This window comes from Lissotriton vulgaris, chromosome 1_1, assembly GCF_964263255.1.
Source record: "Lissotriton vulgaris chromosome 1_1, aLisVul1.2, whole genome shotgun sequence".
NCBI lineage: Eukaryota > Metazoa > Chordata > Amphibia > Caudata > Salamandridae > Lissotriton > Lissotriton vulgaris.
The window spans coordinates 1062449719-1062521807 of record NC_141685.1 but is presented as its reverse complement, the minus strand read 5'-3'; positions in this window follow the sequence as shown (position 1 = coordinate 1062521807).

Below are 72089 nucleotides of genomic sequence, written 5' to 3'. Positions count from 1 at the left end.
CCCCTCCCTCGTGCCCTTCCGTGACTTACCCATTGACTTGTGTTGAGCCCGCGGTCGTGTTCCCACTCTCCAAACAGCCTCTGTGGGGTTTCTGGTTACTTATCTTGAGTGGTTCCCTAGGTCCCCAGCAGTTCTACGTCTTCTGGGTATAGTCTTGACTAGAGTCATGGTTAGCATACCACTATTTTAGTGTATGGTTTGGTCTCCCCCTGGCAACCACTGTGTATTTTGTGCTACTTAGCTGTTTCTATTGAAAAGTATTGTGTGCACTGTATATATCTCCAGTTAGGAGATACCTGTATGTGTTAGTGAGTGTTCTATAATAAATTCATATTTTTATAACTACACTGTGTGGTTCTTTTTCACTAACTCTATAACTATAGGAATACGTTCCGGTAAAACAAGCTACTTTACACTCCTTCTGGCCTAAGCCTGAAGACTGCGGTACACAGCTACCACTTAGAGAGCTTTCTAAGGTTGTCTAAGACCACTAAAATCACCATAAGGGTTGTCTGAATAGGTGCAGGGTGCCCACTTACATAAGTGTATATTATATTGTATTATATTGTAATGCCAGGGGGATAATCCTCACCTCTGCATCCTTAATAGATGTGAAACTTTCCTTCATGCTACCTAGGATATTTTTCATTCTATGTCAGGACCAGAGGCGAGGATTATGCATGTTAAAACCTTACTTACCACCAGTGCACCTGCGTCGTAGATTGGTTTAAAATGAACTTCTTGAAGGTGGAGTCCGAGGTCCAATCTGCAGCATTCATGGTATCCTCAAGTCTGCCTCCTACCTGGACTGCTTTGGAGACCATACCTTCTCTGGTGGAGTGAGCTCCAAAATCAGTGACATCAATGCTGGCCTCTGCCATGACCCATCTCACCCATCTGGCAATGGTCGGAGAGGACACCCCTTGGAAGGTTTATTGATGGCAATCAAGAGTTGCTGTTCTTCTGGGGGCGTGATATGTGTTTGTATGCCTTAATGCAAAAAGAACAATTGATGGACAGAATGCAGAACAATGTCATACATTCACCCCAGTACAGAGATCTGGGCCTAAATCCATCGTTTTTTGCTCACCATGCCATTCCAGTTTGGATCCAGCCATATTCAAATCAGTCTTGACCCTGCGCCCAATGGGAACAATCCAGCCTGAACTGCCAGGCCAGGTCCTCCCTGGACTGGAAACAAGCATCCTAGGACCGGTTTCAGGCTTTCAGCCCTCATCAGCCAGGATAGCTTGACTCCAGTTGCATTGAGAGCACAAGACTCACGTCTGAGCAAACCCGTTCCACGCGGGGTGACAAACGCAAAAAGAACAATTGATGGACGGAATGCAGAACAATGTCATACATTCACCACAGTACAGAGATCTGGGCCTAAATCTATTGTTTTTTGCTCACCATGCCATTCCAGTTTGGACCCAGCCATATGCAAATCAGTCTTGACACTGCGCCCAATGGGAACAGTCCAGCCTGAACTGCCAGGCCAGGTCCTCCCTGGACTGGATACAAGCATCCTAGGACTGGTTTCGGGCTTTCAGCCCTCATCAGCCAGGATAGCTGGACTCCAGTGGCATGGAGAGCACAGGACTCACTTCTGAGCGTCTGAGCATACCCGTCCCACTCGGGGTGACAAATGCAAACAAGCATTTGCAATGCAATAGGTCTCGCATTATGAAAGTTTGAGTTGTTTGTCCTGTACATGACAAATTTGTTATTTATGTGTTATTTTTGAAAATTGTGAAATTAATAGCTTTGTCATTGACAATGCTAATACTTTTATTTTTTGACAATGTGACACCTATAGCATTTTTAATGCAACATGTTTTGTATTTACGTGACTTAGAAGTATTGATTTTACAAATAACAATGTTTTTTTAAAAATAATTAATACTTAAATAAAAGTTATTGTAATTTATAATGGCAATAGCTTAAACTTTTGTAAATAACTTTTGTGAAGATTATGTTCAGTGTATTTTATCGTGACTAAAATATAAGAAAAGAAGTGAAATATCAACATTTTTCGTGACATTTGTAATAAAGCTTGAAACATTGAGAGAACATATTTGAACCAGTTGTTGTTGAATGTTTGCACAGATTGATACTGTGGTGGCGCTGAGTGATGTTGTGGTGGCGACAAGTGATGCTGTGGCGTTCAGTGATGCTGTGGTAGCGCATAGTGATGTTGTGGTGCCCCTGATTGATGCTGTGGTTCCCCTGAGTGATGCTGTTGTTGTGAGATAGAAAGATAGAGTGAGGGCGATAGACAGATGGAGTGAGGGCAATAGATAGATGGAGTGAGGGCGATAGATAGATGGAGTGAGGGCGATAGATAGATGGAGTGAGGGCGATAGATAGAGTGAGGGCAATAGATAGAGTGAGTGCGATAGATAGATGTGTGTGGTTGTGTGTGTGTTGTATGTGTGTGCGTGCATGGTTGTATGTATGTGAGTGTGCGGTTACAGAAGGATGTATGTGGAAGAGAGCAGCAGATCAACATATTATAGGAGAACAGGGAGTTAAAGAAGAATACATGTTGAAGAGATCAGCAGTCAGCACAGGAGAAGAGAACAGGGAGTTAGAGAAGTAGGGGTGGAAGGGAACAGCAGATCAGCACGGGAGAAGAGAACAGGGTTTTGGAGAAGGGGGCGGGTGGAAGAGAGCAGCAGATCAGGATGGGAGAACATAACAGGGAGTTAAAGAAGGAGGCGGTGGAAGAGAGCAGCAGATCAGCACAGGAGAAGAGAAGAGAACAGGGAGTTAGAGAAGTAGGTGGTGGAAGGGAACAGCAGATCAGCAGGGGAGAAGAGAACAGGGTTTTGGAGAAGGGGGCGGGGTGGAAGAGAGCAGCAGATCAGCTCAGGTGAAGAGAACATAGAGTTAAATAAGGAAGCGGGTGGAAGAGAGCAGGAGATCAGCACAGGAGACGAGAACATGGAGCTAAAGAAGGAGGCAGGTTTTAGAGAGCAGCAGGTCAGCACGGGAGAATAAAACATGGAGTTAAAATAGGATGCGGGGTAGAAGAGAGCAGCAGATCAGCACAGGAGAAGAGAACATGGAGTTAAAGAAGGAGGTGGGTGGAAGAGAGCAGCAGATCAGCACAGGAGAAGAGAACATGTAGTTAAATAAGGAGGTGGGTGGAAGAGAGGAGCAGATCAGCACATGAGAAGAGAACAGGGAGTTAGGTAAGGAAGTTAGTGGAAGAGAACCACATATTAGCACAGGAGAAGAGAACAGTGAGTTAGATAAGGGGGCGGGGTGAAAGAGAACAGCAGTTTAGCACAGGAGAAGAGAAAAGGGAGTTAGAGAAGGAGGCGGGTGAAAGAGAACAGCAGATCAGCACAGGAGAAGAGAAAAGGGAGTTAGAGAAGTAGGCTGATGAAAGATAGCTTAAAGATTATGACAGGAGAAGAGAACAGGGAGTTAAAGAAGGAGGCGGGTGGAAGAGAGCAGCAGATCAGCACAGGAGAAATGAACAGGGAGTTAAAGCAGGAGGCGGGTTTTAGAAAGCAGCAGATCAGCACAGGAGAAGAGAACAGGGAGTTAAAGAAGGAGGCGGGGTGGAAGAGAGCAGCAGCACAGCACAGGAGAAGAGAACGGGTAGTTAAAGAAGGAGGTGGGTGGAAGAGAGCATCAGAGCAGCACAGAAGAAGAGAAGAGAACAGGGAGTTAGAGAAGGAGGTGAGGTGCAAGAGAGCAGCAAATCAGCACAGCAAAAGAGAATAGCGAGTTAGAGATTGAGGCGGTGTAATAGAGCAGTAGATTAGTACGGGAGAATAGAAGTGAACAGGGAATTAGAGAAGGAGGTGGGTGGAAGAGAGCATCAGATCAGCACGAGAGAAGAGAAAAGGGAGTTATAGAAGGAGGCGGGTGAAAGAGAACAGCAGATCAGCACAGGAGATAAAAAGTAGGCGAATGGAAGATAGCTTAAAGATTATCACAGGAGAAGAGAACAGGGAGTTATTTAATGATGCTGGAGGAAGAGAGCAGCAGATCCGCATGTGAGAAGAGATCAGGGAGTTAGAGAAGGAGGTTGTGGAAAGGAACAGCAGATCAGCACATAAGAAAAAAACAGGGAGTTAAAGGAGGAGGTGGGGTGGAAGAGAGGAGCAGATCAGCACAGGAGAAGAGAAGCGAACGGGGAATTAACCCCTTCAGTGCTGATGACAAAGCCAGCTCGTCATGGGTGTTACCTGCGCTGTGCTTATGACGAGCTGGCTTTGTCATGAACAATGGAGATTTGCCATATTCAGCACCCAGCGGGGAAAACCCCTAGCACCCAAGGTGTTAAAGAAGGATTTGGGGTGGACGAGAGCAGCAGATCAGCACAGGAGAAGAGAACAGACCAGGAAGTTAAAGAAGGAGGTGGGGTGGAAGTGAGCAGCAGATCAGCACAGGAGAAGAGACCAGGGAGTTAAAGACGGAGGCGGGTGGAAGAGAGCAGCAGATTAGTACAGTAGACGAGAACAGGGAGTTAAAGAGGGAGGCGGGTATAAGATAGCAGCAGATCAGCACAGGAGAAGAGAAGAGAACTGGGAGCTCGAGAAGAAGGCAGTTGGAAGAGAGCATCAGTTCAGCTCGGGAGAAGAGAAGAGACTAGGGAATTGGAGAAGGAGGTGGGTGGAAGAGAGCAGAATAACATCACAGCAGAAGAGAACATGGAGTTAAAGAAGGAGGCGGGTGGAAGAGAGCAGCAGATCAGAACAGGATTAGAGAACAGGGAGTTAAAAATGATGCGGGTGGAAGCGAACAACAGATCGGCACAGGAGAAGAGAAAAGGGAGTTAAAGAAGGAGGCGGGGTGGAAGAGAGCAGCAGATTAGCACAGGCGAAGAGAACATGGAGTTAAAGAAGGAGGTGTTGTTGAAGAGAGCAGCAGAACAGAACGGGAGTAGAGAACAGGGAGGTATCGAAGGAGGCGGGTTGAAGAGAGCTGCAGATTAGCTCTGGAGAAGAGAAGTGAACAGGGAGTTAGAGAAGTAGGTGGGTGGAAGAGAGCAGCAGATTGGCACAGGAGAAGAGAACAGGGAGTTATTCAAAGAGGCTGTGGAAGAGAACAGCAGATTAGCACAGGAGAAGAAAACAAGGAGTAAAAGAAGGAGGCGGGTGGAAGAGAGCAGTAGATCAGCACAGGAGAAGAGAAGAGAACAGGGAGTTAGAGAATGAGTTTGTTGGAAGAGAGGAACAGATCAGCACAGCAGAAGAGAACAGGGAGTTAAAGAAGGTGGTGGGTTGGAAGAGAGCAGCAGATCAGCACAGGAGAAGAGAATAGAATAGGGAGTTAGAGAAGGAGGTGTGGTGAAAGAGAGCATCAGATCAGCAGAAGTTAACAGGGTGTTAAAATGCAATGCAATATGTTTCTCATTTGCAAAGTTTGAGCTATTGCTTTTGTAAAAGACCAATTTTTTGTTAATGTTTTGGTGTGGAAAATAGTGAAAATATTTGCTTTGTCATTTACAACGCTAATAGTTATAACTTTTTCCAAATGTGACACCTATTGCATTTGTAATGCAATATGTGTTGTATTTATGTGACTTACATGTATTAATATTACAAACAACACTGGTTTGGATTTAGAGGGTGGAGTTGGATTTGAAGGGTGGAGTTGGAGGTGGAGGTGGAGTTGGAGGGTGGGAGTGGAGTTGGAGGGTGGAGTTGGAGGGTGGTTTTGGATGTTGGATTTTGAGGTTGAATTTGGAGGGTGGACTTGGAGGGTGGAGTTGGAGGCTGTAGTTGGAGGGTGGAGTTTGAACTTTGATTTGGAGGGTGTATTTGGAGGGTGGAGTTAGAGTGTTGTTTTGGAGTGTGGAGTTAGAGTGTGGTTTTAGATGGTGGATTTGGAGGGTGGATTTTGATTTTGTTTTTGGAGTGTTTTTTTTTCATTTGGAGTTGGAGGGTGGATGATGGAGTTGGATGTTGGAGTTGGAGGGTGGAGTTTGAGGGTGAAGTTTGAGGGTGGAGTTGGAGGGTTTAGTTGGAGGGTTTAGTTTGAGGGTGGATTTGGAGGTTGGATTAGGAGGGTGGAGTTGTAGGGTGGATTTGGAGGGTGGAGTTGAATTTGGAGTGTTGAGTTGTATTTGGAGCGTGGATTTGTTTTTGGATTGTGGATTTCGATTTTGAGGTTGTTTTGGGAGGGTGTAGTTGGAGTGTGGATTTGGAGGGTGGATTTTGATTAGGAGGATGGATTTTGATTTGGATGGTGGATTAGGATAGTGAATTTTGAGTGTTGTTTTTGGACTGTGGATTTGGAGGGTGGATTTGGAATTTGAGGGTGGAGTTGATTTTGGAGTGTGGAGTTGTAGTTGGAGGGTGGAGTTTGAGGGTGGGTTTGTATTTGGAGTTTTGATTTGGATTTGGATGGTGGAGTTGGATTTGGAGGGTGGATTTGGAGGGAATGGAGTTGGAGGGTGTATTTGGAGGCTGTAGTTGTAGGGTGGATTTGGATGGTGAATTTGGAGTGTGGTTTTTGAGGGTGGATTTTGAGGGTGGATTTTGAGGGTGGATTTTGAGGGTGGATTTGGAGGGTGGAGTTTGAGGGTGGATTTGGAGGGTGTAGTTGGAGGGTGGAGTTGGAGGGTGGATTGGAGGCTGGAGTTGGAGGGTCGATTTTGAGGGTGGAGTTGGAGGGTGGAGTTAGAGGGTGGATTTGGAGGTTTGATTTTGAGATTTGATTTGGAGTTTGGTTTTGGTAGGTGGATTTGGATTATGAGTTGTAGGGTGGATTTGGAGGGTGGATTTGGATTTTGAGGGTGGATTAGGATTTGGAGCGTGGTTTTGAAGTGTTGTTTTGGTGGCTTGATTTGGAGGGATGTTTTGGAGGTAGGATTTGGAGTGTGTGGCGTGCAGCAGTGTGTGGCGTGCCGCAGTGTGTGGTGTGAGGGTGAGTGAGTGTGTGAGGATGAGAGGGTGTGTGATGGTGAGAGGATGTGTGAGGGTGAGAGGGTGTGTGAGGGTGAGGGTGTGGAGGTGTGAGTGTGAGGGTGAGAGGGTGTGTGATTGTGAGAGGGTGTGTGAGTGTGAGAGGGTTTCTGAGGATGAAAGGGTGTTCGAGTGTTAAAGGGTGTGTGAGGGTGAAAGCGTGTGTGAGTGTGAGAGGGTGGCTGAGAGGCTGGATGAGAGGGTGAGTGAGGGTGTGTATGTGTGTGTGAGTGTGTGATGTTGATGTAGTGTGTTAATGTGATCATTATTTGAGTGTATTGTTGTTTGTGGTGTTATGCTGAGTGTGTGATGTTGTGTGTTGTTAATGTGATGGTGTGTGAGTGTGAGTGTGTTGGAAGTGTGTGTTGTTTTGTTGCTGTGAACTTGTGTGTGTGTTTGTGTGTGTGTTTGTGTGTGTGTGATTTTGTATTTTGTGTGTGGCGTGTGTGATAGTATGTAATAGAGTCTTTTTTTGTTTTTCGGATGTACTTTTTAATTTAAAAATGGCGGACACAATTTTGTTCCTAAACGCTACCTACGTTTTTTATGTTAGCATTCTAGTCTTTTTTTAGTTTCCCTTTTTTGTTTTTGATTGACGTTTATTTTACCCAATCGCATTGCTACGTTTTGTTACGTAGCGTTGCGATTGTTGTGCGTCAACGGGGAAATTCCCAGATCTAGATCGTGTGTGAAAGGCGGGTCGTGTTTCCTGTGTTGTTGCTGCGTGGTTTGGCAGGTAAGTTTGAAATGTAATATTATTATTTTGTTTTTGGGTATGTAGTATTTATTGTGTTTATATTTATTGTATGTTTATTATGCGCTTATAATGTTTTATTACCTTTGTGTATTCCGACTGTATCTGGGTTTACAGATGTACTTCTCCAGTATTACATCTTTCATAGATTCACATGCTTGTATCTTCCCCGTCGTCATGGTGGGAGTCTCACGGTAACAGAATGACCAAGCAGTATCATAGAGAAGAAAAACTGCATAGAAAATCCCCATAGGGACTGTAATATTTGGTAACCATACCATTTCCTTGTTTGGTCCAAAAGTCAGCCAATCAGCATTGCTGCCCTGCCCTCACACTCCCCAGCAGAAGCTTCCTGCCTCAGATTTCCAACCGCCTTCGTGTGAGAAAGGAGTCTCCCTGAGCTCTGCTCAGTTTTCTGTTCCTGTGTGAACTTTTGACCTTTTGGAATCTTATTTTCCTGTCTTCTGGATTAAGGTATTGTGTGTACCTATTTTTTTCATTATGGCTAAAAGCTCTAAAAAGAGGCTGTTCAGGCCTTGCAGATCCTGTGGGAAGGCCAGGCTCTACTCTGAGGACCCACATAAGGACTGCCTTTACTGTCTTCATCCTAAACATGTGGCTAAGGATTGTAAATACTGTAGAACCTTTTCTGTCAAAACTAAAGGAGACAGAGAGGCTCGCTTGCTGTTATGGCTTCAGAAGAAGAAGGCCACATCAGGTTCAGATTCTGAGGAGGAATCTTCTCATTTGACACCCAAGAAAAGAAAGGCCTCTGTTTCTGAGGAGAAAGTGGAGCCTAAAAAGAGTAAATCAAAGGAGAAAACAACATCATCCCTTCCTATTACTCCTCTGAAAAAGCAGTCAAGTCTGAAAGGGCCTGGGTCTGCTCCATCGACCAGTTCCCTAGCTTCTGCTCCAAAATCTGTGGTAAAGACTTCAGCTCCGTCGAGGACTTCACCGTCGACGACGACTTCGTCGACGACGACGGCTTCGTCGACGATAGGATCTAAAGCTGCGTCGACGGCGACAACGTCGACGACAACCACGTCGACGAGTAAGATTTCGCTGTCGAAGAAGAGACCGTCGACGACGTCGACGACGACGACTCCGTCGACGACTGGTTCGACGTCGAGGATGTCGACGGGGGCCCCGTCGACAAAGGCTCCGTCGACGATGGTCCCGTCGACGGCACCGTCGACGACACCGTCAACGAAAATCATTCTAACAACTGCGAAAGCATTCAAATCGCCACAGTCGAAGACCATGATCTCTATACGGTCTTTTCAGTCGACCAGGGGTTCGGCAACTATCAGCAAATCTGCGGAGTTCACATCTTGGACGCAGATTTCACCTTTGCCACCATCCTCATTGTTAGAGCAGGACTCAGATGGAGAGGAATCCTCAGGTGCCGCCTACAGTCCTTCTCAGCTTCAGATAAAGAGCCAAGACACGGACGAAGAGGAATTATATTCCTTCAAGGACAGACCTCAATCTTCCAGATACGAGTCTTTTCAGGAATCTGGTGATTATAATGAGGAGGAGGACCAACAAGAGGACTCACGTGAGGAAGAGCGGCAAGAGACGGTTTCCATACCTGTGTCTCTTGTATCTGACCTTAGGTTAATGATAAACGACTACTACCGTCGTTTCCCAGTGGCGAACACCTCTCAACCATCTACGCAGGTGCCTTCTTCACAGCCACCAAAAACAAACTCTGCCTCACAAGAACAAGTGGTGAGATCACCGCCAGTAGTTACTATAAGGGATGACCTAACGGATTCCGACGAGGATGAACAGCCTGAAGAAGGAGAACTTGTTCATGATGCTTCGGGGCAGGAATGAAATGAATACATTTTGCCATCGGCTCCGTCACCTATCCCACTACCGTCTACCTCCCCTCCTCAAGACATCGGAGGTTTCCATGATATCATGGAAAAAGCGGCTAAGAGGTTCAATTTGGATGTGGAAGTTCAAGAGATGGATTGTTTCTTGTATGATTTCAAGGACGATGCCAAAAGATCGGTTCGTTCAATTCCTATTATACCTCACATCTGGGAAGAGGGCCTAAAGATTTTGAAAACACCGGCTTCCATAGCGGTTTCTGTTCCGCGGATTGAAAAAAAGTACAGAGCACCAGAGTCTGCAGCAGCCTGTCTCATAGGGCACCCCAGACCGGAATCAGTTGTGATGCAGGCGGCGCAGAGGAATTCTAAAAACCCGGTGGCTACTTCCTTGGTGCCACCAGACAAAGAAGGACGGAGAATGGACGGTGCCGGTAAGAGGTTTGCGGTCATGGCAGCCTCTACTATTAAAGCGGCAAATGCAATGGCCCTTATTAGCCGTTTCAACAGGCAAATGTGGTCCGATCTTGCACCCATACTATCTGCGCTACCGGAAGATAGAAAGGAGGAAGCGGCGGCCATCCTTAAAGATGGAGCTAAGTCTGCTGCCGAATCTATAGACATCGCCATGGATGTCTCGTCTATGGCCTTCAGACAGATGGCTGGGGCGGTTTCGCTTCGCAGGCAAGGCTGGCTTAAAGCGACATCGTTTCGCCCGGAAGTGCAGGCGAAGATTGTCGATATGCCTTTTGATGGCGAAAATTTATTTGGGAAGCATATAGACGAGGCGTTGCAAGGCATAAAATCTGACACGGATACAGCTAGAGCGCTGGGATCCCTTCAACAGGGAAGGTTTCAGTCCTTTCGAAAAAGGGGTGCAAGAGGTCAATTTAATCAAAGACCCTCTTTCCAGACCAATCGATATCAGCCGTATAACCAACAGGGATATCGACAATACAATGCCAACAACCAGTACAGATCCTCCAACTCCTCTTATCAGCAGCAGTCTAGGGGCAAAACAAACACTAGAGGGAAGAATCAACAGTCTAACAGACGTCAATGATTTCAGGCCGGCGCTCCCCACACAACAGATCCCGGAAAACGACCACTATCTGTCTCAATACTTCAACAACTGGATGTCCATAACATCGGACAAATGGGTTCTAGATGTCATAAGCAGGGGTCATACTCTGGAATTTGTAGAAATACCACCAGATCATCCCCCAGTGCTCAGGCTCAACCAACATCGTCAGGAAATGCAGAAGGAAGTACACTCGCTTCTGCAAAAGGGAGCCATAGAAGAAGTGCTGCAACATCTCAGAGGGAAAGGCTTCTATTCGCATTTCTTCCTCATCAAAAAGAAACCAACCCTGAAATGGAGACAGGTATTGGATTTGAGGGATCTGAATCAATACATAAAGAAGATACCCTTCAGAATGCTATCGTTGCAAGAGATCCTACTAATGATAAAGGAAAAAGACTACATGGCGTCTTTGGATCTCATGGATGCGTACTTCCATATTCCCATTCATCGGAAGCACAGGAATTTTTTACGATTTGTCGTGGAGAGTCGCCACTTTCAATTCAAAGTCCTGCCATTCGGACTCAAATCCGCCCGAGGGTGTTCACCAAATGCATGGCCCCGGTGGCGGCCCACTTAAGATTGCAAGGGCATTACATTTACCCATATCTGGACGACTGGTTGGTGACAGGTCCATCTTTCAGAGAGGCAACAAGATCTCTTCAGTGCTGCATCCGGCTGTTTCAGCGCTTGGGACTATGGACCAACTTGGAGAAGTCCTCGCTGACTCCGGCCCAGGGCATCCAATTCTTAGGGGCATGGATATGCACCAGAGCAGGGAAGGCCTATCCTTCCGAAGACCGAATGAGAAAGATCATGGGTCTAACGGCGTCACTTCAAACAAAAAGGTCCACTTCTGTGAGAGTGTACAAGTCCATGTTGGGAATGATATCATCCTGCATCCCACTGGTGCCAAATTGTCGCCTCCGAATGAGGCCTTTGCTGGAACAACTGGACGAGCAGTGGGTTCAGTCCAAAGGAACCTTCGAGGATCGGATTGCCATCACGACCCGTATGAAGGTGGCCATGTCATGGTGGAAGGTTCAAAAGAACATGGACCAGGGCTTGAACTTTGTTCCTCGAGATCACGACTTCGTGATGACAACGGACGCTTCGCTAAAAGGATGGGGTGCGCATCTTCAGGAACTGGAGATTCAGGGCCTTTGGTCAGACTGGGAAGCTCAGCTTCACATAAACATGTTGGAGCTCAAAGCGGTGTTTCTGGGGCTTCAAGCATTCCTTCCGAGGATACGCCAATCGTCGGTACTTATCCAAACGGACAGCACCACGACTATGTTTTACTTGCTAAAATAGGGTGGAACAAGATCCAAACAGCTGTCGACATTGGCGCAAAGGATCTGGAAATGGCTGATAACCAACGGCATTTCAATTCAAGTTCAACATATACAGGGAGTCCTCAACATACGGGCAGATGCCCTGAGTCGCACTTCCAATGTGACGCACGAGTGGGAACTGCACGACACTCAGCTTCACAACCTGTTTCAAAGGTGGGGCACTCCCACATTAGACTTGTTCGCAACAAGAAACAACTCAAAGTGTGTTCAGTTTGCGTCCAGGTACCATCAGCAAGGATCCAAGGGAAATGCATTCCACATGGACTGGACAGGGAGGTTTGCCTATGCGTTCCCTCCATTTCCATTGATACCGCGAGTTCTTCGCAAGATGAGATTGGAACCGTGCCATGTCATACTGATAGCACCAGCCTGGCCGAGGCAAGCGTGGTTTTCAGAACTACTTCAGATGTCGAAGGGCAGCAAGATCCAGCTTCCGACATTCCAGAACCTCATCTCCATGAAAGACGGGCAGATTCTGCATCCGGATCTGCAATCACTAAAATTGTCAGCATGGAACCTCATGAGCGGGAATTTCAAAACCTAGACATTCCGCAGGAATGCAGGCATATTCTCTCGCAAGCCAGAGCTATGTCAACGAACAAAACATATGCAGCGAAATGGACCCGTTTCTGCCACTGGTGCGACAGTCAAAACTTACATTCGTTTGAAGTACACCCCGAAAGTATCCTACCTTACCTGCTGTCACTATCTAAGGCAGGTCTGTCGCATGCCTCGGTCAAAGTGCACTTGGCAGCAATATCACGTTTCAGGAGGAAGCCAAACGAGCCATCCCTCTGGTCTTCCAGGATAATAAAGGAATTTATCAAAGGACTTTTTAGAGTTTATCCACCCATCCGGCGTCCACCAGTGCCGTGGCACCTCAATACAGTCCTATCTCAACTTATGAGGCCACCTTTCGAGCCTATACACAAAACAGACTTACAGTTCCTATCTTGGAAGACAGCCTTACTGCTTGCACTGACATCAGCAAGGAGGGTTAGCGAAATTCAGGCCTTTTCAGTGGAAGAGCCCTTCTTACAATTTCGCAAGGACAGGGTTATATTAAGGACAAATCCAACTTTTATTCCTAAAGTTCCTACGTCTTTTCACCTCAATGAGCCTATCATTCTGCCTACCTTTTTCAGCAATCCCTCATCGGAAGCAGAAAGGGCATTGCACTCTCTGGACATCTCTAGATGCTTGAAGTTCTACATTGAACGGACAAGGACATTCCGCAAATCCAAACAACTATTTATTGCTTTCGAAGGTCAAAGGAAAGGCCTTCCTCTGTCCAGACTGAGTATTGCCAGATGGATATCATCAGCTATCCTGAAATGTCATGAGAAAGCGGGAAAGCCGCTCTGTTCTAAAGTGAATGCACATTCCACAAGGAAGATGGTGACTTCAATGGCCTTGTTCGCAGGAGTGTCGCTGCCCGACATCTGCAGAGCAGCGAGGTGGAAGAGCGTGCATTCATTTACAAGGCACTACTGTCTAGACACTGCGTGGAAAGAGGACACGGCAGTGGGACAAGCTGTTCTGAAACGCCTATTTCAGTAAGGTATGATTTAATTGTCTGATTATTTTTCTATGCAGTACTTTGATTTATGTTTCTACATATATATATCTGCACATATAGTATTATATTGATATGTAATGTTCTATCATTGCTTTGCTGCAGAGCTTCCTTCTGGGTTCTGTCCTGGAAACGCTGCAAATTTTGTGGGCACTACTTACTACTCTGATACAAGCATGTGAATCTATGAAAGATGTAATACTGGAGAAGGAATTAGTTACTTACCTGTACACTATAGTTCTCCAGTATTATCTTTCATAGATTCACATGCGCCCGCCCGCCTCCCCGTTTCTCAGACAGATCCTGTTTCTCGGTATTATCCATGTCTCTCACTCGGGGACGGAAATCTGAGGCAGGAAGCTTCTGCTGGGGAGTGTGAGGGCAGGGCAGCAATGCTGATTGGCTGACTTTTGGACCAAACAAGGAAATGGTCTGGTTACCAAATATTACAGTCCCTATGGGAATTTTCTATGCAGTTTTTCTTCTCTATGATACTGCTTGGTCATTCTGTTACCGTGAGACTCCCACCATGACGACGGGGAAGATACAAGCATGTGAATCTATGAAAGATAATACTGGAGAACTATAGTGTACAGGTAAGTAACTAATTCCTTATTGTTTAGCTATGGAACGTTTTTAATTTTTTGATGTGATATGTGTTTATGTTGTTGTTACTGAATATATTGCAATGTATTTATTGTATTTGATGTACTCCCGACATTTTTTTGTGATACTGTTTTTTATTGACAATGTATGAGTTTGATCGAACGGTTGTATTATATTCACTGTGTCTTTCTTTCGCTTTATTCTTTCTTTGTGTTTACAATGATTTTTATTAATTAAGGGTGAGATGAATTTACACACTATCGGTATGCAACAACCTTAATTCTTTGTTTTTGTTTTGCTTTGTGTTTGAGGTAAATATTTTTTTGTAGGTGTTGTTTATATTGATTTAGGCTATGTTAGTCTGTGAAGTGTTTTGGCCTTGTGAATAGGTACTTTTTATTATTTTTAATAATTAAGGGTGAGATGAATTTACACAGTATAGGTATGTAAGAACCTTCATTAATTTGTGTTTGTTTAGCGTTGTGTTTGAGGTAATGACTTTTTTGTAGGTGTCGTTTATTTGGATTTACGTTGTGATAGTTTGTGAACTTTCTTGTGCTTGTGATTAGGCACTTGTTTATTTTTATCCATATATGCAAGGCTGATAGGAAGGCCATTAAACGTCTGTTTATGGAAAGACGTTTTGCACAAAGGAAATGTCTAGAAATAAAGAAACAGCTTGTACAGAACTACCTGGTTTTGAAAATTAGTCCCAGCCCAGAACCTTACCTTTTGTACGTGAATAATAATTGGGAAATAACTTTATTGCTAAAATTTACAGCCAGCACTATATGCTATATGTTGCGCTTCCTGCTGGGGTATTTTGGCAGTTTAACAGATATGAAATGCTCTTGTGATAATGTTTCCACCCAATATATGTTGCACAATATTTTGCTCTTAGTTCATAGTCCAATATTTATTAAAACATTTTTAACTTTATAACTTTAAACAATACAGGACTGCCCTTAGCTTTTTACAATTACTAACCAGTAGTGTTGTCTGTTTTAGAGTGAGTAGTTACTTTAAGCAGCTGTGCTCAATAGGAAACATCTTGATTTTAAAATATCTTTTTACTTTTTATTCACCGCTATGTATGATTTTATGAATTGCATGTTTATCTTTTATGGTTGTTTTTGATATGCAAAGAAATATTTGACTTGACTCACCTGAGAATTCTAATAATACAAAGCTAATGTGTAAAATAAATTTATGAAAACGAAAGGTCTTAAATACTTAAATCTGTAATAAAAAACCTATATAAAAACCATGCACTTTTGTGATATCATATAAAATAGCCTGAAAACAATACAGCATTTATGAAACATCTGTGAAAAAGAAACTAACAATTAGTACTGCAGATTAAATAATGGAGGGTATGAGTTGCAGAAGTCTTGAGGATTTATTTGTACATTTTTTTCTATTAGCTTAGCAAATGCCACCTCAAGATATCTTAGGAAGTATAAAAACCCCATCAATTCAACAGCTGGCTCACCCTCCCACACAAACTACTGCCTCCTAAGCCTGCGCCATCAACTTTAAACTATTATAAAGGTGTCACTCTTCACACAAGTCGAAACCGTGATGGGGGAAAAGATGCAAAAAGAGCTTGGGGGGGTAAAGACACGAAAGAAAGAGGCAGAGTAGGGGAAATGAAAGAAGAGATTGAAAGGAAAATCCCAACAAAAAAGGACTTCCAGTATTGAAAAAAACATTCTCACATCCATGTCTCATCCAACTATGACTGAGGGAGAACTAATCAATGCAGTTACATACCCAGCCCTTGCAGTTAGCGCCAAGAACGAGCAAAATGTTTTCAGTAATTCCGCTGTCTTATGTTCTTCTAGGAATCAATGTAACACTTCCACACCTTTGAAAACATACGTCCTATTAGTATGTGATGCGAAGTCTCATACGATTCCACACAAAGCTTTGATGACTAATTCCTAGAACACTCATCACTATGTCTGTACTTGATGCTGACTACACTGTTCATTCGAAGAGAGTGGAACTCGCACTGCTGGTTAATCTGGAAAAGTTGTAGAATGGTAATGTTCTGTAGTGTGCTCAAAAAGGTAACACTGTCTGGCCAAACAGTGAAAGGATCTATGAGAACTAATACAAGGCTCCCCCACTTGGGGAGGGGCACCTCTGAGCACAACTTCGAGGGGCCCAAAAGGTCTTATTCCATAAGTCTGTGGATTAACAGAAGTTCATTCCAGAAGTTCATTCAAAAAGTACCATGAAGTTCATCCAACAGGTGAAATTTATTAAACTTATTGCAAATTCATAGTTTAAGTTGCATCACAGAGCAGTAGATGTTCAAAAGATTCTGGATGAATAATGCGATGTAACACATATTAGCAAATCCCGATGCATTTCGGGCACCGCCCTTCCTCAGGGGATTACTCTACAAGCAAACACAAAAATCTACGTGTCAGTTACATGACCAAATTTTCACGTTGAAAAAATGCGTCTAACAAGTTTCCAATCAAACAAAAAGTAATCGCGCAGGTAAGGTAAAAAGAAAGAAGGTGATATGACCGAGAAGAAGTGAATCGGAGATAAGAAAGAAGTTGAATAGCCAGTGAAATAAAAAGAGATCTGAGTAAATGACCAAAGTCAATAAACCCCAAGCTGACGAGAGGTCACCCAGTGAAAGTAACCCCCCAGTGTCTGATGACATTATTAAGTGTTAACATTGTGAAGAGATAACAGATAACAGACCCACACTTAATAGTGAAATGTGACGATTCGAACTGTGAAGTCCCGAAAGGGTACTTACGGTGTCAGAACTTCGATGGAACTCCGCGGAGTTCCGCATCAGAAAGGTGAACAGAGCCCACAACTACGTGGGTGTATTAGCGTGCACAGCGTAATCAACAGTGAAGAAGGACTAACAAAGTATGGCCTGTAGGTGGCCGCCATATTGTAACGGGCAACATAATGCAAAACGAAACGGGGAAAGAAAGGAAGTAAGAGCCAAATGAACCATAAGGAAAAACGTGTATCAGAGGTCATCACATAGTAAACAGATAATAATAACCAGAAATAAAGGTAACATATGTTACAGATAACATAAAAATTCCATACGGTCGTTCAACCCATGGGGCACCATTGTGGACATAAATCGGATCCAAAAGTTCTCTCTTTTAAGTAAAGTGTTCTTGTTGTTCTGGGTAACCTTCACTTGTTCCAACACTTGAAATTTCAACTGAGCAGCATTTCCCTCGAAGTTGTGCTCAGAGGTGCCCCTCCCCAAGTGGGGGAGCCTTGTATTAGTTCTCATATACACTGTTCATTCACCTTTTTCCAGGAAGAGTAGCACTGTCTTGAATCTACTACTAGGAATCCCTGAAGCGAAGCCACAATGTGCATGATAGGGCCCCACATGTCCATTTCATGAAGCACAAAAATACAAGTAGAGGTCAAATCAGATTCCGCAACTCCAAAAGGGAGGCTGTATCCTTTCCGCACTACGTCCCGGTCACCACTTTAAGAAGGTGAGAAAAAACGGACTCCTTGCATAAGTGATTGACAAAGCAGGGTCCATGGAAGGAATTCCAGGAAAATGCTGCCGACAACCCTCCTCCCACTCTATGCTTCCTATAATTTATCATCGAATACCATCATTGCATGATGGCTGGTGGTGTGTGTTCTATGTGCAAAAGCATGCACTGCCGGCTGGTGGTGTGTGTGGTGGTGGATGTATTCCCTTTACGGCCTGGTTGTGTGTGTGCCTGGTGTAAAAGCATGCACTGGCTGTTGGTGGTGTGTGTGCGCGGTGGAAGCATGCACTGACGGCTGGTGGTGTGTGTGGCTGGTGGAAAAGTGTGCACTGATGGCTGGTGGTGTGTGTTCTCAGTGCAAAAGCATGCGCTGCCGGCTGGTGGTGTGTGTGGTGGTGGAAGTATTCCCTTTACGGCCTGGTTGTTTGTGTGCCTGGTGTAAGAGCATGCACTGGCTGTTGGTGGTGTGTGTGCGTGGTGGAAGCATGCACTGATGGCTGGTGGTGTGTGTGCCTGGTGTGGAAGTGTGCACTAACAGCAGGTGGTGTGTGTGCCTGGTGGAAAAGTGTGCACTGATGTTGTGGAGAGCGAGGCGCGCACTGGAAAGGAGGGAGGGGGTGGACTGCCTGCAACTGTAACAAAGAACATAGGGAGGAGGGCTTGCGTCACGTGGCAACAAAGAATAGCCCGCGCTGGGGAGAGAGTCTGTGGACTGAGTGTTGGCGTTTGTAAACAAATGGAGAGCGAGGCACGCGCTGGAGAGGGAGGGGGTTGGATGACTGGGCAGCTGAATGGAAGAGAGCCTGTGGTCTGCGTGTTGGTGCGCTGGAGAGGGAGGGGGTGTGATGAGCGAGAGGCGCATGCTGGAGAGGGAGGGGGTGGGATGACTGGGCAGCTGAATGCAGCGTGCACAAAGTGAAGAGCGAATGAAAGCTCTTGAAAAAGTATGCCTGTGGGGAGAATGCACAATGGGAGAGAGGCTGTGGGCTGCGTGTTGGCGTGCTGGAAAGGGAGGGGGTGTGATGAGCGAGACACGCGCGCTGGAAAGGCAGGGGGTGGGATGACTGGGCAGCTGAATGCAGCGTGCACAAAGTGAAGAGCCAATGAAAGCTCTTGAAAGCTCTCTTGGGAGAATGCGTGTGATTGTGTTCACATGAACTGTACTAAATCCGCAATGGTTCAAGAGCTTGTTTTGCCTACTATACTCTCGTCTATTTATCCCTGCGGGATAGAATAGTCGAGACCTAAAAAGAACAATTAATGGACAGAATGCAGAACAATGTCATACATTCCCCCTAGAACAGAGATCTAGGCCTAAATCCATTGTTTTTTGCTCACTATGCCATTCCTGTTTGGATCCAGCCATATGCAAATCAGTCTTGACACTGCACCCAATGGGAACAGTTCAGCCTGAACAGCCAGGCCAGGTCCTCCCTGGACTGGAAACAAGCATCCTTGGACCGGTTTCGGGCTTTCAGCCCTCATCAGCCAGGATAGCTTGACTCCAGTGGCATGGAGAGCACAGGACTCAAGTCTGAGCATACCCATCCCACTCGGGGTGACAAATTCAAAAAGAATAATTGATGGACAGAATGCAGAACAATGTCATACATTCACCCAAGTACATAGATCTGGGCCTAAATCCATTGTTTTGTTGCTCACCATGCCATTCCAGTTTGGACCCAGCCATATGCAAATCAGTCTTGACCCTGCACCCAATAGGAACAGTCCAGCCCAAACTGCCAGGCCAGGTCCTCCTGGGGCTGGCATGGTGAGCTCCTGATGGGCGGAGCGCTGAAACTTTTCAGACACTCACCCCAGTCACAGATCTGGGTGGAATCCATCAACATTCTTTAGCTCACGTTGCCACCTCAGTTCAGACCCAGCTATATGCAAATCAGTCTTGACCCTGTGCCTCATGGGAACAGTCCAGCCTGAACTGCCAAGCCAGGTCTTCCCTGAACCTGAAACAAGCATCCAGGGACCAGTTTCTGGGTAACACCCTTCATCAGCCAGGCTAGCTTGAATCCAGTGGCAAAGTGAGCAAGGGACCCATGTCTGGGCATACCCTGCCAATTTAGGGCGTACAAAGCAAACACAAGGAGATGATGGATGGAGCACTGAAACCTTTCAGACACTCACCCCAGTCACAGATCTGGGTTGAATCCATCAACATTATTTAGTTCATTTTGCCACCTCAGTTCTGACCCAGCTATATGCAAATCAGTCTTGAGTCTGTGCCTCATGGGAACAGTCCAGCCCGAACATCCAAGCCAGGCCTTCTCTGAACCGGAAACTAGCATCCTGGGACCGGTTTATGGGTAACACCCTTGGTCAGCCAGGCTAGCTTGAATCCAGTGGCAAAGTGAGCAAGGGACCCACGTCTGGGCATATGATGGATGGAGCACTGAAACACTAGATGTCCTTGGCTACTTCCACCAGATCCCGTGAATGGGTACCGCCTAACCAATTGACATATTGCACTGCTGTTGTGTTGTCTATGTCACAAAGTGGAGGTTCACTAACCTCGATAGCCGGATACAACAGGAGCGATGCTAGAATACCAATCCCCCTACTCTGGCAACACCTGTGAGTCTTTTGTAGGAACTCCACAGATCATACCATAGCAATGGAAAGGGTAAAAAGGGACAAAAGAAACAATAAAGTTGTTGCAGTAAATCAATGAATCGGCGTGTAGGGGAGATAGCAGTCTTCACTTCTCTACGTGCCCCTGAGTTCCTGCATATAACACAAATAAACAACAGTGAGTAAGACCCCACCGTGCCCGTGTCAAGGATATACTAAGGAGGTAAGGAACATTCACCTATGCACTTACAATGAGATACTGCCCCAAACGCTCCAAGCAAAAACACCACAAAAAGAGAAAAAATAAAGAAAATAAATCAACATAGTCTGTAGGCTTTGCAATGACAAAGATCCATCCAAGATTCAGCATTATCCAATATTCAGCAGTATGACCTTTCCACTGTGTGCCAATATGAAAAATAACAAAAAAAATTACTTAGCTGCCCATAAGAAAGTCGGCACCGTTATTTGGACGAACATGCGATTCTGGCGAGCCAAATATCATTACGAGCGCTGCTTCTTCCTTCAGAAATCAGCGAGCTGAATTATGTCGATTAGAGTCTCTGTAATTACCACAAAACTGCCAAAGTCAAGCCCATTCCAGACGAGGCTTGGTTAATGCGGGAAAATGCAAAATCCACAATCAGTTCTTGAAGGAACAAAGAATACAACAGGAAGCGGCAGTTACCGCGATAGCGCTCCGGCGCTGACACTGATATCAGAAAAAAAAATGATAAGATTAAACAAACGCAAACGCGCTCCAGCGCGGCGTTCGTAATAGTCTCGTATGAAACCCCAGCAAGCATGGGGAAAGACAAACAAGAGAACTCGGCTCGGGGAAATTCCAGGAAGTCCTCAGGTGACAAGCACCGAGGAAAGGGAGGAGTGGGGTTAGATAGGCAGAAAGAAGAGAAAGGAAAGTAGGACCAATTTGCAGGCATTCTGGAAGATGTCGTTGACTAGTTTTCTCACTAGTCTATGGCTTAACCGTGACAGTCTATCCTCAACAGTACGCAGCAGGATATCCTTACCCTCTTGAGGGATTGAATAGCAAACAAACCTACCAGAAGCTCGAGGCAATTGATGTGGAGGGTGAGTACCTCCTCCGTCCACCTGCCTCCCATGGAGATCAAGCCACATCTGGTTCCCCAACACAGACGACTGGCGTCCAACTCTATCACCAGGTCTGGACGGGATCTGAGGATTGCCCACCCAGACTTCCATGTGGTCTATCCACCCTTGCATCTCCATTCTGGCTTCTGACGTCAACGTCACAAACTCTGAATAGGTAAGGCCCCTCTGAAGGTGAGCAGCCTTCAGCCTCTGGAGAGCCTGGTAGTGTAATGGGCCCAGGAAGAGAGCTTGTATTGAGGTTGATAATAAGCCAACAATCCTGGCTAGCTGATACAGAGAAATCCTGTCCTTCAGGAGGAACGTACTCAGTTATTTTTTTATCTTGTTTATCTTCTGGCCAGGCAAGCTCAGGGTTGCTGCCCTGGAGTCTGTACAGAAGCCTAGAAAGATAGTGGTCTGTTGAGGCATCAGATCCGACTTCTGTTGGTTTATGACAAATCCCAGATCTTGCAGGAGATATATGGTGGTGTTCAGGTGGGCTTCTAGGCAGTTTTGTGATTGGTCCATCAGCAGGGAGTAGTCCAGGTAGATCATTACCTGATGCCAGATTCCAGAGGTACTCCACTACTGGCTTAAGGAGCTCCGTGAAGCACCAAGTTGCCGAAGATAGGCGGAACGGGAGAGTCTGGAACTCGAAAATTTGCCCACTCCATTCGATATTGGAGGTACTTGCAGTGAGGTGGGAAGATGGGGACCATCAGGTAGCCGTCTTTTAGATCCAGAAATGCCAACCAGTCTTCTTGATGCAGCATGTCCCTGAGGAGGTAAATACCCTCCATCTTGAAGTGCTGATAAACCAGCCACTCGTTGAAGGACCTGAGGTTGATCACCGGGCAGAATACCCCGTCCCTCTTTTGTACCAGAAACAAATTGCTGAGGAAGCTACTGGGATGAAGGTGGGAGAAGCATATTGCACTCTTGGCCAGAAGGTCCTGTACCTCTTGGTCTATTAGGGACATCTCCTGGGTGGAAAAGGCTAGAGGGCGAGGTCTCGCCGTTTGTGACGGGTTCTGCAGAATTCTATATGGTACGCTTGGACGGTGTCCAGTACCCACTGGTCCACCATTATTTCTGCCCGTTTGTGCGCAAAAAGGCGTAACCTCCCCCCCCAAATGGAGAGGTGATGCCAGAACAGGGCTAACTGTTGTATCCATTGTTGTTGGGTCCTCCTCGTGGTCGGTTGTGTTTCCTCAACCACCGCTGCGGGAGGGGTAGAAGGTTCCCTGATGGTCATCATGCCATCCATTGTTCCTCCTCTCCGAGGCTCTGTTAGGGCCTGGTCACTTTTTTGAGGGCTGAAAATGTGATGAAAAACTTTTCTAGTTCTTTGGCAAAGGGTCACCGAACAGAGAACCCTGTGCAATTGGGCCTGCCTCCGAGGATAAAAGTTCTCCCAGCTTGGGGTCATTTTTTATCAGAAGGGACTGGCGACGTTCTGCTGAGAGGGCGCAGTTTGTGTTGCCCAAGGGGCAGATCGCCCTTTGCGCCCAGCCCGCCACATCATTTGTGGGGAGGGGGTTCCCTGGCTGTCTAGCCTGTTCCGCTAGTTCGATGATCTTGGTTAAGGGCCTCACCACGTAGAGGAGTTTGTCCTGGCACACTCGCCAAGACCGGTTTATCCCTTTTTCATGATCCCTCATGTACTTGGCGAATAAGGTGCATAATTTGCAATCGATCTCTGGAGTCGCTGTCACCTTATTGCCAAGAAAGGTCTGGGGCATTCCACCCGTAGGCATGCCCTAACTTCCTTACTGAGAAGCTGGCGGGTCTGGCTCGCCATGTATTCCGCCACTTCCCTCTCCAGGACTTACTCTGCAGATCATGGTCGATAGATTCCTTCTGGGTCGAACATGACATTGGGGGCAGGGTCTCCCTCTGCGGGGTCTGAGCAGGTGGCATGTGGGCACTAGAATCTGCCCGAGTCTTGAGCCTCATCAGCGGAAGTTTCGTCATCCTCAACATCACCCTCCCCCAAATCGGGGAACCCCTCCTCAGGGTTGAAATATGTTACAATGTCGTCACCCATTACTCCCGGTGTTTCCTCCACCCGGTAGGGTGCATCCTTCAACGTGCGCGCACTCTTATGGGAGACTTCAGTCAAATGGCTAACACCTTCCAGGTGCCCCACATCATGTTTGCCACCCTTGCGTGTGGGGGCCAAGGCTGGCCCTAATCCTCAGTATACCAGTGCGGTTGTATACATGGGCGGGCAGCTTGGCGACACTCTCCTGCAGAGGGGTAAGTGCCTAAGATATGGCTTGGGTAAGGAACTTATCCACCTCTGCAGGAAGGCGTTGTTGGGGGGGGCAAACCTCCTCAGAGGCACATGAGGGTGCATAGTGGTGTTCTCTCTGTGGTTGCATTTTTTATTAAGGGTGAGAGCACCAATACGACCTAAGTTGTTATAAATGGGCAGCCCACTCGCCGGCTCTCTGAAGTGGTGTAGCAATAATTAATTTCAGGGATGTATTTCAGTCCTCTTGCCACACTCGCTGCATGCCACCAGATAGCTAGAATAAATTGGGCTAAGCCCTGTTGTCATACCCCCTCCGCCATGTCAGGGGAGGATTGGAGAAAGGAGGCACACAGCGGGAGACCGCTTAACCTCTCTGTGTCGCTACACAGCCACCGGAGCACTGACAGAGCAGCTCCGCGACGCGAAGAATGCATTGCAAAGCATGAAAGAGCACTATCCTAAAAGAGAGAATCCTAAGTGAAGGACTAAAAAGCAGTTCTCTTAAAAAAGACAATTGGACTTTCAGAATACGTTCGGATATGTCAAAAGCCACCCAAGATAGGCAATGGGAATTGGGTCAATACATGACTGAATTGAAAACCTTAGGAGCTACGGTCCAAATGAGATTCCCCGCCGCTTTGAGAATCATGTGGCAGAACAAAATGTACAACTTTAGAGAACCAAGGGAAGTGGAAGAGTTCATTCAACAGATTAAGACTCAGCTTCGTACTACAACATAAACTTTAAAGATAGGTAACATATCAAAAGACAACTGTGGAGCTCGAATAGGGCGAATAATATCGCCCAAAGAAAGAAGGGAGGCTTCCTCGGGGTGGGTGGAAGACAAACACAGGAAAATATAAAGCCAAATAAAAAAGACACTATGGGTGGGGAGCAAACTAAGGGAAAAACTGAAAAACTTATCCTCAAGAGTAAAACAACAGAGAGTGCAAGAAAACAACAAATAGAAATGAAATCTGAACTGGAACAAAAAAATCGAACAAAAAAAAGAGTATCATGTCTAAAACAGTGAAAGATTTTAAAATATTATCATGGAACGTAAATGGGCTCATAACACTAAGTAGACGGGGGAGAATCTTTGAATATTTAAAATTAGTGGAAAGCAAAGTGATCACTCTCCAAGAAACTCATCTTCTAAACCAAGAATGGGAACAAATAATAAAGTCATTGAACTGGGTAGACTCCTACGTCTGTACTAATCAGAACTGCAACATAAAGGGAGTCGCAATATTATTCAAAAAAACACTTAATGTGAAAATTATACATAAAACAGTAGATAATAAAGGTAGATGGGCTTTAGTAAGAGTGAAAATTTATGATAACAATTTAACAATAGCGGGGTATTACGGTCCAAATATCGACGATCCGAACCCCCTACAAAAATTGTATACAGAGCTGTTAACCACACCGGATCCAATACTGCTTGGAGGCGATTTTAACATCATGATAGACCCTAACTTAGATAGATCTCCTCCAGGAATACAATCTAATTTACCAAAAATGAGAGAATGGCTAAGTATCTATAAAAGGGATTTAGAACTGATCGACATGTGGAGAGAGAAAGGGAACAAGGGGCACCCTTTCACCCTACATAACAAAAAATTAGGTCACAAGTCCAGAATTGACTATTTTTTGATTAGCAAAAACCTTCATAGAAGCATTAAAGCACTAGATCATCTGCCCGAACACATGTCTGATCATTCGGCGGTTCAACTAACCGTACACGCAGAAATAAAAAAAATCTCAAGCTAGATGGACAGTAGACCGTACTCTTTTTTTGGACCCAATAATCAGGGAAGATCTAAGCATAACATCAGCAAATTTCTTTGAGGATAATAGAGTAGGCACCTCAGATCAAATTACTCGGGCCGCCTACAAAGCAGTCATCAGAGGCAAACTCATGAGTCTGGGGGCTTACAGGGCAAAACTTACCAAACAAGAGATCAAAGAAAAAGAAGAGACTATAAGTCAGCTAGATGTACGGATAAACACAGAACCAAACTTGGAAATAAGAAATACTCTGGAAACAGAGAGAAATGATCTAAAAGAAAGGCTGGCAGACTATCTCGAGGACAGAGTAAAAACTAGGTGGGAGGCCAGTAAATTAGCCATTCATGAGTATGGAGAGGGATGTGGAAAGTTACTGGCTTGGAAAACAAAAACGGATCAAACTAGAAATAGAATAGACAAAATACAACTAAGCAATCAATCTGGTACAACCTCGGATGAGTCTAAGATCAAGCAGGAATTCGAAAATTTCTTCTCGGACTTGTATGCAGAAGACTCCTCCTCCTCCTCAGAGCAACTAGGAAAATATTTGGACTCTTTAATTCTGCCGAGGCTATCGGAATTGGAAAAAGAAGAATTAAATGCGGAAATAACAACGGAAGAAGTTAAGACTGCCTTGAAGTCGTTGAAAAAAGGGAAAGCTGCTGGGCCCGACGCTTTACCAAACGAACTGTACATAGCGTTAATGGAAGTCATAGCCCCCCCTCTAACGAGATTACTAAACAAAATCTACAAGGATAAAGATAAAACTCCTGACACTTGGCATGATGCTATTATCAGTCTTATTCTAAAACCAGGAAAAAAACCCTCAGTCTGTGAGTCATATAGACCAATATCCCTGCTAAATTGCGACTATAAAATCTTCACAAAAATAATAGCAGGTAGATTAGCATTAGTAATGCCAAAACTGATTCACTCAGACCAAAAGGGTTTTATAAAAGAGAGGCAAATATCTGATCTAACTCACGAACTTTTTGCAGCAGTCGATATAGCCATTGGTGAAAAAATCCCCCTTACAATAATAACTTTTGATGCTGCAAAAGCGTTCGATCGAGTCAACTGGTCCTTTCTAAACAGAGTTATCGACAAATATAACCTTGGTCAAAATTTTAGTCACCTGATAACTGAGACGTACAGAAATTCAAGAGCAAAGATCTTAGTGAACAGGGGTTTAACCAATAACTTCCCAATACATAGGGGAACAAGACAAGGGTGCCCGCTGTCTCCCTCGCTTTTTAACTTATACATTGAACCTCTGGCAGCCATAATTAGAAACAATGAATCAATAACCCCTTTTAAATATCAGGACTGGGCCAAAAAGGTGGCACTATATGCAGACGATTTAATGATTTTTACAGGAAATTATCAAACCTCCTCCCTAGAAATAAATAAGGCAATCACAGAATTTGGGAAGGTATCCGGATATCTAACAAATGAAGTAAAAACTGAATCAATGAGCTGGAACACACAACAACACAATCCATACACAAAGGATAAAATAAAATATTTGGGTATAACCTTAGTAAAGGACCTTGAAAAAATCCCCCAAATAAATCTGAATAGGACCTCATCAGAAACGAAAAAGCTCTTGAAGGTTTGGGATAAGCTACCTCTAAATATGATTGGAAGGTCTAATCTGATAAAAATGTCGATCCTCCCGAAATTTACTTATCTTTTTAACGTCATACCATTGGAGTTTAAGAAAGAACTTCTGAAAAAAATTCAAGGAGATATAACAACCTTTATATGGGCCTCAAAAGGTTCAAGGATTGCCTGGAACAAAATAATAAGAAGAAAGCAACAAGGAGGAATAGCTAGCCCAGACTTGGTGGAGTATTGTAGAGCCTTCCAATTCAAGAATGCAAGATCATTGGTGAACAAATATGAATTTTACCCCCAATACCTCCAAATACTAACAAACAAAACTGATCGTTTCCTGTTTAAGTTTGGACATCCTAAATTTAAAAAAATAAATAAAACTAAAGGTACTAAAAAATTTGGCAAAAGTCTGGTATCAAGTAAGAAGCGCATTAAATATCCCATATTACAGCTACGCAGCCCCTATATGGGACTCACCAGGCACCCCTGAGTGCTTAAAAGATGCACTATCAACCCCTTTAAGAATGGCAGGAATCAACAGATGGGGACAGTTGATTACAGAGAACTCAATAGTGTCCTGGGAACATCTTATAGAAATTACTAACGGGACTCTCTCAAAATTTAAATATTATCAACTTATAAGCTGGGCTAGCTCCTTGATGGAGAAAAAGACTGGAAATACAAAAATGGAGAAAGAAATCATTAAAACCTCTCCAATAAAAAAGGAAATTTCAATATGGTACTGGGCCATAATCACTTCAGGAGAGGATAACGCCTCAATATCGGAATCAATCTGGAGTAAAAACATCACAGACTCAGAACTTGATAATCTATGCCAGAAATCATGTGAAAAATGTTGGACTATTACCAAACCAGCGCGTCTAAAGAGAAATCACCTGTTCACATTACATAGGGCATACTGGACACCAAAAAAATTGTCAAAATTTAAAGGAGCAAGCATAAAATTATGCCCCAAATGCGGACTAGAAAAAGATATACACATGTTTCATGGATGTCCACAACTGGAACCCTTCTGGCAGGAAGTAAGCAATACATTATGTCAGATACTGGGAACAAACCTAAAAGTAAGTACAACATTAATTATTTTTGGGATATGTACTGAGTTAAATGTAAGTAATAAGAGGTTAACGAGAAAACAAGAAAATCTATTATTCGTTTTAATACTCCTTGCTAGAAGAGAGATTTGTCTGAACTGGATCAAACCAACTCCACCGTTACATAAAGATTGGCTTAACTCCATAATAACTACTCATAAGTTAGATAGGAAGGGAAATTTCTCCAAAAAGTTTAATTTCTGGGAAATTTGGGAAAGTCATTATATTAATTGACATATAAGAGAAACCTGGAAAATCAACAATATGTCCGATGATTAAAGCGGTGACAATAATTCAGACTGGAATAATTTCCCACCGAGTAGCCAAAAAAGGCTAGCTCCCTTTCCCACTCCACCATGAATTATTGAATATGGTAAAGGCAGAGGAGGACTAAAATTTTGACAGTTCCACCAAAGGGGTACTCTATATGGCCGGGAAAGTATGGAAAAAGAGTGAAGGAATAAAAGTGGAAGTCTTAAAGTTCCCCGTTGCACTCTTTATACATTCACACGCAAAATGAGGATAAAAAAGAAAAAATAAAAAAATGAAAGAGCACTATCTAGAACAACCGTGCGGTACTTGAGAGATGTGCTCGCTCAGTTTGCCTGCCGCACCGAGAGCCTGAAGCAAGTAGGCTATCAATATAACAAAGCGGAGCAAATGCTAATTAATAAGGCAAAGAAATCTGTAGTAAACACTAGTATCAATAACGCTACTCCAGAATGCCCCACTATCACACTAACTAAAGTCAGGAAGGAAAGTAAAGACGACTTAACTAACAAAGAGCAGTGAAGAAAGAGGAAGGACTACAATGTGTAATGTGTTATATATACAGACTGGAATGGACTATTGGTGACCATGGTTACACCCTGCGGTTCATGGGAGTTGTAGTATTGTTGCTGTGTTCTTTTTACTTTTACCTTTGAACTTGCTATTATTAAAGAGTGAAGAAAGATATGCATAATCCTTGCCTCTCGTCCTGATATAGAATACATTTTCAAATGGCTAAGAAAGATAGTGTGAATTTATAGAAAACAAGCTCTCAATTTAGCTTCTGGAGCACCTTCCATAACCTCTATGGAGAATTCATGAGAAAACAGTATGCTCTCAAACATGAATTCTTGAAATTTCAGCAGAAGTCTTTTCCACAGGGTAAAATCACCTTAGAGCACGCCACAATTTCTAAAATTAGTATTTAACCATCAAAAAATGATTTATATTGTAACTAAAATCTGTTATCACCCTTTATACGTTCTCCTTTTTGTGACCTTCAAAATCTGCCATTCAGTACAATGCATTTCAATAGGATGCCATCATGTATATTGGTCCCAAGATGGCTGCCAACACTTCCGGGTGGAAGTGTTGACAGCCAATCACATTTCAGTCGGATTTTGGGATCTCAGATATCTATATTTTTTTTAACCTAAATATCACTAAAACTACTGAACGGATTTACACTAAATCACAAAAAGCACGCTTTCTGAACCAACATCTAGTTTTCTGCCAAATTTGGTGTAATTCCGTTCAGCAGTTCGGGCTGTGGTCATGTTCAAAAAATGAAAAACCCCCATTGACATAACATGGGGAAAACATGTTTTGGGACCCTCTTTTTTCTCAGCCTCCACTTGACAAATCACCCCGAAACTTTCAACACAGCAGTTGAACCAAAAAAGGGAAGTTTCGTCAAAAGTTTGTGAAGATTTGTCACGCGGCGCCAACGTTTGCAAAACAAAAAACGCTTTTTCTTTGGAAACTTTGGTCCTCACTATAACTGCCTACTGGCTATTGCCAGTAGGTAATATACATATAATATATTCACTGAAAAAACACAGGTTTCAGGGACGTTATAGTTAGCTGGACAAAACCATAGAAATTCGGCTGTTATAGTTAGTTGAGCTAACTATAGCTTGCGGCCCGTAATGTACTGCTGATGATGTCACATATTACATCACTCATGACATGGTCAGTGACATCACTGATGACATCACTTAAGACATCTCAAATGAGATCACTGATGACATCATCCAGAGACTGGGTGATTTTTTAAAAGTTAAAGAATGTTATATATAGATATGCAATCAATCAATCAATCAGTGACACTTATAAAGCGCGCTACATACCCGTGGGGTCTCAAGGCGCTGGGGGGGGGGAGCCGCTACTGCTCGAACAGCCAGGTCTTCAGCTTCTTCCTGAAGGAGAGGTGGTCTTGGGTCAGGCGCAGGTTGGTCGGGAGGGAGTTCCAGGTCTTGGCGGCCTGGTGGGAGAAGGACCTTCCTCCTGTAGTCGCTCTTCGGATGCGGGGGACGGCGGCGAGGGCGTGGTTGGCTGATCGGAGGTGGCGTTTGGGAGCGTAGAAGTTGACTCGGCTGTTGAGGTAGCTCGGGCCTTGGTCGTGTAGGGCTTTGTGTGCGTGGGTGAGGAGGCGGAAGGTGATTCTTTTGTTGACGGGGAGCCAGTGAAGGTCTCGCAGATGTCCGGAGATGTGGCTGGTTCGTGGGATGTCGAGGATGAGTCTGGCTGAGGCGTTCTGGATCCGCTGGAGTCTCTTCTGGAGCTTGGCGGTGGTCCCGGCGTAGAGGGCGTTGCCGTAGTCCAGTCGGCTGGTGACGAGGGCCTGGGTGACGGTCTTCCTGGTCTCGGTGGGGATCCACCAGAAGATCTTCCGTAGCATGCGTAGGATGTTGAAGCATGCCGAGGAGACGTTGTTGACTTGCCTGGTCATGGAGAGGGAGGAGTCCAGGATGAAGCCCAGGTTGCGTGCATGGTCTGTCGGTTTGGGTGCGGTGCCCAGGGCGGGAGGCCACCAGGAGTCGTCCCAGGCGGAGGGAGAGGAGCCCAGGATGAGGACCTCCGTCTTGTCCGAGTTCAGTTTCAGGCGGCTGGTCGTCATCCACTCGGCTACCTCTTTCATCCCTTCGTGCAGGTTGGCTCTGGCGGCGGCGGGGTCGTTGGTCAGGGAGAGGATCAGCTGGGTGTCGTCGGCGTAGGAGATTATGCTGAGGTTGTGTTTGCGTACGATGGCCGCGAGGGGGCTCATGTAGACGTTGAAGAGGGTGGGGCTCAGAGATGATCCTTGGGGGACGCCGCAGATGACTTCGGTGGCCTCTGACTTGTACGGTGGTAGGCGGACTCTCTGTGTTCTCCCGTCGAGGAAGGAGGTGATCCACTCCAGCGCCTTGTCCTGGATTCCGACGTTGCTGAGACGCCGTACTAGGGTGCGGTGGCAGACCGTGTCGAATGCCGCGGAGAGGTCTAGGAGGATGAGGGCCGCTGTTTCTCCATTGTCCATCAGGGCTCGGATGTCGTCGGTGGCGGCGATGAGGGCGGTCTCGGTGCTGTGGTTGGCTCGGAAGCCGGACTGTGAGGGGTCGAGGGATCCGTTCGTCTCGAGGAAAGCGGCCATCTGCTTGTTGACGGTCTTCTCGATGACTTTGGCTGGAAACGGGAGGAGCGAGATGGGGCGGTAATTCTTGAGGTCGGTGGGGTCCGCTGTTGGTTTCTTGAGTAGGACGCTGAGTTCGGCGTGTTTCCAGCTCTCGGGGAAGATGGTGGTGTCGAGGGATGTGTTGATGATGTCTCGCAGGTGGGGTGCGATGACAGCGTCGGCTTTGTTGAAGACGTGGTGAGGGCAGGGGTCGGTCGGTGATCCGGAGTGGATGGAGTTCATCGTGCGGATGGTGTCTTCGGTGCTGATCGGGGTCCAGGCGTGGAGGGTGGTGGTGGGGGGTGGTTGTTCGGTCATGGTGTGCGTTGGTTGGTTGTTGAAGCTGTTGTGTATGTCCGCGATCTTGTTGTGGAAGTATGAAGCCAGGGAGTTGCAGAGGTCTTGCGATGGGGTGATGTCGTTGTTTCCTGCGCTGGGGTTGGAAAGCTCTTTGACGATGTTGAAGAGTTCCTTGCAGTTGTGTGCGTTGTTGTCCAACCGGTCCTTGAATGCTGTTTTCTTGGCGGCGCGGATCAGCTGGTGGTGTTTCCGGGTGGCAAGTTTGAAGGAGGTCCTGTTGTCCGGTGTCGGTTCCCTTCTCCAGACTTTCTCGAGGGCTCGGCAGTTCTTCTTGGAGCTCTTGAGTTCGTCGGTGAACCATGGGGCTTTCTTGCTGCCGGGTCTGCTGGGCGGGGTCCTCAGTGGGGCGAGTTCGTCCGCGCAGTTGCTGATCCACTTCGTGAGGTTGTCGGCGGCCTGGCTGGGGTTCGCTGAGCTGGCAGGAGGGTGCTGGCTCAGGGAGGTGGCGAGCTGGTCTGCTGTGATCTTGTTCCAGCTTCTGCGGGCGGTCTGTTGCTGGTGGTGGTGGGTCGTTGTTTTCTTGAAGGTGAAGTGGACGCAGCTGTGGTCCGTCCATTGAAGCTCTGTGGTGTGGCTGAAGTTGATGTCCTTGCTGGATGAGAAGACAGCGTCGAGTGTGTGTCCGGCGAGGTGGGTGGGGGTGGACACCAGTTGCTTGAGTCCCAGGTTGGTGAGGTTGTCGAGCAGGGTGCTGGTGTTGCGGTCGTTGTTGTTCTCCAGATGGAAGTTGAGGTCTCCCAGGAGGATGTAGTCAGCGGAGGGGAGGGCATGTGGGCTGACGAAGTCGGCGATGTCCTCGCTGAATTGTGTGCGTGGTCCAGGGGGTCGGTAGATCAGGGTGCCTCTGAGGGTGGTGTTCGGGTTGGTGTGGATCTGGAAATGCAGGTGTTCGGCGGTGGTCAGGGAGTTGTCGGTGCTGGTCGTGAGACGGATGGTGCTCCTGTGGATGATGGCGATGCCTCCTCCCATCTGGTTGGCGTTTCGGTCCCTCCGGACGATCTTGTAGCCCTCTGGGATAGCGATGGCGATGTCGGGAGCTGAAGAGGCGTTCATCCAGGTCTCCGTGAGGAAGGCAACGTCTGGAGCTGTGGTGTCGAGGAGGTTCCAGAGTTCGATGGCATGTCTGTGGACGGAGCGGGTGTTGAGCAGGATGCACTTGAGGTGGGTACTGCTGGTGTTCGGCTTGGTGGGTGCTGGTGCGAGGCAGGTCCGGATGCAGGTGAACTTGCAGGCGTGGCAGCTGAAGGGTCCGTGGGTACGTCGTGGAGAGGCTTGATGGCATTCTGGGAGTCGGCCGGTGTTGAGAGCGGTGAGGGTGGCGGCGGAGTACGTCAGGCGGGTCGGTCGGGGTCTTCGTGGGCCAGGGGTCCTGGCGCTGGTCGCGATCCGGTCGCGGACGGGCGTAGACGGGCTTACCTTTGGCGCGCCTTCGGCGCACAATCGGCGCGCCCGCTGCGCGTGACCGCTGCGCGTCCGCACGGTCGCCATTTAAGGCGAAGTGCGCGGGTGGGCGGAGCAGCTGGGAGGCGGGAGCGGGGAGGGAACAGAAGAGAAAAAGGGGCGGGGCCAATGTCGGTGGCGGGAAGCGAGAGCGGAGGGCGGCGAGGTAGGCGGCCAATCAGGAAGGAAACTGGACACGGCACAGGGGATACAAAGAAATTAACAGGCACAAATTTAGGGCAAAACAAATAAAAACAGCAAAATACGCGAGCAGACGGCAGAAACAGACAAGCACAAATTACGGGCAAAACAAATAAAAACAGCAAAATACGCGAGCAGACGGCAGAAACAGACAAGCACAAATTTAGGGCAAAACAACTGGGAAACCAGAGGGGAGCGACCACGGCGTCAGCGAGGCCGGCGGCGAGGCAGAAGGCAGGCAGAGGGGAACACACGCAGCAGCTGGTGGCCGTGCGGCGCGGGGGTGTCCCACAAGTGGGTCACACTCACCTGCGCTGCACGGTCGCCATTTAAGGCCAAGTGCGCGGGTGGGCGGAGCAGCTGGGAAAGGTGTATTGAAGAATGAGTGGGTGTATGAGTGTCTGAATGGGTGATTTAGTGGGTGCTTGACTGACTGTATATGTGAGGGATTAAACAAGTCTTAGTGAATGCATGGGAGAGTGACTAATCTGTGTGAATGTCTGCATCAGTCTGTCAGTTGGTATGTAAGAGGCTGCATGGTTTGGTGAGTAGCTACATGAGTGTCTATATGGTTAAATGATTGGTTGTTTGATTACCTGAATGGGTGCCTGAGTGTCTGTGTGGGTGGGGGTGTGTGTGACTCTCTGCATGGATGTGTGAATGGGTGATTCAGTGGGTATATGGGTTCATGAGTGAGTCTGCGAGGGGCTGTATGGGTCAGTGAGTGTGCGTATGGCTGTGTTGGTGAGTGAATGGATGTCTCGATGGTATATGTGTGAGTAACTACATATGTGAAAGGCAGTATATGTGAATGTTGGAGTATACAAGTGTCTATATTTGAGAGTGAGTGATTATGAGAGTGGCTGTATGGATGAGTGTGTGCTTGTGTCAGTGATTGTATAAGAGTAAATATGAGTTAGTATCTGTTTGAATAAGTCAGGTGGTGTGTGTATAACTGTGTGGGTGAGTAGATGGCAGTGTGATTGAGTCTTTGGGTGACTGACTAGGTGTGTGAGTATCTCTGTGGATGAGTGGCAGTATGTGAGTATCTGGTTGTGTGTATGAGGGCATATATCAAAGGCTATATTGATGACTGACTATGTGTTTGAGTGACTGTATCTGTGAGTGAGTGGATGTGTGTAGACCTATGAATCAGTGAGTGGGTACATACTAACTGGTATTGGTCTGTCTATGGTTTTGAGAATGGTAGTGTGTATTTTAGAGTGGGTTTATGAAAGGTTATATTAGGGTGTGAGGAGGTGCATCAGATACTAAGTGGATGATGTCATTTGAGATGTCATGAGTGATGTCATGAGTGATGTCATTGACCATGTCATGAGTGATATACTATGTGACATCATCAGCAGTGCATTGCGGGGGCCTGAGTTATAGTTAGCTCAACTAACTATAACAACCAAATTTCTCTGGTTTTGTACAAGTGAAATGTCCAATTAACTATAACATCCCTGAAACCTATGTTTTCTTCTGTGAATTTCTAAGGTTTTTTAAATGCTATTTCTAACTATAACGTGGTAGTCACATTTGTAGAGTGGTGCAGAAATGGGGCTGGGCTTCTGACCAGCGCTCAGGAATTCCGCTGTGTAGGACTTCCAGGAGGTACAAGGATGGCTTTTTGGTCCCCAAAGTTCCTCAGGAGTAAAGTGGACTTCATCCCCCCACCCGAAGTGTGCCAGGAGGTGAGTTTGCAGAGTGGTGGAGAAAGGGGGGGCGTGGCCTCCGAAGCCCTCTTAGCAATCTCACTGTGTGGGACTTACTGGAGATAACAGGAGGGGTAGTTGCCACCAAGGACAACCTTGGGGACCATCTACCCCTCCTATGACCTCCAGTAAGTCCTGCACAGCAGAATTGCTAAGTTCTCATAGCAGGACACACCCCCTTTGCCCACCACTCTGCAAACGTGCTCCCTGGCGCTCTCTTGGTTGGGGAGTGAAGTCCCCTTTGCGGGTGGGTGTATTTAAGGGCCAACTAGCCTACCTGTTACCTCCAGTAACCCCACACAGTGGATTGCTGAGAAGTGGATACAGGCCACGTCCCCTTTCGCCACCACTTTGCAAAGACCCCTCCTGGCGCGCTCTTGGTTGGGGGATGAAGTCCCCTTGCCTCCTGAGGGTGCCTGGGGGCCAACTAGCCCTCCTGTTATCTCTAGTAAGCCCCATACAACTGGATTACTGAGAGTGGTCCGAGGCCTCGCCCCCTTTTTACACCACTCTGCAAACACGCCTCTGGTGTACTGCTGCTCGGGGGATGAAGTCCACTTTACTCCTGAGGTCCTCAGGACACAAGAAGATCTCATCACCCCACCAGGAGTGCGCCAAGAGGCGCGTTTTCAGAGTGGTATAAAATGGGGCGTGGCCACGGAACAACGGCCCCAACAGCGTTGGGATACCTGGCTTCACCTTGGGGGTGCCCAGGAGTGGGCATTTCACAGGGAAAAGCCAGGAAGGGTTCCACAGCGGTATGCGTACAGCGCCAAGACGCCTCAGGGTATAAGTGCGCTATACAAGTACGAATTCATTTAATTTCATTTCTCTCAGCTATCCCACTATATAGGGCTTACTGGATGTACCTGGTGGGCTAGTTGGCCCCTAAGGAACCTTAGGATTCAAGGAGACTTAATCCCCCAACCCAGAACGCGCCAGGAGGCGCATTTGCAGAGTGGTACAAGGAGGGGACGGGGCCTCCGGCGACATGCCGGCTCCTCTTTTTCTTTTCTTTTTGGAAGGAGGGCTGTTTGACCCCCCCTCACCTTAATTATTTTGGGCCCTGGAGACTCCATCCCTCAGGGACAAAGACATTTTCTGATTTTAGCCCCGGAGACCCCATCCCCCGAGGCATGGCCACTATATTTTTTTAAATAAAGTAAACTTAAATGAGGGGGGCCGCACAATCCCCCTTCCAAAGGACATTGTTGGCCCCGGGGATTCCATCCCCCGGGGCATTGCCTCTTTTTTTCAATTAATTTTTTATATTGAGGAGAGGGGTCGCGTGGCCCCCTCCCAGGCCATTTTCAGCCCCCGGGACCCCTTTGTTGGGGCATGGCCTTTATGTTGGGGACCACGGGGGAGGCCCACTGCCCAGGTGTTCCCTGCCAGATCCCCGCCTCATGCGGGAGCCAGCATTGCTTTTGGACAAAGGGAGCTGCTTAAAAGCAGCTCCCTTTGCCCAAAATCAATACTGCTTTGCTTTGTGGAAGCGAGAGCAGGTTTCCTGCTCCCGCTTCCATGAAGCAAAGCAGTGTTTGCTATGGCAGGGCGGGAGCCATGCTCCTGCCCTGTCATAGCAAACTGCAATGTCCCGGGGTTGGGCACCCCAGGACATTGCTGGAGCGGGACCTGGGGGGTGGCGGTCCCCAAAGCCAAAGAGGGCTCCAGGAAGGGGGCCACCTGGCCCCCAACCCAACTGATTAAAAGCCCCGGGGAGGTGGCGGTCCCCGGGGCCGTGTGGGGGAGGGGCATAAGCCCTCTCCACACTACTTTTAATGTTATATAGCCCTGGGGAGGTGGTGGTCCCCAGGACCTGGGGGGCCTAGAGGCTCCCCCAACCATATTACACAAACGCCCCTGGGAGATAGCAATCCCGGGGCAGCGTGGGTGGGCACGAGACCCCCAGGCAGCTTTTTTACAATCCCTGGGGAGGTGGCAGTCCCCAAGCTGCGGGGGGGAGTGCCCCGCATAATATTAATCATGCCTCAGGGAAGTGTCGGTCCCTGGGACTGCAGGGGCACCCGCGGGCCCCTGCATTATAAATCTGCATTGCCCACGGGACCTGGCCCACCTGGGGGTTTCTAGAAAATGAAGTGCAGGAGACCGCGCTTCACTTTTATTTTTTTTATTTCCGCGGGATTTGCAAATCCCGCTGATTTGAAAAAAAAATGTTTTTTGGGGCCCTCGGGATACTTGTTGGACCCCCTTAGCAGGCCTAGGGGGACAGGGTGTTTCCAGCCTGACCCATTTTCGTGTTTTTTTGTCCTTTTTTCTTGTGATTCGGTTCTACTGAGTCACAAGATGGCTGTGAACACTACGTGCTTTGAAGTGTTGGCAGCCAATCAGAATCAAGCTCGTGATCGGGAGGGTTCGCGGATCCACCGCAGTCACCAGATATCAATTTTTATTTTTTTTATTTTTTAAGTTCTCTGGAACTACTGAACGAATTTACACAATTTAAAGCAAAGAAAGCACTCCAGACAAAGAGCTATCTCTCTGCCAAATTTGGTGTAATTCCGTTTAGCAGTTCGGGCTGTAGCCGCGACAAAAGTTTCCTATGGAAATTAACATGGAGAAAACTCATTTTGGGACCCCCTTTTTTCTCGACACCCACTTGATGAATCACTCCAAAATTTCAAGACAGGAGCTGACCGGAGCGGGCCATTAGTTTTGAAAATTTTACGAAGATTCTTCAACCGGCATCAAAGATATTGGCAAAGAAAAAAAAGCTTTTTGAATAGAAACAAGGTCCTAACTATAACTACCTAGTGGCAACCGCGAGTAGGTAATATATGTATATGTGTATGTGTATATATATATATATATATATTTGAAAAACAAGTCCTTGTGAAGCAGCATAGCAGGGCAAAACCTCCACCCAGCGCCTCAAATCAGGAACGGACCGCAACAAAAGGTAGTTTCTTTTAAAGTGCAGTTTTATTTTCCACCAACATGACGCGTTTTGACCAGGTTACCCCGGCCTTGATCACATGACATGCTTGAAAAGCCCACGCCTTTAAATACCTCATGGCTACAATGCAAACACTCCCAATGGTATATGGAAATAGAAAGCAGACTATATCTTTGAAGTGCTAAATAAATAACACATAGTATCATACAAAGTATTTACAGTTAAAAAATCCGGGGCTAGTGCCCAAATCAACTATAAATATCCGCAAATATCTATTTCACAATTGAAATAAGATTTCAAGGGAGAAAAAAGAGCCAATTATAAGGTACACCCAAAGTGAAATGACTAAATACAGAAATGATCCCAGTATTAGTCAAAAAAATCCAATTTAAAATTTGATGAGCAGATGCGAAAACATGACAAAAAATGGCAAAACCTGATGTCATAAGCTTATCAGATATTAGTTTATAAAATGATGAGAATACAGATTTTATCCAGTATCTTCTAAGATGTAACTATCATATGTAGAGAATACAGATCACAATAAACATTTATATATTTGGCAAATTCATTACACCCCTGCCAGAGAATTATTAGTAAAACTAAGAACCCAGTTAAACCAATAAAAACTCTTAAGACTTGAGTGAAATTCATAAAACCAATAAATGCAATAAATATTTCATTATATTGTCTAAAACTCAACAATGATATATATACACAAACAGTCAGATATAAAGAGAACTCCAGATTTGATTATATTAAAAATTCATTGAATAAACAGCAGAATCTCAGAGAGTAGTTACATTTCATCATAGAGAGTAAAAACGTATCCAAATTGATTGTAGACCAACAGACTATAATAAACAGTTTAAAGAAAGTTAACTAAATCTTCTCCAGTGTTAAGCCCATTCGGCATTTTGGTAATAAGACGCACAATGTATTGACTTTCTAGTTGACGTAGTTTCTTTTCCCGATTTCCTCCTCTTACGAACTTAGGAACCGAGTCAATAACATAGTATTTTAAATCCTGAAGATTATTTTGGTGCACTAATTTAAAATGTCGGGCAACCGGGTAAGAGGGATCTGAATTGACGATTGCCCGTAAGTGCTGCAAAATACGATTAAAAACAGGAAGTTTGGTGCTGCCGACATAAGACAATTGACAACTGCATTCTAAATTATAAACTGCAAAATCCGTTTTGCACGTAAAATAGCCTGCAATTTGGTTGGGCATATTTGAAAAAGGATCAATAAAGGTCTGTTTGTTTGTCCCAAACTTGCATGCACGGCATGAACTGCATTTAAAAAACCTTTCTTATTAGTAAGCCAGTTAACAGGACTAACTGTCTCAGGGCTAGTTCTAACCAATGCATCCCTCATAGAGGGTGCTCTCCTGAAAGTAATTGTAGGTTGTGTTGCAAGTTCTGGTGCTAATGTCAGATCCGTTTTTAAAATAGGCCAATGTTTACTGACAATTTTTCTTACTTCTCTTTCTTGACTACTGAACGTAGTAATAAGTCTCACCACAGGTTTGGCTTGAACAGCGGGAATTGAAGTAGCTTCATCTGAATGAGGAGCATCATCCGATGCTGTCCCTTTCCTCAATTTAGCCAATGCAAGTTGCAAGATTTTGGAATCATATCCTCTGGCGAGAAACCTATTCATAGATTCAGTGAGACAGATGTTCAAATCGTCTTCTCTGCTACAGATTCTTTGAATTCTTAAAAACTCCCCGTAAGGGATACTTTTAATAAGGTGCTTAGGATGGGCACTATTGGCATGGAGTATTGAATTACCAGATGTAATCTTTCTGTGTAGTTTAGTACAGATGACACTCTCTTCTACAAAGATCTCAACATCTAAGAATTCGACTTTGATGTTACTTATTTGAGCCGTGAATTCAAGATTAAGTGAATTATCATTAATCTTACTCACAAATTCCAATGCAGATTCTTTGGAACCCTTCCAAACAACACAAACGTCATCGATGAATCTCCACCATCGAATGACGTGGTCAGAAAACTCCTTTTTGAAGGTCTGAGCCAGGACGTGCTTCTCCCACCAGCCTACGTGTAAACATGCATAGCTAGGGGAGAAGCACGCCCCCATCGCAACACCTCTTAATTGCTGGTATAATTCCTTATTAAAAATAAAGAAGTTATTTGTTAGACAAATTTCTGTCATACGCAACAACATTTTGGTGTGTTCATTATAGCAATCATTTCTATCCGATAAAAAATGGCTTATAGCATTTACACCAGCCAAATGATCAATACTGGTATATAATGAACAGATGTCCATCACTAAAAAGTGATAATCTTCTTTCTATTTGACCTCTTTTAGTTTTTCCAAAAAGTGACCCGTGTCCCTGATAAACAAAGGAAGGTTAGTAACATAATCATGAAGAAAGAAATCAACATATTTTGACATGGCCTCCAATAAACTTCCTTGAGCAGAAATTATTGGACGGCCTGGTACTGGGATGACTTGTTTATGAACCTTAGGCAGAAGGTACAATGTGGGAGTAATAGGGAACTCAGTTTTTAGAAAATTGAATTCATCCTTATTAATGAATCCCTCCCTCTTCCACTGCAAAAGTTCTTTTAGAACCATTTCTTTGACTTTGAGCAGAGTAGGAAAGGCTACCCGCTTATAACAATTAATGTCACTCAGCTGTTTCTTAGCCTCATCCATATAGGCTGCCCGCGGCCAGAGAACAACATTCCTGCCTTTATCAGCTTTATTAACAATGATATTTTTATCTTTGCCAATTTTATCCATAAGGCGTGAATATTGTTGTTCTCTGTATTGTCTATGTTTGTTTTTAGACAGGCAGATTCTATGAAGGTTCTTCAAATCATCAACCACACAATCACCAAATACATCAATTGCGTCTCTAACCATGATAGGCATAAAAGTAGAAGGTGGACGAAAGTGCGTTTGGGCAGCCTTGCATGTAGTAATTCCAATACCCAACATATCCTCCTGAGTACTAATTGATCCCGTATCATTCATTTCAGCCAAATCATTTACAGTTCTTAACATAGGAACATCAGAAATCTGGAAGGCAGCACTGGGTTGGCTTATTGTGTCAATAATTGATGCTCTAGAATTTACACTTTTCAATTTATGGAATTTCATTAACTTGAGCTTTCTTATGAATTTAAAGACGTCAATTCTAGATTGAACATACTTAAAATCTTTTTTTGGACAATAAGAAAGTCCCAAAGCCAATAACTGGAGTTCTGCCGTGTTTAATTCTAGTTCAGTCATATTAATCACAGTGTTAACATTTGCTGTATTCACTTTTTCTGTGTTCCCCTCCTCGTTCTTTAGTTGCTTTTGTTGAATCCGCCTTTCTTTCCGCCTTTCTTTACATTGCTTGTTTCTCCGGCAGCATTTTGAGATTGCGGTTGTACCCGTGGTATTCTCGGTCTGAGGGTTTGCCGACGGTCCTCGATCATAAACCCCAACTCTTCAGAGGGGCTGAAACTGGGAGGCTCATGAACCATTATGACTGGTAAATCATTAGGAATGGACTCCACACTACTTGAGAGACAACTTTCTCCTGAAATGGATGCGGCATCAGTACCTTGATTAATAGAAATTAGCGGTGGCTGATTTTTGTTTGTCGCTAATTTCTTCACAGAATCGAAACGTTTTGCAAATGTAAAAATGCGTCCAGTCTCATAGTCGCACTTATCGCGTGCAAACTTAGTGACCTTTCTATTCATTATTACATTTTCGTGTTTGTCCAAACGTTTTTGAATTTCCTCTCTGCCTTTTTTGACCAGATCCTTTTGGTCAAGGGCATCTAGTTCGGCAATTATTGCATCAATTTGAACCACAATCTTGTTCCGATCAATTTCTGCGTATTTTACTAACATGCAAACCATATTCATGGAACAGTCCAAGTTGTTGGTCGCCCATTCCTTTAACCCCTTCGCTGCTAGGCCTTTTCCCCTCCTGTGCTAAGCCTTTTTTTGGCGATTTGGGGTAGTGCGCGCTTAGGCCCTTGTAACTTTTTGACCACATAAGGTATCCATGCCAAATTTGCGTCCTTTTCTTCCAACATCATGTGGATTCTAAAGGCGCCCAGGGTTTGTGGATTTCCTTGGAGGGGTCCCAGAAATTAACCAAAATATAGTGTTTTTTTGGTTTTTTTCATAAAAATGGGAAAAACGGGCTGCAAATGAAAGCCTCTGGGTTTTTCCCTGAAAAAGTTATCAAAAAAGGGTCTGTGGGGCTGAAATCCCCATTTTCTCAGGTTTTAGGGAATGACAGTCTTTTGTCAGAGAACCGACATTTTTCACACAGTTTTGGCATTTTTCTGGGACATAGCCTATTTTTGCTATTTTTAGAGCTTTCCACCTCCTTCCAGTTAATGGTAGAAATGAGTTTGAAAGCAATAATGGATCCTGGAAAACTGTACATTTTCAAAAAGTAGACAAATTCTGAATTCAGAAAGGGGTCATTTGTCTAAATCCATGAAGGTTTCTTTATAGAAACTAGCAGTTAAATATTGGAATATTTGAAAATTTGTTGAAAAAAACAGCCTTTTGTCTCAACGTTTTCACCTATAACTTTTTCACACTTTTTTTGTGTGGGAAAGCGTGGCGTCACTGGGCTCACACAAATTTCCTCCCACCCAGCGTTCCCCCAGGTCTCCCGATAAAAATGGTACCTCACTTGCGTGGGGAGGCATAGTGGCTGCAACAGGAAACGGTTCAAATCGTACGGTGGTGAATTTACAATACCCAATTGCAAAACAACCTTGATTTTTTTGGGGGGGGCACCTGAGTTTTTGGCCCCGGGCTCGGTGGTATTCTTTGGAAAGTACCAAACCCAAACAGTTCTGAAAAGTAGACACCCGGGGAAGTCCAGGGAGGTATGGCATGCGTAGGTCCCCCAATGTTTTCCTACCCAGAACTCCTTGCAAACCTTAAAATTAGGTAAAAATATCACTTTTCCAAACTTTTTTGCGAGGGATCTCGGTGCCGGCAAAAATGTCCTACCACCCAGCGTTCACCTTGTTCTCCCGAGTAAAAGGATACCTCACTTGTGTGGGTGCCCCAAAGCAGAACAGTCCGAAAATGAATTTTGAAAAAGTAGTATTTAAGTTTTACAAGTTAAGCCCCCCTGCCTTGGTCACAGGCCTTGGGCCCACCCACATAAGTGAGGTATCATTTTACTCGGTAGAACAAGGGGAACGCTGGGTGGTAGGACATGTGTGCCGACACAGAGATCCCACGCAAAAATGTATGGAAAACTGTTTTTTTAACCTAAATTTATGGTTTGCTGGGATTTCTGGGTAGGAAAACATTGGGGGACCCATGCATGCCATACCTCCCTGGACTCCCCCGGGTGTCTAGTTTTCAGAACTGTTTGGGTTTGGTAGTTTCCAAAGATGCCCGCCGAGCCCCGGTCCAAAAACTCAGCCCCCCCCCCCCAAAAAAAGAAGGTAATGTTGCTATTGGTTATTGTAATTTCTCCACCGTACGATTTGGACCTTTTCCTGTTGCAGCCACTATGCCTACCCACGCAAGTGAGGTACCATTTTTATCGGGAGACCTGGGGGAACGCTGGGTGGGAGGAAATTTGTGTGAGCCCAGTGACGCCACGCTTTCCCACACAAAAAAAGTGTGAAAAAACTGATTTTTTCAGCAAAAATTGATGTTTGCAAGGGATTCTGGGGAAAGGAACGTTGGAGGATCCACGCAAGCCATACCTCCTTGGAAGCCCCAGGGTATCTACTTTTCAGAAATGTGTGGGTTTGGTAGGTTTCCCTAGATGGCCGTCTAGCACGGGGCCAAAAACCCAGGTAACCCCTCTTGCAAAAGCTGGTGGTATTGACATTCAATACCACCAGCTTTTGCAAGAGGGGTTACGTGGGTTTTGGGCCCCGTGCTAGACGGCCATCTAGGGAAACCTACCAAACCCACACATTTCTGAAAAGTAGACACCCTGGGGCTTCCAAGGAGGTATGGCTTGCGTGGATCCTCCAACGTTCCTTTACCCAGAATCCCTTGCAAACATCAATTTTTGCTGAAAAAATCAGTTTTTTCACACTTTTTTGTGTGGGAAAGCGTGGCGTCACTGGGCTCACACAAATTTCCTCCCACCCAGCGTTCCCCCAGTTCTCCCGATAAAAATGGTACCTCACTTGCTTGGGTAGGCATAGTGGCTGCAACAGGAAACGGTTCAAATCGTACGGTGGTGAATTTACAATACCCAATTGCAAAACAACCTTGATTTTTGGGGGGGGCACCTGAGTTTTTGGCCCGGGGGTATTCTTTGGAAAGTACCGAACCCAAACAGTTCTGAAAAGTAGACACCCGGGGGAGTCCAGGGAGGTATGGCCTGTGTAGGTCCCCCAATGTTTTCCTACCTAGAACTCCTTGCAAACCTTAAAATTAGGTAAAAATATCACTTTTCCAAACTTTTTTGCGTGGGATCTCGGTGCCGGCACAAATGTCCTACCACCCAGCGTTCACCTTGTTCTCCCGAGTAAAAGGATACCTCACTTGTGTGGGTGCCCCAAAGCAGAACAGTCCGAAAATGAATTTTGAAAAAGTAGTATTTAAGTTTTACAAGTTAAGCCCCCCTGCCTTAGTCACAGGCCTTGGGCCCACCCACACAAGTGAGGTATCATTTTACTCGGGAGAACAAGGGGAACGCTGGGTGGTAGGACATTTGTGCCGACACGGAGATCCCACGCTAAAATGTATGGAAAACTGTTTTTTTAACCTAAATTTATGGTTTGCAGGGATTTCTGGGTAGGAAAACATTGGGGGACCCACGCATGCCATACCTCCCTGGACTCCCCCGGGTGTCTAGTTGTCAGAACTGTTTGGGTTTGGTAGTTTCCAAAGATGGCCGCCGAGCCCCGGTCCAAAAACTCAGTCCCCCCCCCAAAAAAAAGAAGGTAATGTTTCTATTGGTTATTGTAATTTCTCCACCGTACGATTTGGACCTTTTCCTGTTGCAGCCACTATGCCTACCCACGCAAGTGAGGCACCATTTTTATCGGGAGACCTGGGGGAACGCTGGGTGGGAGGAAATTTGTGTGAGCCCAGTGATGCCACACTTTCCCACACAAAAAAAGTGTGAAAAAACTGATTTTGTCAGCAAAAATTGATGTTTGCAAGGGATTCTGGGTAAAGGAACGTTGGAGGATCCACGCAAGCCATACCTCCTTGGAAGCCCCCGGGTGTCTACTTTTCAGAAATGTGTGGGTTTGGTAGGTTTCCCTAGATGGCCGACTAGCACGGGGCCAAAAACCCAGGTAACCCCTCTTGCAAAAGCTGGTGGTATTGACATTCAATACCACCAGCTACGTCATCTTGTAGCGACCTGGCGCATTGGATAAACGGAGCCAGGAACGCCGCGTCCTTCTACTACGCGGTGGTTCGGAACCCAAGTATGTTTTAGCGGTAATTGCCGTACTGAACGGTAAGAGCAGCGGGTGGGATACTTTAAGCAACAGCACTTTACTATACTTCGCAAAACCGCCACAAATGAGCAATTAACTATTGCGAGTTATCTGACTCTCACTGTCCTTTTACTTCATGTAGATTGTGTTCATGGGCAAAAAAATCCCCGGGCGGCCATCAGTACGAGTTTCTGACTTGTTTAAACTCGGTGAGTTCACCTAGAGAATCGAACCATCGTATATGGGAACTCTAAACTCTTTGTTTAATTTATATTTTTATAAAGTCTCATGACTTGCTCCAATTGTAGGGAGCATTTGGATAGGTTGGTTGTGGATGTAGGGAGTATCGGTGCTGGGTGATGGTGGTGTGAATGTGTCACTATGTCTTGCGAAGTATCATACCTTGTAAATTATTACCGACGTATATACTGTGAGTGGTTGATTATGACCACTTCCCTTGTATGAAAGATCCAATGAGTATGAGAGGAGCCCTGCTTTGAATTGCTATATAGCAGAGACTAGCCTGAGCATATTACTAATACTCAGGACAAAAGAGAGATTTCTCTAGATTAAACCTTGTGTTGTGGGGGATTAGCACTCACTCTCACCTATTTTCTTTTCTCTCTATTCTTCCCTAGTGAATGTTTTCCCATGATTCATATGGGGATACTTCCTCCACTGATTTAGAAACATACCCAGCAGAGTACGGATACTGGTGACCTACACCTAGCTGGGCTACCCAAGGATCTTATTAAGACAAGGGTAACCGGTGGATCCTACTGCGACAGTTCTGAAGAAGACCAGGGTGACCTTTCGGGGCACGATTCTATAGTCAAAACATGTTGACTCGAGCAGTGGTAGGAGGGAAGCCTTGAGAAACCTCATTTTCTCAATAAGGCATTTTCCCATCCTTTCTTTTCTTTTAATCCTGATAAGGGTACCATAATTGGTTCTAATAAAGTAATTCTTTCTTTTGGCACCCCTAATCAGTTTTAACACACGTCCTTACTGCACTTATTTGTGTCGCACTTTTGATCCACGAGGTGTTCACTTATGTATGTTACTCATTGTACGTATTTACGTATTGTGTTGTACGTCTTGTAACGTGGAAATGTATTATTTTTTTCCCCTCCCTAATGCTCCGCCCTGGATGTGGCTACACCAGGGCGTTTGTAGCAGGCCCTATGATGAAGCATGTCACATACTTCGGTATGTGAGTGAGGGCAGTTTTTTCCAAATTGGGAATTTCCCTTCACTTATTTTGAAGAACTCTGTATACCCACTGTTGTTGTGAACATAGTCCTTTTAGGGGGTCTGGGGTATTGGAGTATAAATAATTTGGCCCTCTCCCCTTTTGTGTGTTTAACACCACCCATGTGCCTATTATAGTCCATAATGCACACAGGTTTGTGCACTTCTGCAACCTGACCCCAAATAGTCAACGCTTCAGTGCTTTCATCATGTATGGAAGTCAACATGTAGACATCTCTCCTGTCTGAAAACTTCACAGCTAAAAGCTCCTCACAACGCAATGCACTGCACTGTCCCCGAGCAAGCTTTTTACAAACAAGTTCTTTTGGAAAACCTTTACGGTTACAGCGGATTGTGCCACAAGCAACAGTGTCCACTTTGGCCAATTCCCTGAACAACCGCACACCAGTGTAGAAGTTATCTACATATAAATGATGGCCTTTGTTAAAAAATCCTCTACCAAGTTCCCACACAATTTTCTCAGTCACTGCAAAAGTGGACGGACAACCGGGGGGGTTAATCCTGGATTCCTTACCGGTGTACACCCTGAAATTCGAAACATATCCAGTCTCACTGTCACACAGCATATAAAGCTTAATTCCATAACGTGCCCTCTTAATAGGAATGTATTGCCTAAATACCAAGCGGCCCTTGAACAACACCAAAGACTCATCCACTGCAATTTCTCTCCCAGGATAAAAGATCTCAGAAAATCGATCAACAAAATGATCAAGGACAGGCCGAATCTTGAAAAGACGGTCACAATCAGGGTGATCTCGTGGCAAAGCATCACCATTGTCAACAAAATGCATCATCCGAAGCAGAAGCAAATACCTATCACGACTCATGACTGCCGGAAATATAGCTGTTGCCATCAAGGGACTAGTAGACCAATATGAAGCCGATGATGGTTTCCTAAGCAAACCCATCAAAAAAGTTAAACCTAAAAACTTTTTCATCTCCTCCAAATTTGTGGGAGTCCACCGGTTAGCTCGAGCATGGGGCTTAAGGATGGCACTGTTCTCCCTCAAAAACTGTTCTGCATACAAATTAGTCTGCTCTACGATCCCTGCCAAAAACACATCATCCATGAACAACTTGAAAAAATCAATTGGCAAAAAGTTTTCAGTGTTCACCCTACACCCTGCAACACCAGTTAATTCAGGCAATGCCGGCTGCACCATGCCTGGGGCAACCCAGAGGTCAGAACTTTCATCGACAAGTCTCCCAGCCTCAGGCTGCCCCCCAGCTGCCTCTTTTCGTCCCACTACACCAACTGGAAGTCTAGGAGCCCCAGGCTGCCGCCCAGCTGCCTCCCGCCGCACTACACCAACGTGAAGTCTAGCAGCCCCACGCTGCACCACAGATGCCTCTTGCCGCACTATCGGCACATCAAGGTCCTCCTCTACCACAGGCGCTTCATCCACACCAAAAATAGCTTCATCAGCACTCAGCGTATCTTCATCATCAGACGATGCCATGCACAGAGAAAACTCACTACCAGAATCTTCACCTCCCATCTCTGCCTCAGAATCAGAGTCACTCTCAGCACCATGGTCAGAGGAAGAATCAAAAAGCATTCCAACAACTTGCTGAGCGGTAATCCGGCGGCTAGCCATTATCCTTACAAATAAAGCAGTCTGCACAAACAACTCACCAACCCCAACACTGTGCAAAGTAAGTTAAAAAATGGAAGCCTTTATCACAAATATCTATATTTAGAAAAAATATACAATTCACTTACAAGAGACAACTACACTCACCAGCACCTACTCTGCAAAGACACAGCAAAGAGGCAACGATATCCCACTAGAAAGAAGAAAAAAAACTTACATCTACAGAAGGACACATCAAAAACAAATGCAAAACATGTTTTACAATCACAACAAACAGAAACCAAACATACTCGTATTACTACACACTTTGCAAAAAAAAACAATTACATTACAATTGAACAAAAAAGAGGTCTCTTACCAAACACATGCAACTACAGAAACAGCTGAACAACAGAACCACCAGTAACGGAACCGCACACTGCAACACTCTAAAGAGAAAAAAAACAATACACATTAGAAGAAACAAAAACAACACACATTACAACAGGCTATGTCACAGGGTATGTCACAAATGGGGTGTCTGTCCCCAAGGGGGGAAGATTATAAATCATTATAAACGTGGGCCCCCTGGAAGCAACCCTACGGAGGGCAGAGAGGCCAAATAAAGACACGGCAGAACATACTTTTGAAAACAAATGGGCCCAAGGAAGCAACCCTTGGCCAAGGGGTCGCTCCCTATAAAAAAAACCTCTGGAGTCTAGTGGGCTTTTCTATTCCCCCCCCCCCCCCCCCCCCCCCCGGGTCCAGAAACGGTAAAAAAAAACAGCCGATCTGCCCCCAGGGGGGGGGCAGAAAAGTCTATAAAAAAATTAGGGCCACTAGGAAGCGACCCTCCCCCAAGGGGTCGCTTCCTTTTCAAATCCAAACAAATCCCTGGTGACTAGTGGGCTTTTCTGCCCCCCCCCCCCCCCCCCGGGTGCAGATCAGCCAAAAAAAACGCCGATCTGCCCCAGGGGGGGGGTAGAAAAGTCTGAAAAATATGACATCCCCCCAAGGAAGCGACCCTTGCCCAAGGGGTCGCTCCCTTTATAAATATAAATCAATCCCTGGTGTCTAGTGGGCTTTTCTGCCCCCCCTGGGTCCAGATGCGGCCCAAATAAACGGCCGATCTGCCCCCAGGGGGGGCAGAAAAGTCTAAAAAAATATTAGGGCCACTAGGAAGCGACCCTTCCCCAAGGGGTCGCTTCCTTTTCAAATAAAAACAAATCCCTGGTGACTAGTGGGCTTTTCTGCCCCAGGGGGGGCAGAAAAGTCTGAAAAATATTTTAGCCCCCTAAGGAAGCGACCCTTGCCCAAGGGGTCGCTTCCTTTATAAATAAAAATCAATCCCTGGTAGTGGGCTTTTCTGCCCCCCCTGGGTGCAGATTGGCCAAAAAATGGCCGATCTGCCCCAGGGGGGCAGAAAAGTCTGAAAGTTATCATGCTTCAAAAGGAAGCGACCCTTGCCCAAGGAGTCGCTTCCTCGACAAATAAATATGCCCAAATAACAATCCCTGGTGTCTAGTGGGCTTTTCTGCGAAAGTCTGAAAAATTATTTGGCCCCAAAAGGAAGCGACCCTTGCCCAAGGGGTCGCTTCCTGCACAATCTTTAATGCCAAAAAACAATCCCTGGTGTCTAGTGGGGCATTCCTGGTGCACGATTGCGACGCTGTGCGCGATCGTGCACCAGGAATGCCCTGCATTGGGACATCAGGGGAGAGGAAACACAGTTTCCTCCCCCCCGATGCCTCAAGGCACCGAAAACCACCCCCCCACCCCACCGTAGAACAAAACACAAACCTGTATGCTGGCAATAACAATGGCAACGCCTGAGCCCAGGTGAATCACTTTTTGTATATATATATATATATATATATATATATATATATATATATATATATATATATATATATATATATATATATATATATATATATATATATATATATATATATATATATATATAATCTCCAAACTCCAAGTACCCAACGTACAAGAAGCACTCGAACGGCAAAATGCTCCTAAAAAGCCTTTATGGTATACAGTCCACCAGTACAACGATAACTTTAAGCAGTACAAGGTGCCATGCATGCAGACACATTTCGAAGCGCCCCCCTTCCCTTCAGAGGCTTTAGCAATTGAAGGCGCATAGCACACTGCCCTCATCATTTATATACACCAATGCATGCCCTGAATGGGACGCTCTGCCGAGACTAGCAGAACATTATGGGCCTTGTAGTGTCCTTTAGCTCCCAATGGAGCGCATGATGTTGCTGCTGTAACATTGAATGCCCCCAGATGGGCTTCGGTGTGCTGGTGGACATGCTAAATCCATTGCTGCCTGACGAAATCGGCCTGCTCGATAACAGACCGCATGGTCCCCACATCCTGGGGTGGTGCTCCTTCGCAGAAGTGGTGATCATATTCTGACTTGAGTATAAAATTATGTATATGAGAACAAGGATGCTTGTGTGTTCAACAGGATACATTTACAGGGATTGTGATTACATATATTGTCTTTAGATCATATGATTTATGGTTTTGTTATTGCCAATACTCCGTTTATTAGCAATTGTAAATATTATTTTTCAAAAGCCCTCATAAGATTATATCAAATGTTATTGATTCAAATGGACTTTTTAGGTGATATTAGATGACATTGTTGATGGCAATGACCATTCGAATGGTTCTGTGAAGTCCTTTTTTCATGTTTACTGATGGAAAGCAGATTACACTCTGCCAATCAGTTAGATTTGCAATGATGTGACAAAGACGCATTGAAGAACACAAAAATAATAAGGAATTGTGAATACTGAAATGAATGCTGATTCATTCATGTTATTATGGACTACACAGTACATAAAGTATAATGTCTTTCTTTTATGTCCATCGTGATGTCAATTGTATTTCTGGGGGACGTTGGCAGTATACGCCAACTTCACAAAGGCCGTTCCGGCCGAAACATGTTGTTTGGTAACTGCACACTAACTCACCTGAAAACTGATTCAGTGTACCACATTCCTTTTGTTCTTTGAACTATATTTGTTTCAAAAATATATGTATATATTTCACAGGAAAGCAGAATGCGCCATGACTCCGTTTCCAAAAACAATCCTTTTATTTTCTTTTTAGGTTTCGCCTGGCGTTCGCTGCGCAGCAGCGTTCTCGCAGGCGAAATCCTTATGTTAGAACAGTACGAGGACTTTGTCCCGCCTGCTCTTCCATTGGCTAGCTCCATAAATGGAGGCTAGCCATTGGAAGACATGGTTGTCCATCACTTTTCCGTCACGACGCGATTCGGGGGCGTTTCTTGGTCTTTTTTTAAGTCCCGCCCCCAAACCCTCCCTCTCGCGGTCCCATTGTCCGTGCCTTCTCGAAGTTCTCCCTCCCGCCCGCACACTGTCCGTGCCTCCTCCCTGCCGCCTGCCCACTGTCCGTGTTCGATGCTGTCCAACCTATCTATGAACTCTTAAGTTCATCCGAGCCTACCTCATCTTGTTTATCCCCCGCCCTCCCTCCTGTTGTCCGTGCCTTCTCCCTCCCGCCCGCCCGCCCACTGTCCATGCCCTCTCCCTCCTGCCCGCACAGGCTGGAATGTACTGCTGCGCATGCGCAGCCAGGTTGCAGTTAATCAACATTTACCGTGCGGATGACCCTCACACAGCCCTGAAGTCACCGCACATCTTGGCTGTAGTGTTTTACTCGCCCTTCCTCAGCAGAAAGTAAGTGTCTAAAGTAGTTGAATACACCTTATCTTTTTTGCTAAAATGGGTGACTTCTTGCTCATCCTAATTCTTCTGCCTAAACCCGGGATTGAACCCGGGACTTAAAAGTCTTCAGTTGAACGCTCTCCACTCTGCGCTCTTTCTGCCCCGTCGCGCTGCTGAAAATGCCGGGAATACACTTAACTGAAGCCTTGACAACAGTTTCACCCATTGAGGAAGAAAACACCCTAAGGTGCAGATCATCCAGATACGCAGGCGTGAAACTGGTGGGCGTTTGGGGTTGGGAGCGGGTGGGTGGCTGGTGGGGGGGCGTGCTGACGCACAGCCCTCATGGCCACGGCAGCTCCCACTCAGCAGTCCTGACTCGATCGGGATACGCCCTGCTCTGCGGCCTGCAACGGGAAATCTATATTGGAAATTCGGGAGGGGGTGTGGGGTGGTCTGTCCCTTGTGCCCCCTCCTGGCTTGGACAGCCTGTGTCTCTGGGAGGTCTACCCACAACTGCAAACAACCCCCGCACCGGCTGCTTAAACCCTCCGACGCACCCCCCAGGCAAAAGAGGCGGTGCGCAACGCTCGCCCCACCCTGGCCCCTACAGGGACCTTTAGATTATTGATGCAGGGCATGTGGCATCACCCCGGACCCGTGCACTCCGCCACACCGGAATGACCATGGTCCACCGTATGGTAAAGGTGGTATTGAAACAACAGGACTGAACCAAGTTATGGGCAAGGCAAGGTCTGGCGATAAAGTGCACGTGGCTACCTCACTGCACGAGGCCCCGCCGCCAGCCCCTGAACACTGGACAAGGAGTAAGACCATGCAACAGGGCGGCCGGCATCTACTCTACAGAAACCGTGACGGAAGTTGGACTGCCCAACGCAGTGTTCCCCAAGCGCCACGCTAGCAGGATTTTGCCACCCCACCCACACGTTCCTGCCTCACCAGGGGATGCGGAGCAGCAGGGCTCGACTTTCTCCCTCTTCCCCCGCATGTTGCACCCCCGCCCCTTGCGAGCTGATGGGGGGGAGAGGGTATTGCTCACAAGTGGGAGGTAGCACGGCTTTCCGGCCAACTCTGCAAACCCCCCCCTAAGGGTCCCCGGCCCTCGGCGCTGCTGCCGTGATCGGTTGGTCTCTCTCCCCCTGAAATGCCTGCCGGGAGCTCACACGCGCCTACTGTTTTCCTCGCCCTTCCTCAGTAGCAAGTAAGTGTCTAAGCTTAGGTTGGCCCTTTGTTGTTGTTGTTGTTTCCCTTGTGGGGTGATGCGGTTTAGAATTTGCGGCTGCCAACGGATCGGGTATTGGGTATCATATTATGAAATTGTTTCCGTCTCTTCCACCGTGCTCCATAACTCGTGAGGCAGATGATTTTACATCAAAGAAACTAGGGTTGTGGCTTTTGGTTTCCATAATCGGCGGCGCCCTCTCCACAGAGTTCACGTTCAGTTGTATCTGGGTTATGATTTGGGAGGAGTCTTTGTTTACATTTATTCATGGAAAAACTCAGTTGTGACCTCAATAGAAAGGGGCTTGTCATCAGTGACCCCGTCTTCCTTGTGCCATTGTCTACAGGGTAAATCCGAGAGTAATGTCTGAATAAATTCCGGGTAGCGTTAAAACATTGGATTTCTCAGAAAAGACTTTGTATGGCATAGACCGCACATTCAGGGGGGTTTGAAAAAGACAGCTAGGGGGGAGTGTCCAGTGACATTCACTGGTTTACTGTTACCAGCTGTTGTTATTTTTAGGTCTCGACTGGCTTTTACACCTGGATCAAGGCAGAGCAAGTGATTGTGGTTTGTTAAGGTGTCATTTACTTCCACAAGTTCGTTTTATGTATTGTTTTGTAACTGTATTTATATAGTGCTTACTACCATTGACAAGGTGTGGTTGGGTGGATGGAGTCAGTGGATGAATGGAGTTGAGTGGTGGCTAGGTGGATGGACTTAGTGGGTGGATGAAGTGTGTGTGGCTGTGTGTGTGTGTGTGTGTGTGTGTGTGTGTGTCTGTAGCTGTGTGTGGCTCTGTGTATGTGGCTCTGTGTGTGTGGCTCTGTGTGTGTGTGTGTGTGGCTCTGCGTGTGGCTCTGTAGGTATGTATGTGTGTGGGACTCTGTGTGGGTCTGTGTGTTTGTGTGTGGCATTTGCGAGAGATTAAGCTATTGGCATTGTAAATGACAGTGCCATTTATTTATCTATTTTCAAAACCAACACATAAATAAAAATGTTGTCATTTACAATGCCAATAGCTCTAACTTTTTCAAAGGCGAGACCGTTGCATTGTAAATGCTTGTTTGTATAAGGTGCCAGAATGTAGATCAACGGGTTTCACTTTCGGCCATAGTCTTCAATACGGTCTTAGAGTTGCTCAGTGCCAGGAAAACCATTTACCCCACCACCATTGCATTTAATAAACAACTGGACTGCTAACATGGCACATATAGGCTTCCATGGTGTGGGGTCAGTGAGTCACTGGTCCCATCCTTATGGGCACACTGTAGTTCCTCTATGAGTAATAGAGGTTTCAAAAAAGACTTTCAAAGCAAAGTTCCGTTTGGTTTTTTATTCGTGGGTTTCTTTATAGTGCATCATTAGTATTGTTCATTATTCATTTCAATTCAGCATAACGTAGTACCATCCTTATATATCCAATGCATTTCGGGGTTAACATACACCCCTTCATCAGGGAAAGGACACTGTAAACAAGAACATTACAATCAAAAAATGTCTAACTGAGTCACGAAATTAAAAAAATAAATTCATTCATGCACTTTGTTGTGACCTGGGTGGTGGAGGATGGGGAGTGAGAGGGGTGGGGGGAAAACTATGAGGTTGCATTGGATATATAAGGATGGTACTACGTTATGCTGAATTGAAATGAATAATGAACAATACTAATGATGCACTATAAAGAAACCCACGAATAAAAAACCAAACGGAACTTTGCTTTGAAAGTCTTTTTTGAAACCTCTATTACTCATAGAGGAACTACACCATGGTCTGTTAAATGTTGATGTCGAGGGACGCCTGACATCACTTGTGGAGCACCTCAAACAGTTGAATAACCTCATTCGAAAATAGCTGTGCGCCAGCCCTACCCATTCACATATAGGCTTCCACCATCACAGCACATTTCAACCACCATTTTCTTTTATTCTTTTTTCAACCTTTTATCAGACGTGAATACATTATTTGACACATGGCTTAAGTCATGTTTACTAAGAGACGGTACTGACAAAGGGTTGTGTAATTAGGAAGTACATTTTTTGTGCATTATATAAATCGGTAAAGTACCATGAGACGCATTGGCACTTTGACCGTTGACTCAATGCTTGTGCAGGAAAATCGATTGAATGCCTGTCTATAATTTAAAATGTGAAAGCAACAACAATTTCTCAAGCTCAATGCAATTTTCACATTCAGTACTTCAATTTCAAAACTCAATACTTGTTGGTAAAGTACCATGAGTTAAATTGGTGATGCTGTAATTGACACAGTGAAGCATATTTACAAGTGCATTGCACCTACAGAGCATCACTTTTTGCAAAGCTCTGGTGGCAGTGTGCCCTGATTCCCATTTACAAGGTAGCACAAGCCACTTTGCGTGACTTAAAGCGTCTTGTAAAAATGTTTCTTCTTCACGCAGTTTTCTGCGGCAAAAGGGTGTGCAATTGATGTTGCTGTGGGTGGTCCCACGCAACACCCATTGCTTTTTGACACTGCTCTAGGTTTACAAGGATCTGTAAATCTGAGGCAGCGACAAAAACGTACACCTTCCCAAAGAAGGCATAGGAGTGGCACAAGGAGGAGTAATACTTTTATTTGTCCTAGTTTTTGATCTTTCAATGTGTTTTAGATTCTGCCATTGATGACTGTTTTTGTGCTGGAATGTGTCCCTGCACAACAACAAACATCCCTGCAATGCAGGCACCCTTGCGCCATGGTGCAAGGGTGCCTGCGGTGGTGCTAGGCTATTTTCGTTAACCGGCTCAGGCGTGAGTACAGGAATGTGCTGTATTGTTGTAAAAACAGCCCATTCGTCCACTGGAAAATGACGCAGCTCAGTGCTGTAAAATTGCTGGTGGGACCAATCTGCACCATTTTCTCGTAAATATGCCCCATTGTTTATACAGGAAGGTATGATTGAATGTCTCCATGTGGTTTGAAGTGCAAATGCATTAACAATTTCCCAAGCTCAGTGCAATCTTCACATATAGTACTTCAGATTCATTCAAGTGCAAATGCAATAAATAATGTCACCTATGTTCATAGGACTTTGTGCAAAAATATGCATGCTGTACTGAATGACCCAATCAAGATGCACATGCATAAGACCACTCCAAACTTCGCAATTTGTTATGCAATAACTGGAGTGTTTCCGTATGTTATAAAGTGCAGATGCATTGGCGATTCCTCAACTCGGCATACAGTACTTCAGAATAAATTTAAAGTGCAAATGCATTATGGAACATCATCTGTGTTCCCAAAATGTTATGCAAAAAGAACAATTGACGGACAGAATGTTTAACAATGCCACACATTCACCCCAGTAAAGAGTTCTGGGCCTCAATCCATCTTTTATTTGCTTCCAATGCCATTCCAGTTTTAACCCAACATATGAAAATCAGGATTGACCCTTGTTTAGAGGTAGGACGGGTAAGCAAGATGGCGGTTGCGTGAGCGGAGCCGCTGAGCAGCAGCAGGAGAGCGGTGCTACAGTAGCAGAAACCCCCCAGACATGGTGTTAATGTTCAGTACCTTTTAGGATGCTGTGGGCTGCCATCTGGGTGAACGCGTCTGGAAGTACAGCTGAGGCCGGGCTGTGAAGGTTGTGGAGGTTGCTGGCCGGCGTTGTGACTCTGAGCCGGCAACAGTGTATCAGCGGCAGTAGCAGGGGGGTGGCGGAGCTCTGAGGCGAGGCCGGAGAGACGCCGGGAGAAACGCCGTGAGAGGCGAGCGGAGTAACGCTGCTGGGCAGAGCTGGGTCGCGGAGAGAATGGCTCAGAAATTGGCATCAGGCGTGTCGGCAAAAGCAGCGGCCGCTACAAGAAGGAAAGCCCAAAATGCCCACGCGGCAGAGCAGCCTGAGCAGGATCAGAAAAAAGACGCATCCCCAGTAAAGTCTTTTACACCTCCAGGAGAGTCCTCAAAAAAGAAACATGCGACAGCTAGATCGCGGCAAGTTGCTCCCTCTATCCCGGAGCAGTTTGCCCGTAGTGGCAAAGGGCAGGGTGCCAAGGATCAAAGCGATGATACAATGGAGGCAGCGGATGCGGCAGGAGTCACTGAGACCGCGCCCAGAACAGCGCCTCATGAAAACATGATAACAGGTATGATAGTGGCATGCACACCCCTACCTGATGACGCAGGTGACCATATTGATGAGCTATCGGAGGTCCAGCTAACTGTAGGGGATATGGGGCAAGAGCTGGTGGGAGGTGAAGGGCAAACAGCCGCTAGCAATGTTATTGACGCTGTTAATGGAGTCATGGACCTAGGGGTTCATGGTAGCCAACTGGAGGCGAGACAGATGCAAGGCACTGGTATAGGTGTAGGTGTAGGTGTAGGAGTGGATGCAGAAGGCCTGTGTCCTCCACTGGCTTCAATGACTCTAAAGGACAGGAAAGACAAGGAAAAGTATAAGGAGAAGGATAGCAGCGAGTGCTTTTTCTCTGTCTCCGAGGAAGCTGAATGGTCGGATGACGAAAGGAGTTCATCTCAAGAGGAAAGTGACCTTGAGACTGACAGCGAGATAGAACAGAGTCCCCCCAGTACAGCCAAAGACAAAAGGCCCAGGGGAACGTCCCAGACCAGTCGAGGCAGGATCTAACGTGGGATCACTCATCAGCCATGCCACTTCAGGGGAGCCCGAATGCTGAGGCCCCGGTTCCTCGCCCCCCACTCTTAGACGTGATCTACCAGACTATCCTCATGCATAGGGAGGAAGCACGCCAGGATAATTGGAGGTCACAAGCAGCGATGCGCAAGGTGCAAGACGTGGTAAGAAAGCTATCAAAAGCATATGTTAATGTGGGGGAGTGAGTAACAAACCTGGAGGAAAGCATTGTATCTACTGAATCTGAGGCAGCCACAGCTATTACTAAAGTGGAGGCACAAAGCACTCAAGTTATTGACATCCAGTGGAAACTGGAGGACAGGGAAAATAGGCTGAGACGAAATAACTTACAAGTACTGGGTATTCTAGAAGGGGCCGAGGGGTCGGATGCCAGGACCTACATGGTCAACCTTTTCAAAGCGGCATTCCCGGAACATTCGGAGTGGAATCGGCTGACAGAAATTCAGAGGGCACACCGCACTCCGTTTAGGATACGTCCAGGGGCAAGGAACAGTGACAAACCAATGGCGATACTAATATTTCTGCGAAACTTTGTACTCCGGCAATCTATAGCGGAAAAGGCTAGACCCGATTCAAGAAGATCCATCGAGGGAGTCTCTTTCTTTGTTAGGCCAGACTTCTGCCATGTGACCGTTGAGAGGCGCTGGAGACTGAGACAATTGATTAAACTGTTTCATGACAAACATCTGCAAGTATATCTTGTTAACCCAGCGCAGCTTAAAGTGGTGAAAGAGGGTCGAACCCTATACTTTTCATTAGAAGTAAAGGCGAAGGAGTTTCTGGACTCACTTAACTCCTAGGAAGTTAATTAATCAGTCTTAGCTTTGGTTAGGACTGGGGGGCCTCTGGCTCAGGAGCCTGAGTCACGTATAGGTCTATGGATGGATGTAATTAAACTTGTGGTATTTCGATAGTTTGTTTATTTAGATAAAGGAGGTTACTTTGCTGTTCTTTCTGCTGGGGGAAAGTATTTTTGGTATTAAATGTTTAGATGTAAGAGCACCTATCTCACTGCTGCTGCACACACACATCACAAGCACAGACCTAGGTCTGAGCGCTTCTCTTGGGTGGGAGAGGGGAAAGGGTAGGGAGGGGTTCAGGTGGGGGGTCAGGGGGGGTCAGTGGGAGTAAGTTTGTGAAAACAGAACCAATCGACATCCTGTGTTTACAGGAAACACATCTACCATGGGCTAAGAAGCAGTTGCTTAGGCTGGTGGGCTATGATATTCTTGCATGTACATCATAAACATCAACGGTAAGGGGGGTGGCTATATTAAGTAAAACAGTACTGGGGGGTGCAAAACGAACTAAGGCGGATGCTTTGGGTAGATGGGCCTTAGTGGAGATGAAATGTGGTTTAACAATATGCGGTATTTATGGTTCCAACCAGGATGATCCTGACATTTTTGAGATACTGGAGAGGAAGTTGGCTACATGGCCTGCGCCAATTCTGGTATGTGGCGACCTGAATATTTCAGCTGACCTGGTTGATGAAAAATAATTTTATGCAGGCCGTAAGCCTAGGGTGTACAGGGCCCTTTGCTCCCTGATGCAGTCTCATGGGCTGGTTGAATTATGGGGAAGAAAGGTGCCCGACGACCCTGGGTATACATACTTCTCATGCCCCTACCAGAAGTACACCAAACTTGATTACTTTTTAATTGCAGCCACAGAAATAACTAAAGTGAATATCAGTAAGCTCCCCAAGGTGTTATCTGACCACAGTCCTTTGGTAATAAGGTATGATGGTCTAGGACCAGTCAGGAAACAGAGGGCCTGGACATTCAACAGAAAACTACTGGCAAACACCCTATTTGTAGAACATATGAGGAAATGGGCACGGGAATTCTTTGAAGCAAACCGGTACAGTGTATCCAGAATTAGTGTATGGGACGCATTCAAAGCTGCATTAAGGGGGGAGACAATAAGCTATTCTGCCCAAGCAAGGAGAAAGCTACAGATAGAAAAAGATAGGCTCCAGGCGAATTTGATAAGAGCAGAAGAACAACACTGCCAGAATATAATACAAAGGAAGGAAGGAAAGGACAGCCAAATTAGAATCTGCTCGGTAAGAGCAGAAATACAGGAGCAGTTGGCGGAGAAAGCAGCGGCAGAATATCGGACATACAGGGGGAAAATGTATGAAACAGGCGGGCAAGGCTTTGGCACTGAGGATCAGGCAGGATAATACAAAGAATATAATAACTGAAATTGAGGATAATGGGCTGGGTTTTTCTGAACCTCATGACATTCTTGGGGTATTCGCAAAATTTTATCAAGCACTTTATAAGGAAGAGGTAGTGGGTGAGGAGTCCCTCGAAAGGTATCCAGATGGAGGACCTAAACTGGGAGAGCGTGAGAGGGGAAAGTTGGAGAGCGATATCACAATCAAAGAAGTTTGCGAGGCTCTATCAGATCTTGCGGGTGGTAAAGCGGCTGGGCCAGACAGCATTCCATTAGAAGTATATAAGACCCTGTCAAGTGAGGTGGTTCCAATGCTTCTGGGTTTATTTAATGGAATTAATTATACCGGAAAAATACCTGAAACCTGGAAATGTACAAATATTGTGGTTTTCCATAAAAAGGGGAAGCCGAAGGAAAACCCTGGGTCGTATAGGCCAATTTTGTTGATAAATGCAGATAATAAACTGTATGCTAAATTTCTGGCGACGCGTTTGGGGAGGGTCATTTGTGGTCTGGTATCCCCTTGGCAGCATGGCTTCATTCCAGGTCGAGGTACAACAGATCATATCAGAAGGGCAATCTCCCTTTTTGAGGCTCATGCTATCGGGGGGGATCGCAATGATCCTCCTCGACGCGGAAAAAGCATTCGATCGCGTCAGATGGCACTATCTATGGAATGTTCTCGAGGGGAGAGATTTCGGCCACAGAATTTTGATGGCTATTAAGGCTATGTACTCAGACCCAGTTGCCAGAATACAATCGAATGGTGAGTACTCTGATAAAATCAAGCTAACTAGGGAACCCGTAAGGGGTGTCCCTGCTCCCCCATCCTATTCGCGCTATACATCGATCCATTGGTGAGGCAGATTCTGGCCAATCATGAGATCAAGCCTGCGATCACCAATGGATTTGAAAGTAAAATATTAGCCTACGCTGACGATCTGGCAGTGATATAAACGGAACCTGTCGAGGCGGTGCGGATACTGGTGGAAATTACTAAAGAGTTCGGGCGCCATTCGGGATATCGGTTAAATGAGGGGGAAACCCAAATAATAAGCTCAAAGAATATCATCAAATCTGATCACAGATATGTAAATTCGGCAACATATCTCGGAGTGATAATTAATGCGGCCACTGAACTAATCATAAAAGATAACTTCGACCCATTGTTAACAACAATAGAGAAAGACCTAAAAAGAATGGATATGCTGCACCTGTCTCTTATAGGTAGGACGAATGTCCTGAAAATGACCATGCTGCCTAAAATACTCTATTTATTTTGAACTATCCCCTTCTTAATTGAGGAGGGTATGATGAAAAAAAATTGAATCAATATTTAATAGCTTTCTATGGCAATATGGGAAGATCAGGAGGTCATTAAAAAATATCACTCTCCCACGGGAGCGCAGGGGTCTAGGAGTCCCGAATTTAAGGCATTGCCACTGGGCCTGTTTGTTGACACAGATATCAATATTGTTTGACCCAGCCTCAAGCAAAGGGTATACTCAAGAGTTGGCTCCCGAGGTCTATGATATCCCCTCAATATATGAGATATTAATGGGAAAGGAGGCGGTAGGCGCCCTGCTAAGAAAAACTGACCGTAGGTACTTTAAGAAAATGCGCCATAAGGTATCTACAAGTGCCTGTGCACTGTGGAAAGCACTTCAAAAAGTACTGCAAGTCCCAAATATCAATTTGTATACGCCTCTGTGGAAGTGTGGTCACTTCCCGAACTTGAGTCTGGACGGGGCATGGAAAAGCTGGGAGCAGCAGGGTATCCGGACGGTTGGGGATAAAATGAAGGACGGTAATATTATGGCATTTGAGGCTATTAAGCGGAAGTATGGGCTGTCCAATAGTCAAATCTTCAAATATGCTTAGATCACGCAAACAATCAGAGCCATGCGACCACGCCTTTTTCCGGGTAATAGCTGCCCCAACTTGGAGTACCTATTAAAAGATGGGAGAAGGATTAAAGTTATATATAGGGATTTAAATGAATTAATGAACGACGATCTCGAGAAACAGGAGACGGCATGGGCATTGAAACTTCAGGACCCAGACGTAGATCTGGACAAGGCTTTACAAATGGATAAGGAGGTTTTAAGGTCCTCAAACTTGAAAGCTCAACATTTTAAAACACTGTATAATCTTTATTACACACCCTCTAAATTATTTGATTGGGGCATGAGGGTGGATAATGAGTGCCCAAGATGCCAGAAAGGGCCTGCAGATATATTGCACATGTTTTGTTGCTGTGATAAACTTAATATTATCAGAGGGGAAATCGAGAGATTTTTGGAGGGGCTGCTAGGCTCGAAGATCAGCCTATCCCCGACAATTATGATCCTTGGGAATGAAAGTAAGCTGGGTTTTAATAAGGAGATGGAAGCTTTCATCTTTTTAGTGGTAGCGGTATTACGTATCCTTCTGGCAGCAGCCTGGAAAGACCCGAACGCCCTCTCATTCCAGATGTGGCTGGCCAGGCTCCTTGGTATACATAACACCGAATCCACACTTTATGCGCATAAGGGAAGGAAAACACGCAAATTTGGGCACAAAATATGGTTACCACTGAAGGTGTGGAGGGAGGGGCAATCATGAATTTAGGCCCTCTGTATGTATATATAGGTATTTATCTGTACGTTTAATTTATGCCGGATATAAAAGCGGAATCTCATGTATTGTATATTGTATGTTTCTCCGGTTTTTATATGAATGTATCTATATATTGGTATCAATTTATCGTATGACAACTACATGTATTTCTTATATATCCTGTTTTACACTTGTAAGATGAATTATCTCGGAAATTAGGATGATGGATTTTCTGTTTTGTACCAATGTAAATTCCCAATAAAAATTTGGAAAACAAAAAAATAAATAAAAATCATCTTGACCCTGATCCCCATGGCAACAGTTCAGACCAAACTGCCAGGCCAGGTTCTCCTTGGACTGGAAAACAAGCAACCTAGGACCGGTTTTGGGGTTTCACTCCTCATCAGCCAGGCTAGCTTGACTCCAGCTGCATGGAAAGCACAGGACCCAGGTCTGGGCATCTATCCCACTCGAGGTAACAAATGCAAAAAGAACAATTGATGAACAGAATGTTGAACACTGTCAAACATTCACCCCAGTACAGAGATCGGGCCTAAATCCATTGTTTTTTTGCTTCCCATGCCATTCCAGTTTAAACCCAGCCATATTCAAATCAGTCTTGACCCTGTTCCCCATGGGAACAGTTCAGCACAAACTGCCAGGCCAGGTTCTCCCTGGACTGGAAAACAAGCATCCTAGGATCAGTTTCGGGGTTTCACCCCCTCATCAGCCAGGGTAGCTTGACTCCAGTGGTATGGAAAGCATGGGACCCACATCTGGGCATAAGTATCCAACTCGGGATGACAAATGTAAAAAGAACAATTGATGGACAGAAAGTTAAACAGTATCAAAAATGCACACCTAGACAGAGATCTCTCCCTAAATCCATTGTTATTTTGCTTCCCATGTCATTCCAGTTTAAACTCAGCCATATGCAAATCAGTCGTGACCCTGTTCCCCATGAGAACAGTTCAGCCCAAAGTGCCAGGCCAGGTTCTCCCTGGACTGGAAAACAAGAATCCTAGGACCGGTTTCGGGGTTTTACCGCTCATCAGCCAAGCTAGCTTTACTCCAGCGGCATGGAAGGCATGGGACTCATGTCTGGGCATACCCGTCCCACTCGGGGTGACAAATGATAAAAGAACAATTGATGGACAGAAAGTTGAACAGTCAAACATGCACACCAAGACAGAGCTCTCTGCCTAAATCCATTGTTATTTTGCTTACCATGCCATTCCAGTTTAAACCCAGCCATATGCAAATCAGTCTTGACCCTGATCCCCCTGGCGACAGTTCAGCCCAAACTGGCAGGCCAGGTTCTCCCTGGACTGGAAAACAAGCATCTTAGGACCAGTTTTGGGGTTTCACTCCTCATCAGCCAGGCTAGCTTGACTCCAGCAGCATGGAAAGCACAGGACCCAGGTCTGGGCATACCCTTCCCACTCGGGTGACAAATGCAAAAAGAAAAATTGATAAACAAAATGTTGAACACTGTCAAACATTCACCCCAGTAAAGAGATCTGGGTCTAAATCCATTGTTTTTTCTGCTTCCCATGCCATTCCAGTTTAAGCCCAGCCATATTCAAATCAGTCTTGACCCTGTTCCCCATGGGAACAGTTCAGTACAAAGTGCCAAGCCAGGTTCTCCCTGGACTGGAAAACAAGAATTCTAGTTTCGGTTTTGGGGTTTTACCCCTCATCAGCCAGGCTAGCTTGACTCCAGCGGCATGGAAAGCATGGGTCTCATGTCTGTGCATACCCGTCCCACTTGAGGTGTCACATGCAAAAAGAGCAATTGCTGGACAGAATGTTGAACAATGTCAAACATACACCCCAGTAAAGAGATCTGGGCCTAAATCCATCATTGTTTTGCTTCCCATGCCATTCGAGTTTAAACCCAGCCAAGTGCAAATTAGTCTTGACCCTGCTCCCCATGGAAACAGTTCAACCTAAACTGCCAGACCAGGTTCTCCCTGGACTGAAAAACAAGCATACTAGGACCAGTTTCGGGGTTTCACCCCTCATCAGCCAGGCTACCTTGACTCCAGCATCATGGAAAGCACGGGAACCACGTCTGGGCATACCCTAGGACTAGTAACTGGGTTTCAACCCTCATCATCTAAGGTGGCTTGACTCCAGCATGAAAAACACAGGATCCACGTCTGGGTATACCCGTCCCACTCGGGGTACAAATACAAAAAGAACAATTGATGGGCAGAATGTTGAACAATGTCAAACATTCATCCCAGTACAGAGATCTGGGCCTAAATCAATTGTTTTTTTTGCTTCCCAAGCCATTCCAGTTTAAACCAAGCCATATGCTAATCAGTTCAAAAAAACAATGGATTCAACCCAGATCTCTTGTCTGGGGGTGAAAGTTTGATTTGCTCTGCATTCTGTCCATCATCTGTGTGTCTTTTGCTCAAAACGTTATGCACAGATATATGTCCAGTACTTATTTTTCAAAAAGTTCAAATGCAACAATTGGAGTATCTCCCTGTGTTATAAAGTGCACATGCATTAGCAATTCCTCAACTTAGGGCATTATCCGCGTACAGTACTTCAGATTCCTTTAAAGTGCAAATGTGTTAAGTAACATTGTCTATGTTCTCAGATCTTCATGCACAAATATGTTTTTAGCCCTTTTTTGTTTACAAATTGTAAATACAGTTAAGTGCAGATATGGGGCAGGAGACTGTAAGAGAATGCAATGTAAAAGTCATTCATTATACATCAAGTTTGGCCCTGAAAATGTATTTAAAGTACAAGTGATAACGCTGATATGTCCATAGGAACATCTAACTTTTTCTAAGAAGGATCATGCAATAATATACATATATACTCGAACACGAGTGCAAAGCATTATTTCACAGATCACAATGTTATGCATTATATGTAAAGATATTCTCTCAATTTAAATATTACTGCATATGTTGTCAGCACCTTCTTGTCAGCATATTTATAACACATTCAGCAAACTGTGAATCTCACAAAGGTGCAAGTTCAATACAGTGCAAATAACAGTATAAGAGAGAAGAAAAACAAATGGTAGAGTGATGATCTAGGAACATTGCCTTTATACTCTGATGTAAAAATGATCAGTTTAAAAGAGGAAGAGATCACAGTTGGACCTGAAGTTCAGTGTCTGCATTCAAACCCCACTGGTGCTCTGTTCCCATCAGAATTAGCTACTTTGCCTCTGCTCTTCTCAAGTTAAATTCTCTCTTACCACTCCGGGGCTTCTTTGCCTCATGTTGTATACCAGCTGGCATTTCCATTATGTACTTCCTTTGCCATGGTGCATGAAAAGTCCTTATTCTTTATTGCACAAAGATGTTGTAAAATGCGTAGTTTACGTTTATTTACAGTACCTCCCATTCTAAAATATAAACCACAAATGTGGTTTCACATGTTATCCATTCATTTATTTTGGTGTTTTTCCCATGCATCGTCCCAAATGTATTTAAGCTGTGTCCATAATTGCAGTTGTTACTCTTTAAGGACTTCCAAAATCTTTTATTTTCGCTTGACAACTAATTGCCAATTCTAGATCTCACCAGTTTTTCAGGATTCAGGTAACTTCTGGTTACAGGTCTCCTAATGAGGCTGTTTTCCTGTATGTTATACGTAGATGTTCTGGCAATAGATCCTTTAGTTTTTGTCCATTTAAGGATCTTCCAGTTCTGGTTAAACAATTCTCTAATCTCAAAGTTGGACCTATCATAATCCATGATATATCTAGACCTCAGAATCATCCTTGTTTGCAACAGCCTTTGGTTTCACCACCAACAGGTTCTAACGTTTCTTTTCCTTTACCCTTCAAAGGGCGCCTTCCAAAACCTCAATGGGGTATCCTCTTACTTTAAATCTTTGGTGCAGCTCTTAGGCCTGTAGAGCAAACTCTACCTCTTCCGAGCAATTTTGCCTGGTTCAAAGAAATATATGTTATATTTATCTTTTTATTGAAAGTTTGCAACAAACAACAGTCTCTGTCACAACCTTGCAGTAAATACTCCAAACACATTATAAGAAATACATTGGCCATATACCCTTTTTTTTAGCACATCATGTCCCTAACATCTAACCATCCACCCTAGGCCCAGATAAGCCATCAATATATAGAATTCAGGACAGACCCTCATTTGTCGTCCAAGGCAACCTTATCTTTCCCATTTTTGGGGGAATCCCCTCTCTTCATATATCTGTTTTTCAGTCCATGTGCACCAATCCATGTCCATTTTCTATTCGCCAGCTCTGGAAGGGGAACCACACCTTACTGCTGGACAACATTTCTCATGGCCACCATACGCTCCAATCTGTAAATCATTTTGGATTATCATTTCATAGTGATCTCCTCCCAGATCTAATACTGCCCATTTATATAGTGGTGACTCCTGGAAGCATGTCAGATTAGCATGACACTTTCCCACTCCCATCCGAAAGACCTCTGTGGACATTCTCATAGTGTGTGAAGAAAATGATTTTTTTCCACATCCACTTAAATAATTACCAGTCGTCCCGCTACCAATTTTTTGAAGGGGTGTGCTGGTGGGATAGGCTTTGTGCAGCATTTTTAGTTGCACTAGTCCTTATAGAGACCTCTCCAGGAGAACCTAGCGCCTCTTACCATTCTTCCTCTATAAAATGTCCCAAATTTTCCACCCATTTTCCCTTTAAGTCGTCTAGTACATTGTTGATTATTATCTTCTAAATTAAGGATATGACTTTATGTGGTATGACCACGGACAAAATTCTATCTTCCAGTGGGGAAACTTCCTCAATGATTGCTCATTCCCCTTGGTATATGGGCCACCAGAGTGTGTAGTAATAGTAAATAGTTTAATGTTTCTGATTAGATTTTAACTATTTGCTATTGGGAACCAGTCCCCCCACATAGACCTCCCTATATGGTGCGGTTTGGAGGTCGTATATGAATTTAGGTAATACAATCATTTTAAACATCCCTAAAAAGAGACCCCTGCAAACTCCCTCAGTACCCCCACGTATTCTTGCAATGTGCCAAAGGCCCATGTATAAATGTATATGTAGGAACATTTCCCGGTTCCTCATAGTATCGATTACAAGATATTTAAAGCCAGCCATATCAAAAGTGATAGGACTTTGAAGTGTACCTTTTGATGACCACACCAATAGCGGATACAACACTGATTTCCTCCAATTTATTAAGAAACCAGAATACTTGCCAAAGATTTTGAGTATCTGTGAAAGATGGGCAGAAGTCGGCTCCCAATTACGCTCATCTTGACTCTATCGAGCAACAAAACTGTAGATAAGACTGGAAACAAAGCAAACAATAACACCAACAGAAAAAGGCAGGTAAAAGAGAGGAGATGAGCCTTAAAGGAAGGATTTATTGGCTGAAAAAAAACATGTCTTAAGGTGTTCACAGGAAATCAGGAGGGATGGTACTAGTTGAAGTCGAGTGGGCCTAAGTTGCAGCCACCACGAATGCACGGTTCCCAAAGAAGACTAGTTTGCTTTTGGGCACATTCAGAAGGTCCTGGTAAGCTGAATTAAGAAAGTGCCATGTCTAGCGCTTTTTAAACGTTACAGCCAAACAACCACGAAAGATTGAAACATGGTTCTGTGTACAATGCCAAGTGATTTAAAGAGAGCTCTTAAATGGACTGGGAACTAGCAAATAACTTAAAAATTATGGAACTGATGTAATCTCCAGAAAGTCTTGAGGTGAGGCGAGATGATGCTTTCTGCACCATTGGGAGTATCTTCAGGAGAGTGATGGTAGCACCTAGGTAAATCGAATACAGTCTTGATTGCACTAGGGCATTCACGACTGAGATGTGATGATGAGCATGACTTTATGGTGGTATCTTCTTTGAACATTTGATTTGCAGAAAGCAGAAGCTTGAGACCTTGGTCACCTGTTTGTCGAGAGAAAGGTTTGTGTCTAAGAATTTGCCTAAATTGTGTTCCTGTTTAGAGGGTATCCATCACAGCTGCCATCAATTTGTAGTGCAGCTAGCAGAGATCTTTGCATACCACCATTACGAGCTCTTCATAATTGCATTGTTATTTATCTCATTCTAGAAATAATCACACCCTGGGGTTGGTTATTTATTGGATAAGATACACAATAGCAATTACAAGTTTTGTTCTCAAAATTTTACATAACGTGGATGTTGGCAAAAAGTGGACCAAAATCTGAATGCCCTGTTATAGTTACCTGGTATTTTTCACCCAGTAAATGTAGGAAGATGTAACCAGCAGATGAATCAGGTGAAACATCTGACGGTTGTATTTTACAGACTTACCTATAAATCTAACATCTGTTCAAACAATTCTTTAGCCTTGCTTAGGCAGTGCATGCGCTGTCTCTTCGAGACATGCTGTACCCACTCTGTGGGCTTACAACCCACTCATTGCTTTTGATTCCTTTCCGTGTGTCCTTCCCAAAATATTGCATCTATGTGGGTAATCTGTGTTTTTTTCCCTTCTTCTTGTATCATGCGCCCTTCCACGGAGCAGTGGCCTATCCGTTGTATCCTTTCAGATTTTGTCTATTTCAGTCCATGTATGCACACTATTTTATTTTGTCTCTTTCATCCTGTGTTTTGGGAAGGCTCCTTTTTGTTTATTTGTAGTGTTGATGTTCCTAGCACCGCTTGTTCCATCCACCCACACCCTCCATCATCGCTGCTTGCCCCCTCTATTGTCGGCCCCCTGAGTCCCACTTTAGGTTCCCAGTCCCTTGTTACAACCGCTTCCAGTGGAGAGCTACATGCACACATGAGACCACCAATCATCACACAGAGGCACAATATATTAACAATATTTAACGCAGCCATATATGGAAACCCCAAATGTTACAGCTATGTATTTTATAAAACAAACCATTCATTTTGATCTATTTCAGTTCCTGTATATGCACTATTTTTTCATTTTTTTCATCCTGCGTTTTGGGAAGGTTCCCTTTTGTTTCTTTGTAGTGTTGATGCTCCTAGCATTATTTATGTATATACCACTGTAAAACTTGATTTAATCTCTACACATTTGCTCTTTTCCAAGGGGGGTTATTTCGTACACCAACCCCCCTCCCTCATCGCTGCTTGACTCCTCCATCGTTGGCCGCTCTTTCCGTCTCCTCCCGTGTGAGTCCCACTTCAGCTTCCCAGCCCCTCGGTACAGCTGTTTTCAATGGAGAACTACACATACACGTAAGACTGCCAATGATCAGACAGAGGCAGTATGCATTAATAATAATTATTGCAACCATATATGCAAACCCAAAACTTTACATCTATGTATTTTATAAAAGGAACTGTAAGTGCACAGTATTGCGGCTACTAAACATGTTCCAAAAGTTGATGTTTAGGAACAAGAAAAGCAGTATTGTAAAAAGTGTACTTCCTCTTCTTCGTGCTGTGTCATGTGACTCGAGTTCGCTGATGGGTTGCACAGAGATAATGCTGCAAGAGGTGATTGATTTACAAACATTGATTCACACTTTTACCTCAAACCGCATCAACAATACTCCACAAACCAGCTACCGCTTCTATCATATGTTGTGATGAATCTGCCTTGACAATATACAGAGCTCTGCTGACTTTTCAATTAGGTTTATACCTTATACACACAACTTCGGTACTGAATGGAGGCTAAAATAAGACCCCCTTGCCCACTGAAAGAACCAAGACCCTATGTGCTATGCCAAAATGGCTTAACAAAAGCATGTACTATAGCTTGGTGGACACATGCCAAAGGAAGTTGATGTAATCTGCAGTAATGGTTTCCAGTGTTATTGAGGTAGTGCTGGCATTAATGCTTTCAGCTTGCTAACATTGACAAAAACATTTGCAAAGCCAGGAGGACTACGGAGGGAGACAAAACATACAACATACATCACTTAATCAGCAAAACTTTAAAAAGTATTTTATAAGCACAAACACAAAGAATCTACACTTACTATCCACACAACTACTGTAGAATAGAGAAACAATAGAACAGATTGCAAAGGCGAGAAGTATTGACTTTGCCAATGCTTGCTTGCATGGGTGCCGGAATTTTCCCAGGCATTTGTAGTTAAGGTCTTAGTGAAGAAAAGCTGTTTTCTGATAGGGTTCATTTCCAAATACTTACAGCATCATTATAAGTTCCCTGCTAACTCTGCCAGGGTAACCAGTGCTTAATTTGAGCCTGTGGTTTCCAGTGCTCAGGACCAGCACTTTAAGGCCAACACTGACACTTATAACAGTCTGCCACATGGTTGAGCTGTGTATCTAATTTAAAGATGAGCACAAGAACAGATGTTTATTAAGTCAATATACACTATACATGAGTATTACATACTACCCAAGTCATTCTTATAGCTTCAATGTCTTGGTATAGGTGGACATGTCACATGTTTAGGAGTGTGATGGTTCCTAGTTATGTTGGAACAGTCATTGGCACTGCTGACAGGAGCAATCGGTCGTGGGAGCTGCAGTGGCCTCCTGCCGAAGGCCCTGGCACCTAATTTTTTACAAATAAGGCACTGGATACTAGGGACCAGAATCACTAATTCTGGCCAGCTCTTCACCTAAATTAACAAGGATTACAAGTTATTTAACCCAGAATGAGGAATAGCACGTGGACACGGGCATGCTGGGTCCAATTCTGCATGTGTTTCACAACTCTAGGGGGAATAATGGGGCCAAATCCATGCACAATTACCACCTGTTTTCGAGATCCAGAGTGTAGCATGCTATAGACATGCTATAAAGCCTACATACTGAAATAGCCAGGTTTTTAACTGCTTGCTGAACTAACACAGGTTCTTTACTCAGTTCAAGCCGAAGTCTATTACACAGCTTTGCTGCTCCTACATAGCTGGAGATCTAACAACATTAGCAAGTGCCCATCCTTACATGCCAACCTGAAAACCCTGTGCATGTATAAAACTACACATTAACATGATGGAGCAGGTGTGCGAGTAAAGCATGCATATGTTAAAAAGTAGAGGTGACAAAATGGAGCTTTGGAGAACCCCACACCTAATGGCCTTGGACATGCAGAAGTAATGTGGAAGAGAACACATTTGGTTCCGGGCAGGATCGATAGTACAAGGAGGAAGAGAACAGGTCAGCCGTCCCCTCCACCCCCTCCCCAAATCACAACTGAGAATAGTACTCAGGCCTAAAACTTTCCTGACTCCTCACCACCCCTGTACTCCCCCGCCCCCATAACCAGGGTCGTGGCTTCAATTGATGTAGCAGATGCATTTTCACCAGGCCCAGTGACA